A 67,257-nucleotide genomic window follows, 5' to 3' on the forward strand; every position below is an offset into this window, starting at 1 on the left:
ATGTATTGACTTGAAAGTAGGGTGTCATGGAGGCTTAGCTGGTGGCCCTGTTGTCTGTCACCGATGGGTTTGGGGCTTTGAATCTCATCACTCCTTGGCAGGGGTGCCGTAATGGCAGGGGAAAGTTACAATGATTCCAAGGGCCCCTGAATGACAGGCGGCCTAAAAAATTGGGAGAATAGCTGGATTGGTCTGGACTGGGGGGCCCAATATGATATGCCTTCATGGGGCCCACAATCTCTAGCAATGCCCCTGCTGCTCGGTGTATGCATGAATGTTTTCCTGCAGACATTGTTTAGGCTAATTGGTACATCTACAATTTCCCATAGTGTATGAGTGTGTGTGTATATGACCTGTGATGGACTAGCATCCTGCCCAGGATGTACCCCAGCCTTGTGCCCTGTGCTGCTTGGCACGAGCCCCAGGTGACTCTGCCCAGTACAAACAAACTGATGGTTGGGTGATTTTTCGGGTCTGGACGGCACAGAGGCTCAGGACACATAAGTTACATCACACCTTTGGGGGCTGGGAGTCAAAGATCACTTTTGCTCTGTGTGTGAGGTTTGCATGTTCTCCTAGTGTTATATGAATTTTCTCTGGATCCTCTGTTTTACTCCCAAGATTGAAAGAGGTGTACTTAGGTAAATTAGTGTCTCTAAATTGGCTTGTGTGTGTGGGCGTGTGTGCGCCCGGTAATGATCTTTGCGGTAATGATGCCGGTCCTTGTTTTTGCTGCTCCAAGCTCCCTCGCAGACAGAACATCATCTTACCGTAGGAACAGCAGTATCTCAAGTTGTTGACGGAGCACATGTGGAAATCTGTGGCTGCTGCATCTGTGTCTTCAAATTTAGTCCTTGATTCTGTGTGATACTTTAAATTAGGACCCTAGAAAACATTAATTGAACAAATAGTTCCATTTATTACAGTAGCATAAGTGGAAATTTGTGTTTTTAAAAGCACTAATCAAACCAGAAATAGCAAACAATGATGCGACATTATGAGGAATAAATTGACATACTCATAAAAAATTGGAATGATAAAAAAAAAAACACCAGATAGAGTGACAAAAATCCTCTCATTCAAGGCAGTAGGATGAGGGATTTACACACACACACACACACACACACACACACACACATACATATTGTACTGCCATTGTAATGAGATAATCAATTTATTTATTTATTTATTTACTTTATTTTTTACATATTTTGCATATTCACTTGCCAGTGCTTTTAATGTTGATCAGTGTGTGTGTGTCGGTGTCTGTTTGGCTTTGCACAGATCACATTTGTTGATCAAAATGTCCCCAAAGTTTGGTAAAACTCGAAACTTACTTTTGGTTAAGGTTAGAGCTGGGTGGGGGTTATGTGTCCCGTCAATAGGATTAGAGTCTTTTTTCAACCATAGAAATGAATGGAAGGTCCCCATTTAGATAGGTACACCAATATGTGTGTGTGTGTGTGTGTGTCTGCGTGTTTGTGTGTGTAAGCAGGTATACCTTACCTTATCGGGACACAATGTCCCCACAACATGATGATTACCTGTTTTTTTCCCTTATGGGGACCAATTTCCTGGTCCCCATCAGGAAAAACTCAATTTAATAAAAATCTATGACTCCAATGAGAAAAAAAAAATTCAACAACTGTAGTATTTTGCTTGGTTACTTATTTAGCATTTTTCCCATAAAAATGAATGAGCAGTGCCCAAAAACATATGATTACATCACTGTGTGTGTGTGTGTGTGTGTGGGACTGCATAGCCTTGGAAAGCCAACCTACTCTCAGGAGAGTCTAAGCCCAACTTTTTCACAGAGTTACTGGTTTAAAATATTCAGAAAAATTGAGGAAGCAAAAACTTCCAAATGGTGAACAATGTGGGAAGCTGTGGGCAGCTAAAACTGTCTGCAGGGGTCCATATATCACAGGAATCATCGGCACGACTCTGGAGCTGTGACATTTTAAAATGAGACCGTTATAGTCCCCCTTTTCTTAAAAAGCATTACGGAAAATCAGATCAGTGAGATTTTAAACAAGAACCCAGTGTCAAAGCTGCGGGAAATCAAAAGCCAGGCCTATGGCCACCGCTGATTGTGAATAGGACTTGGCTTCAGTAGACTTTCAAATATTTCTGCGTTTTTGAAGTTTTTCAAAATTAGTGAAATAGTACTTTATAATATTCTTTTCACTATCAAGTGTGAAGAATACTTCAGTTTGATCCGAAACGGTGAGTACAGTCCAGCTTGAGAAGTAATTCTTTTAGAGAAGCAGATTAATATGGTCAATAATATTTTGAATATTACTTAAATATACTACGCTTCACTAACTGTATATATTGTGCGTAATTAATATGCAAAATATGAATGGCATATGAAAGGTGTATTGGCTCACTGTATGGCTTCATACCTCCACTCTGCATGTTTGCAGTTTGCACACTCATTTGTGAGGGAGCCTAATTAGGAGAGTCTTCAGTTTAAGACAGGTCATAAATGGCTGCTTGTCTTGTACCCTCAGATTCATAATGGATGTGAAAACGTGCATTGATTTCTTGGAGGAAAGACGAGAGGAGAAACTGAGGGAGATGGTGGATTTTATATTGCATGAATTAGAAGATTTAGAAAATTCAGCTTCTGAGCTGGAAATGGAAATCAAGGGGTTTTTGAGTAAGTGTACAGAAGAGATTGTTGCCATGAGAGAGAAAGAGAAGAAAGACAAGGCAGAGGAAGGAAGTGTGAAAGAAAACGAGAACATGAATGGACGGATGAGGAGCATGGAGCCTAGGCAAAGGAGAGAGGAGAAGAAGAGGTGTGAAATAGGAGAACAGACAGAGATGGAGAGTGAGGAGGTCCACTGAAAAAAGAGGAAGGGATCAATGGAATTCCCATTGATAGTGACTAGAGGAGGAAAAAATGATGAGGAAGGGGATCAGCATATTGAAGGATGTCGTATTTCTTTATGTGTCACACTAACAAGGACATTTTTATTTCTGCTTTTCAGAGCTCTCCACCCTGGAAGCCATATAAACATGGTGCCTGTGGTTTCTGACCCACCTCCTCAAAGCGACGGCCTCTCTCCTGAGCCCTTAAATGATTTTTGTTTTTTACTTGTATTTAAATATATACATAATAAAACTTGCACCTCTGTGTTCTATGCTTCCTTGCTCACAGCCTTAACACGCTCTAAATAATCCTAAACTATATTTCAATGTTTAATTGGATTCAGCATGAACAGCCTCTACCATCCAGGCGCAAACAAATATGTAAAACATAGTATAGTGTGAACTTCTCCAACTTTCTTGATAAGAAACATGGTTCTTGTGGGAGTAACGCAAGTTTGCTGGGAGTGGTTGACCTAGTGAATAACTATAATGCAACAGCAAATAAATCGATGTGTAATTTACCTACAAAACATTCACTTATGTGCAATCAAACCAAATTAGTCGTAATAATGAAAACAGGCACAGCACTGTAATGTTAACATTACAACACAGAATAAATGGCTTAACGTAACAGGACAATATTAAGATAGCAAAATGTATACAATAATATATGATGAATAATAAGCCAGCGATTTACTGTATGCTTTTACTTACCCGAGAATACACCAAGATACTTTGCCCACACTTTTCCCTCTACAGTTCATACCACAATGTTTATTATATTTTAGAGTAAAAATAAACAAAATATTAACACAAGCCAGATGCCATCCAAATTTCATCAAATTTTATCAACAAAGTTTAAAAAAACATAACAAAAAAGTTAAGTACCCAGACAGAGTGGTGGAAATGAAATGAATCTGCACGTGGTGAAAGGTCATGTGACTGTATCGCAATAATTATAATATCAGATTAAACAGACAATTATACAATTATTATTAATCTGAATAACTTTTAGTTTTGGTGATTTCACCATGATATGTTGCTATTTAGTACGGTTAAATGGAGTTTTAAACCCCTCTAGGGTACGAAATGACGCCAAACAGTGTTTTAGGGTACTGCTTACTACAAAGTGTGATTTCTGGTAAGAGACATTGCTGCAGAATTTTTCAAATATTTACTCCTCTGGGGTACATTTGCAGCTAATAATTTAATTTGGGATCCAGTCTGTGTGTTTTTTGCGTGTTTTGGTAGTTTTTGGATTAAATGTTGTATTATTCATTTTTAAAAAGTGTTTCTGGCAATGATTTGACTTGTATTTCGCCATATATGTGGAATCAATTTTACTGTTATTGTCAGTCTGTGCTTTTGTCACACAGAAGCTGGAGAAGAGCCAGCAAAGTACTATTTAGTTTGTTCATTAATTCTGGAATAACAAAGGCTTTTCGCAAATACTCCTGGACCTTACTTGCGTATTTACTTCCCTTATTCATTATCTTGTTAGCTATTTGCTAAGATCAATTGCTTTTGGGAAATCCAACCTTGGTCATTTTGCGACGATCTGATTGGTTGAAATGCATGGAGACTAGAGAACAGTTATCTGTGTTGATATGCATAGATTAGTAGTATTGAATTGATGCATTCCCAATAACTCAGAACTTGAAAATTTCCAACCTCCTACTTGGAAAATGTATTATAGAATGATTGAATGGAATAGATTTATGCAAATTTATGCAAGTTAATGCTAATTCCACTAGTGTTTGATGCTCATGGACATACTAGCAGAAATGAGCTCTTAGTAAATCATGATGTACACTGTGTGAACAACCTTCTGCAGTGGAAAATTGAAGCGAGCTGGAATCATGCTGCAACTGTAGTCTCTTTGTGGAGTGGGCCGGGTACAGTCTGCTTCTTGTACGCCAGTGGAAAAGCGCTGTGAATCAATGGATCTCTAGAGAGGAGAGTGAGCAGAGCACTGCATCATGAGTCAAAGATCTGTTCACACCACTGCCTTGTTCTGTTCACATGCAGCTTTTGTTGTAGCTGCCAAATATCTGCACTAGCCCACATTGAAGGATTTGGTAACAGGTGTGGCTTCCCAAGTTATTCTTACCTTGCATCCAATCCCTCACTGTACACTAAGTGGGTATATAAAAATAAACAGATATGAGTCTGAAACTCTTGCAGAAAATAGCTGTTAAAGCATTCATCGGTGTGTGTTTGTATAGTAATGTAAAGCCTGTTATTTTGACATTGTGCGGACCACTTTATCAGTCCCCACAAGGGGAAACTAAGTTTTATAAAAATCCATGACTGCAATCAAAAAACTTTTCCTGTAGAAATGACATGAAAGTTCACACAAAGATATGAATACAAATGTGTGACTGTGTTCAAGCTATTTGCTGAAGGTAGTTGTAGATTTTGGGATGGATGGAACTTCTTCAGGAATCCTGTCTCCCTTTCTGCTTATGCTCTACAATTTGGACAGCTAGCGCAACACCTGTTCTTGCAATCTACAGTGATTATAGCATTATGTCATGTTTCCTCTGTTTATGTTAAAGTTCAGTGGTCAGTTTAACAGATAAACCACACACAGTTCCTTAATAACTATATTTTATTCTTCAAAACAAATATAAAAATGATTATGAAAAAATATATATTCTGTGAGCTTGCTGGAAAACAGTTTGTCCAGCATGAGCCAGCCTCATCCAGAGGGCTACTCTCCTGCTGTCAGTCATCCATTGCCATGTCAGAGCCAGCCTCGTCCTGAGGGCTGCTCTCCTGCTGTCCGTCATCCATTGCCATGTCTGAGGCAGCCACATCCAGAGGGCTGCTCTCCTGCTGTCAGTCACCTTTTTCCAGCATGAGCCAGCCTCATCTAGAGGGCTGCTCTCCTGCTGTCCGTCATCCATTGCCATGTCTGAGCCTGCCTCGTCCAGAGGGCTGCTCTCCTGCTGTCCATCGTCTAGTTCCAGGTCTGAGCCAGCCTCGTCCAGAGGGCTGCTCTCCTGCTGTCCGTCGTCTATTTCCAGGTCTGAGCCAGCCTCGTCCAGAGGGCTGCTCTCCTGCTGTCCGTCGTCTAGTTCCAGGTCTGAGCCAGCCTCGTCCAGAGGGCTGCTCTCCTGCTGTCCGTCGTCTAGTTCCAGGTCTGAGCCAGCCTCGTCCAGAGGGCTGCTCTCCTGCTGTCCGTCGTCTAGTTCCAGGTCTGAGCCAGCCTCGTCCAGAGGGCTGCTCTCCTGCTGTCCGTCGTCTAGTTCCAGGTCTGAGCCAGCCTCGTCCAGAGGGCTGCTCTCCTGCTGTCCGTCGTCTAGTTCCAGGTCTGAGCCAGCCTCGTCCAGAGGGCTGCTCTCCTGCTGTCCGTCGTCTAGTTCCAGGTCTGAGCCAGCCTCGTCCAGAGGGCTGCTCTCCTGCTGTCTGTCATCCATTGCCATGTCTGAGCCTGCCTCGTCCAGAGGGCTGCTCTCCTGCTGTCTGTCATCCATTGCCATGTCTGAGCCAGCCTTGTCAAGTGGGCTGCTCTCCTGCTGTACGTTACCATCTTGTTTGGCAGCAGGGCAATCACTAGCCATCTCAATGCCGCCTTCAGCCATGGTAGCAGTGTCTGTATCTCTTGGCGTAGTCCTCCTCAGCTTCTTCCAGAACCTGAGAAGAGTGCCTTTCTTTTTTGGGCCCTGAACATTTTTTTGTTTAGGGCCCTGCACCTTTGTGCAACTTAAACCCATAATGAAATTATGCAAACGATATAGCTTAGATTCTCTTTCACCAGTGCTTCCTTTGAGAGAGTCTCTAAGAATGAAATGTGAAGGTGCAATTGCTTCTTATATAGAAAAATCTTCCTTCGATGACATCACTGACCAGTTCCGGAATTCTGTTCTGTTGACATCACAGAGGGCCCTCCATATAAGGCATTTGTCATTTCATTGTTTATACCAGTATAGGGTATGCTGATTGATTAAAAAAATAATATAAAATTATTATTTAAAAAAAAAATACCTGTGTGTTTAGAAAAATAATACCTGTGTGCGTGTGTGTGTTTTCCCTTATCCTACCAATACTATCCACATTATTACTTAAAAGCTTGTTTGACATCCTTTAATGCTGGTAGTTTTCAGTAACTTCAATTAAACATGAATTGTGTTAATATGATGAAACTAATATGGGGTCATTTTGACCCCAATATAATATAATTGAAATTATCACATGGTCATTTAAACTTCAACACTTTTAAGTATGTATTGACTTGAAAGTAGGGTGTCATGGAGGCTTAGCTGGTGGCCCTGTTGTCTGTCACCGATGGGTTTGGGGCTTTGAATCTCATCACTCCTTGGCAGGGGTGCCGTAATGGCAGGGGAAAGTTACAATGATTCCAAGGGCCCCTGAATGACAGGCGGCCTAAAAAATTGGGAGAATAGCTGGATTGGTCTGGACTGGGGGGCCCAATATGATATGCCTTCATGGGGCCCACAATCTCTAGCAATGCCCCTGCTGCTCGGTGTATGCATGAATGTTTTCCTGCAGACATTGTTTAGGCTAATTGGTACATCTACAATTTCCCATAGTGTATGAGTGTGTGTGTATATGACCTGTGATGGACTAGCATCCTGCCCAGGATGTACCCCAGCCTTGTGCCCTGTGCTGCTTGGCACGAGCCCCAGGTGACTCTGCCCAGTACAAACAAACTGATGGTTGGGTGATTTTTCGGGTCTGGACGGCACAGAGGCTCAGGACACATAAGTTACATCACACCTTTGGGGGCTGGGAGTCAAAGATCACTTTTGCTCTGTGTGTGAGGTTTGCATGTTCTCCTAGTGTTATATGAATTTTCTCTGGATCCTCTGTTTTACTCCCAAGATTGAAAGAGGTGTACTTAGGTAAATTAGTGTCTCTAAATTGGCTTGTGTGTGTGGGCGTGTGTGCGCCCGGTAATGATCTTTGCGGTAAATGTCAGCCCTGAGTAAGAAGGGAGAAGGAGATCCAGGTATGCAGGGGTAACGGAGCTTTATTAATGTCTCCGGAAGGAGAGGAGAGGGGAAGACGGGTTTCTTGCTTCGGAGAAGCGCAGCCTTCTCTGTAGAGGCGCAGAGGGAAAGCGCCGTAGGAGAGGGAGTGATCTCTCCAGGCGATCTCCGAAGGCACGGGACCGAGGGGGCGAGCAGGAGTCGGTGTCGTTGTCCGTGAGCAGGGTTCGTTAACCGGGAGATCCGTCCGACGGGTAAGCACAAGACCAGGACACACAAGGAAGGGGGAACAGGAGGTGCCGGGCTCAGCGGGGAAGGCAGGTCAGGTACGGGAACGGGTCTGAGGAGGGAAGGCAAGAGGGTAAGGACCACACAACAGGATAACAGGTAAGGACGGGAGAGCAGGGTAGACGAGAGACAAGAAAAACGCTCGGTATGGCTGCAATACATTAGCTCAATACTTCGCGAAGCATATCGGGTTCCGTTCTGCTTATAAAGGCAGTCAGTCCTTTGTGGACGAGCTACACCTGTTGCGTCCCGCCTCCGTGGGCGTGACAGTAATGATGCCGGTCCTTGTTTTTGCTGCTCCAAGCTCCCTCGCAGACAGAACATCATCTTACCGTAGGAACAGCAGTATCTCAAGTTGTTGACGGAGCACATGTGGAAATCTGTGGCTGCTGCATCTGTGTCTTCAAATTTAGTCCTTGATTCTGTGTGATACTTTAAATTAGGACCCTAGAAAACATTAATTGAACAAATAGTTCCATTTATTACAGTAGCATAAGTGGAAATTTGTGTTTTTAAAAGCACTAATCAAACCAGAAATAGCAAACAATGATGCGACATTATGAGGAATAAATTGACATACTCATAAAAAATTGGAATGATAAAAAAAAAACACCAGATAGAGTGACAAAAATCCTCTCATTCAAGGCAGTAGGATGAGGGATTTACACACACACACACACACACACACACACACACACACACATACATATTGTACTGCCATTGTAATGAGATAATCAATTTATTTATTTATTTATTTACTTTATTTTTTACATATTTTGCATATTCACTTGCCAGTGCTTTTAATGTTGATCAGTGTGTGTGTGTCGGTGTCTGTTTGGCTTTGCACAGATCACATTTGTTGATCAAAATGTCCCCAAAGTTTGGTAAAACTCGAAACTTACTTTTGGTTAAGGTTAGAGCTGGGTGGGGGTTATGTGTCCCGTCAATAGGATTAGAGTCTTTTTTCAACCATAGAAATGAATGGAAGGTCCCCATTTAGATAGGTACACCAATATGTGTGTGTGTGTGTGTGTGTCTGCGTGTTTGTGTGTGTAAGCAGGTATACCTTACCTTATCGGGACACAATGTCCCCACAACATGATGATTACCTGTTTTTTTCCCTTATGGGGACCAATTTCCTGGTCCCCATCAGGAAAAACTCAATTTAATAAAAATCTATGACTCCAATGAGAAAAAAAAAATTCAACAACTGTAGTATTTTGCTTGGTTACTTATTTAGCATTTTTCCCATAAAAATGAATGAGCAGTGCCCAAAAACATATGATTACATGACTGTGTGTGTGTGTGTGTGTGTGTGTGGGACTGCATAGCCTTGGAAAGCCAACCTACTCTCAGGAGAGTCTAAGCCCAACTTTTTCACAGAGTTACTGGTTTAAAATATTCAGAAAAATTGAGGAAGCAAAAACTTCCAAATGGTGAACAATGTGGGAAGCTGTGGGCAGCTAAAACTGTCTGCAGGGGTCCATATATCACAGGAATCATCGGCACGACTCTGGAGCTGTGACATTTTAAAATGAGACCGTTATAGTCCCCCTTTTCTTAAAAAGCATTACGGAAAATCAGATCAGTGAGATTTTAAACAAGAACCCAGTGTCAAAGCTGCGGGAAATCAAAAGCCAGGCCTATGGCCACCGCTGATTGTGAATAGGACTTGGCTTCAGTAGACTTTCAAATATTTCTGCGTTTTTGAAGTTTTTCAAAATTAGTGAAATAGTACTTTATAATATTCTTTTCACTATCAAGTGTGAAGAATACTTCAGTTTGATCCGAAACGGTGAGTACAGTCCAGCTTGAGAAGTAATTCTTTTAGAGAAGCAGATTAATATGGTCAATAATATTTTGAATATTACTTAAATATACTACGCTTCACTAACTGTATATATTGTGCGTAATTAATATGCAAAATATGAATGGCATATGAAAGGTGTATTGGCTCACTTTTTGGCTTCATACCTCCACTCTGCATGTTTGCAGTTTGCACACTCATTTGTGAGGGAGCCTAATTAGGAGAGTCTTCAGTTTAAGACAGGTCATAAATGGCTGCTTGTCTTGTACCCTCAGATTCATAATGGATGTGAAAACGTGCATTGATTTCTTGGAGGAAAGACGAGAGGAGAAACTGAGGGAGATGGTGGATTTTATATTGCATGAATTAGAAGATTTAGAAAATTCAGCTTCTGAGCTGGAAATGGAAATCAAGGGGTTTTTGAGTAAGTGTACAGAAGAGATTGTTGCCATGAGAGAGAAAGAGAAGAAAGACAAGGCAGAGGAAGGAAGTGTGAAAGAAAACGAGAACATGAATGGACGGATGAGGAGCATGGAGCCTAGGCAAAGGAGAGAGGAGAAGAAGAGGTGTGAAATAGGAGAACAGACAGAGATGGAGAGTGAGGAGGTCCACTGAAAAAAGAGGAAGGGATCAATGGAATTCCCATTGATAGTGACTAGAGGAGGAAAAAATGATGAGGAAGGGGATCAGCATATTGAAGGATGTCGTATTTCTTTATGTGTCACACTAACAAGGACATTTTTATTTCTGCTTTTCAGAGCTCTCCACCCTGGAAGCCATATAAACATGGTGCCTGTGGTTTCTGACCCACCTCCTCAAAGCGACGGCCTCTCTCCTGAGCCCTTAAATGATTTTTGTTTTTTACTTGTATTTAAATATATACATAATAAAACTTGCACCTCTGTGTTCTATGCTTCCTTGCTCACAGCCTTAACACGCTCTAAATAATCCTAAACTATATTTCAATGTTTAATTGGATTCAGCATGAACAGCCTCTACCATCCAGGCGCAAACAAATATGTAAAACATAGTATAGTGTGAACTTCTCCAACTTTCTTGATAAGAAACATGGTTCTTGTGGGAGTAACGCAAGTTTGCTGGGAGTGGTTGACCTAGTGAATAACTATAATGCAACAGCAAATAAATCGATGTGTAATTTACCTACAAAACATTCACTTATGTGCAATCAAACCAAATTAGTCGTAATAATGAAAACAGGCACAGCACTGTAATGTTAACATTACAACACAGAATAAATGGCTTAACGTAACAGGACAATATTAAGATAGCAAAATGTATACAATAATATATGATGAATAATAAGCCAGCGATTTACTGTATGCTTTTACTTACCCGAGAATACACCAAGATACTTTGCCCACACTTTTCCCTCTACAGTTCATACCACAATGTTTATTATATTTTAGAGTAAAAATAAACAAAATATTAACACAAGCCAGATGCCATCCAAATTTCATCAAATTTTATCAACAAAGTTTAAAAAAACATAACAAAAAAGTTAAGTACCCAGACAGAGTGGTGGAAATGAAATGAATCTGCACGTGGTGAAAGGTCATGTGACTGTATCGCAATAATTATAATATCAGATTAAACAGACAATTATACAATTATTATTAATCTGAATAACTTTTAGTTTTGGTGATTTCACCATGATATGTTGCTATTTAGTACGGTTAAATGGAGTTTTAAACCCCTCTAGGGTACGAAATGACGCCAAACAGTGTTTTAGGGTACTGCTTACTACAAAGTGTGATTTCTGGTAAGAGACATTGCTGCAGAATTTTTCAAATATTTACTCCTCTGGGGTACATTTGCAGCTAATAATTTAATTTGGGATCCAGTCTGTGTGTTTTTTGCGTGTTTTGGTAGTTTTTGGATTAAATGTTGTATTATTCATTTTTAAAAAGTGTTTCTGGCAATGATTTGACTTGTATTTCGCCATATATGTGGAATCAATTTTACTGTTATTGTCAGTCTGTGCTTTTGTCACACAGAAGCTGGAGAAGAGCCAGCAAAGTACTATTTAGTTTGTTCATTAATTCTGGAATAACAAAGGCTTTTCGCAAATACTCCTGGACCTTACTTGCGTATTTACTTCCCTTATTCATTATCTTGTTAGCTATTTGCTAAGATCAATTGCTTTTGGGAAATCCAACCTTGGTCATTTTGCGACGATCTGATTGGTTGAAATGCATGGAGACTAGAGAACAGTTATCTGTGTTGATATGCATAGATTAGTAGTATTGAATTGATGCATTCCCAATAACTCAGAACTTGAAAATTTCCAACCTCCTACTTGGAAAATGTATTATAGAATGATTGAATGGAATAGATTTATGCAAATTTATGCAAGTTAATGCTAATTCCACTAGTGTTTGATGCTCATGGACATACTAGCAGAAATGAGCTCTTAGTAAATCATGATGTACACTGTGTGAACAACCTTCTGCAGTGGAAAATTGAAGCGAGCTGGAATCATGCTGCAACTGTAGTCTCTTTGTGGAGTGGGCCGGGTACAGTCTGCTTCTTGTACGCCAGTGGAAAAGCGCTGTGAATCAATGGATCTCTAGAGAGGAGAGTGAGCAGAGCACTGCATCATGAGTCAAAGATCTGTTCACACCACTGCCTTGTTCTGTTCACATGCAGCTTTTGTTGTAGCTGCCAAATATCTGCACTAGCCCACATTGAAGGATTTGGTAACAGGTGTGGCTTCCCAAGTTATTCTTACCTTGCATCCAATCCCTCACTGTACACTAAGTGGGTATATAAAAATAAACAGATATGAGTCTGAAACTCTTGCAGAAAATAGCTGTTAAAGCATTCATCGGTGTGTGTTTGTATAGTAATGTAAAGCCTGTTATTTTGACATTGTGCGGACCACTTTATCAGTCCCCACAAGGGGAAACTAAGTTTTATAAAAATCCATGACTGCAATCAAAAAACTTTTCCTGTAGAAATGACATGAAAGTTCACACAAAGATATGAATACAAATGTGTGACTGTGTTCAAGCTATTTGCTGAAGGTAGTTGTAGATTTTGGGATGGATGGAACTTCTTCAGGAATCCTGTCTCCCTTTCTGCTTATGCTCTACAATTTGGACAGCTAGCGCAACACCTGTTCTTGCAATCTACAGAAGTTCTTCAACTCCTCCATTGTAGGACGCATCAGCAATGGATATAAGTCTGTAGGACACTGGTGGAGAACTTTGTGCTGTGGTGCAGGGAGAACAAGCAGGACATCAGCAAGACAAAGGAGTTGGTGATGGACCTCTGGTGTAAAAATGTGTGTAGTGAACTGCCACGGATGTTTTACCAATCCATTGAGGCCGGTGTACTTTTACACTGTGGACTGCCAGGAAGCATTATTAGTTGAGGCGACACCAAATGCCTGACCACACTCACCAGGCAAGCCCAGCTCCCTTACAGGACTGACCCTGGACCCCTTGGAGACAATTCTGAACATCCTCCCCATGGGGTGCCCTCTTGGAGCACCTTTTTCCAATGGCTCACAATGGTGCTAAGAAGGACTACTGAGGATCCTTCCACTTTGCACACTTCAGACACTACAACGCCCCCTTCAGATGTGTCCGTAGCATTGCATCTTTAAAGCAGTTGCCACCAACTGCAGCACCCAGATGGAACTAAGGCCCAGCCATTCAGAGTTCACATCAAGTGACACAGTACAATGAAACGATTGCGTCTGACAGGTAAGTGTATGCCTCAGAAAATTAAAAGGCTGAAAGAAGTATTTTTAGAGGGATTATAAAATGGTGCCTTCCTTTGGCAGTATGTTTAAATAATCTGTCCCTTTTCAATAACTGAAGGTCATGCAAAATCCACTGAGAACCCCACAGCCCTGTTTGAGCACCTGCCCTTCAGACCGTGTGTACACCTCAGTAGCATACTGTAGAGCCCTGTCCTTTTGTGCTCTTCCTTCCCATGCTCAGATGACCTCCTGCCAGAGCAGAGCCCATCACAACCACGACAATTCACTCAGGTGTCCTACTCTGTGTCTGAACGCCAAGAAGCATGGGGACACTGGAGACGGAATGGAAGTCCATCTCACACACTGTAGGCTATTTACAGACACCGGTTCTCCTACCTGCTTGCTGAACCAAGCCAAAGCTAATGTTATCATCTTTTAATCAGCGAGACATTTCACCACAAGGGGCACTAAAAGAACATAGAATGCTTGTATGGTGCATTTGCTAGTGATTAACACTGTGAGCCATTCACTGTTAGTAGAAGTCATAAAATTACGATTTTGCCATCATTTCTGTAATGCAATTCCCAGTAGGCACTTCTCCATAATCTAGACCCAGGATTCATTTTAAAAATGGAATTTAGAAAGCAGCACTTCACTTTGATGTAAATATAGCACTACGTGAATGCTGATTTAATAAACAAGGATGTTGATCAGAAGAGGAACAGAAGGGATAAATAAACTCATCTAGTACTTCAGTATCCCTGTCACTCACATGCAGTCCATTCAGCCAGGGATAATTCTCCTCTTCTATGTTCATTGTTGTCATAAGATCTCTTTCATTCTATAATCTGTATGACCGTACAGGTCTTCCGTACATGTTTGTGTGCTTTGTTGAATTTCTATTTTTATACATAGTATTCTGTGAAGTGTTTCTCCTTTAATATTATGTACTTCATGTTTGGCATTGGACCACAAACAATTCTGGTATGTTGGTACATACTGGCAGTAAAGTAAGTTCTGATTCTGATTTTCCTCAGATGGAATATACACTGCTGGTTGTGGGATTACCACAGGAACAGTCAGAATACACATAATGCTTCCTGCGATTAGAGGTTATCCCATGTAGAGGTATAATACACATAATGCTTCCTGGGATTAGAGATTATCCCATGTAGAGGTAGAATACACATTAGATTAGATTAGATTAGATTAGAGATTATCCCATGTAGAGGTATAATACACATAATGCTTCCTGGGATTAGAGATTATCCCATGTAGAGGTAGAATACACATTAGATTAGATTAGATTAGATTAGAGATTATCCCATGAACAGGCAGAATATACATCACAGTACCTAGGTTTACAGATTATGAAAAGGCAGATATAGTGCTGATATATGGGAATCACCGCCAGTAGTGGGTAAAATTAGGACACGCAACAAGTGTACAGAAACAAGTCCTGATTTTCAGAAGCAAAGCGGGGCTCGTGAAGATGCATGACAGTCTGTCTCCTCCCTGTCTTTAATCACTTGAACACCCCTCCCCCACAAACCTGTTTGATGTATGGCTCATTAGAACATGTGACCAGGAGCAGATGGCCAAAGGGTGTCATAATGGGGGAAACGTGACCAAACAAACTGTTCCATATGGATGGTGTGACACGGAGCCATCACTAACATTTAAGCAAAGGCACCTGCTGACCTGTAACTGTTGACCTGTGAGGTTAGTTGACAATCGTTTCATTCAAAGTGGAAGTACATCTCTGCCAGGGTGATCAGGGGTATGGGAAGCCAGGGGACAGAAAGCAACCTGCCTGGGGGGGTAAAGTGGGATGCAGGTAGCATGGGCAGACACACAGAAATCTCACAGCGGCAAACATACAGCTTTCCTGCCCCATTGGAGCATGATGGATTTATTCATTAAAGTTATGCTGCCCGGATCAGTGACAGGAAATTAACAGAGGACAGCCCAGTGATACAGGCTTCTGAACACATAAACTAAATAAACAGTAGTAGAGTGAACCAAGACAGCATATATGACATGTTTGTATTCACATCTTTGTGGGGACTCTCCATTCAACAGCAGGATTATGAACCAAGGCGGTGTCTTGGACTGTGACAGCACAGTAACAATTCAATGACACAGAATTCTGAACAGACAAACTTTATAAAAAGTAGGATATTCAACTAAGAGAATGAATCACTGTCTGAGACACTAACATCACAATGACATCACAGGCTTCAGATCACACATTAAATAAACATGGATATTCAAGAGAATGAATCACTGTCGGTGACAGCGGCAGCACAGTTACATTAGAGGCCTCTGAACACAAGAACCAAATACAGCCTGGAACCTGCACAGTGGGGTGATTTGGGTTTCACTCCAGAAGGCAGATGCGTGCAGGGATGCTAATTCAAATGTTAGCCTGCTTGTCCTCAGCTCAGTGTCGTGCAGCAGGGCTCTGTGAAGGGACCTTATTCTCCAGAGTGGTTTTAAAGGGGACCGTGCTTCAGAAACTGTTCCCACCTGTCATTAAGGGACTGCAATCCTTACAGTCTCAAGCCAGATGCGTGGCAGTTTGTTGGAATTTTTATATTATTTTAATATCAGTTTGTACCTGGGAAGTAATTTGTAAGAAATTTAAAACCAAATAATCAGAATGTCAAACATATAAAGAAAAGTAGCTAACAAGCTGTTGCTGCTGTTAAACTAGAGATAGACTGATAGATACAGGCTGGGAGATACACTTAGACCGACAGACACAGGTTGAGAGATGCACTTGATTGATGGATTCTGGCTGGGAGATACACTTAGAGTGACAGACACAGGTTGAGAGATGCACTTAAATTAACAGTGACACAGAGATATGAAGGGTTCCACTCTTCAAACAGGATCTCTGTGCTCCAGTTGGGATCTATGGCCTCCAAGCACTCCGCTCTTACTGCAGCTCAGCCAGGCTGGGCTGGGCCCGGCGAGGGTGGCGGGGGCCACTCGCACTCGGCCTTCTTTATGAGGGAGATCTGAGTGATGTGGGGCCTCTGACAGCCGTTCTCTGTGTCCTGCTGTCCTGCCCGCCGGCTGCGTGTGTGACGGTAAGAGACCTGTTACAGCTAGTATGCATGGAGTGGGTCCTTGCTGAGCCACAGGCAGGCCAGGCCTCGTTCCACATCAGTTTTGTGTGCAGACCTCCCTGTGAGCAAAAACAAATGGCTAATTTAACATGCGCTCTGACAGGCTCCTGAGGGCCAGTGGACCCAGGGTTTGCTTGTCCTCCTCACAAGCTGGAACAGCCGGGAGCCCGATCTGGATGGGCCCACTGCCAGGCCTACAAGAGCCGGCACGCTCAGCCACAGGTGTGCGCCGTGGCACTAGCTACCTAACGGACCCAAACCTTCATCTATCAGCACCAAACTGAGGGCATCGGTGACCCAAAACACATCAGAACCATATATTCTGGGGAAGTCAGTATGCGAGGAAAGGTACTGGACCAGTGAACACTCATCATCTCATCAGAGATCGATCAACCATGCTCATCATGTGACACTATCCTCAGTACATGTGGCAAAAAAATCCCAGGTGCCATTGTGGGTGTGAACACTGCCCCCTGGTGTTCAGTGAGTGTGGGCTCGACATACCGACAGGCATGTTTGAGAGTCTGCCTAAATGAATTAATTTCCTCCTTTTTCAACAAAATCAACTCAATTAATTTGTTTAAGGAGCAAAACAGTTTTGAAAGGGTCCGATAATTTTACCTGGATAATGAAAGCCAGAGAACAGCCAGGCAGGAACTCTGGTTGTCTACGATACATCTGTCCACATGGACGTAGATCCTAGCCAGATCACAGACTCTCTCTACAGCACTCAGCCAGGGGACCGCTCTTCCAGGGAATGCTGAGAACGCGAGACCCAAGAGGCGTGTTTTGGACAGAACAGGAGCAGTCAGTCACCGGGTATAATCAGTGAGATTGATGTGCACACCCACCAGGGATATGCACACAGCGCTGTGTGTTCCTGTGGAGGGCTGTCATTTCGGGCTCTGCTATTGTGAGTTCCTGTGTGGAAGAAGAGAAGCCTTCCAAAGCAACAGAGCACGGCTCTGTGAGTCACTGAAGGCAGTGTTACCCAAGCACACTGCAGCTCAGCGGCTCCACACGTGTCTCCAGCCCAGAGCATGCTGGGACTGCATGCAGACGGCTCATGCATAGAATCAGCCCTCAATTTCTGGCACAGGGGTTCCATTACCATCACGCCTTAGGGTGTTCTGGGAGAGTGAAACACAGGATCGACAGGGTCAAACAATGCATCGCCAGTGCTGGACCCAACACCATATTCAGTGTTGCTGGCGTGCCACAGGTTTCTGCTGGACCAGCAGTCTCCGCATGAGCAGCTCTTCATCCCAGCAGCATGGCGGGAAAACCAGCTGTGAGTGGCACCTTCACTCTGTACACAAACAAAGGCACAGACACTCACAGTCTATGGCTCACAGCAGATATTTGGAGCCCTCTGGCATCCATTCCTGGGAAAGACAACATTCCATTTGCTGGGCTGCTTGGCCCGTCAGTGTTTTGATGAGCTCTCAGAGACTCGGCACTGAGGCTCGAAGTCCTAGTGCCTTTGTCTGAAGTTGCAATAGCGGCACCTTCACCAGCATTCACCAATGCTTCCCCGCACTTCCCCATGCATCCTGCTTTGGGACAGGTGGGGGGAGTCAGGGCGTGAGCGTTGTTTAGCACTGCTCTTAGTCCATCATCCAACGAGGTCAAGCTTCTTTCATTCACTTGGCAAAGGTGTTTTACTGTCTGGCACTTTCTATAAATGTTAAGCTGACAGACTGGAAGATTGAAACTAGACCCCTTTAGCACCATCCTCCCATTTTTATTTATTATTTTTCAGATTAAAAATGTATTTATTTGTTCTGACAGAAGTTTTATAAAGTTTCAGCTGGCTATTATGTATATGAATTTCCTGATCTAAATGACTGGTTTGAAAAACCTTCAGGGTAGATCTTAAATGTCTCCTATTCCTATTTTAATCCCTGCTAATCAGTATTGTTTGTATCCAAGCCATGCAACAACAGATAGCAAAACTAAGATCTTTCCTCTTCTACAGCAACACAATAACTTATGTACGTCCCTCCTCAGCGTTCATCCTACCAGCTGGGATTCCACCAATCAGGCCTCAAGTTGAGTGAGACATCATGGAGATCAGTTCTCAACTGAGGGCAACTCTGGTGGTGAAAAGGTAGGACCACATAGTACTCCCTGGGGGGCATCTGGGGTCAAACGGTGAGGAGAAACACGCACAACGGATTCTGCCTGCGGCTGTCAACTTCAGCCTGAGCAGTGCCTATGGGTGTCAACTGGACCAGAGATGGATTAGGTCTGTCCAGAGATGCAGGGGCTCCGTAGCTCAGGCAAAATTGGTTTAGATCTGTCATTGACCTGCTGACAGAGGTGCATACTGGGAAGGCCACATATGAATCCATTCTGAGGGTGTGCTTGTCTTTTATACTTCCTGTTAGTGGTCAGACAGCAGATGAAATTGCAGAATGTGGTCTGCAGTCTGTTGAACAGTTCAGGTTAACGGAATATTGATCCAGAGCATGGATCCCAATGGAAGCTGACTCCCAGCACAGCAGAGGCATTAAATATAAGGAAAGGAATTAATATTGCTGAATGACAGTTATGAAGAAAAGTGGGCCTAGTGGAGTATAACATATACCTAGCCAGCTCTCACCAAGGCATAATGACTCGGTTCATTCACATTGAAAGGTATGACATGAAGCACTTCAGCGATTTCTACACACACCGGGAAAACATTAAAAGAATTCACAGACATCTGAAAGCACCAAATATACCTATAGCCACTGGTATTAATGTCAGTTTTTCTATGATATATGGGTTAAACGGAGGGTTTTAAAAAGTGGCGTAATGCAGAGTAGACTTTGGTACAATCCAGAGGGATGGTCTCCTTTGTACTGAAACCAAAACAGCCATTTAAAACTAATGTCTACTTAGGAGACATTACTCTATAAAGAGCAAGTTGAGGGAGGCGTAAAGACAATTTCTCCACAGGTATTAATAAAGTATCAGTTATTCTAATTATTTAAAATGACTTTACCTTAAGAAGCTTACTAACAGAACAGTGTTCTTTATTTTTTAATCATTTTCCCACTTTTTGCTGCTGTTCTCTTTCAAGACGAAGGGAATAATGATAAACTGAGGTAAGCCTTCAGCAGCATTTACAGTAGTGTGGTGTCCAGCTAGCAGCATTTACCTGGTCACACTGTAATGGTGTCACGTCGAGGGCAAGGACAGAGGCTAAGACAGACATGGAGGAAAACCAAAAGGGGCTTTATTAAAGAAAACTACACTACAGGAAGGGCAAAGGAAACAGACCACAAGGGGTCCAAACAGGGTAGGGAGGATCAGGCAAGAACACTAGACACAGGACACACTGGGGAGCAGATGCAGGCAGCAACATCAATGACTGGACTGAGGATCGCAGGACTGAAGGACACTTTTTACAGGGCATGTGAGGGAGCAGATGGGACAGCGGGGAAGACAGCAGGCTATACGTACACTAAGATGGGAGACACAGTGGAAGAGGGCAGGACAAGACACCAGATGGGCACTGCTGCGGGACAAGGGCGCAGAGACTGAACACCATTAGGGGAACGAGACAGACCAGGATAGGCAGGGGCAACACCAGCACAGGGCACTCTGGGGGCAAGATGGGACACCACTAGGAGAACTGGGGCCAGACTAGGGACAACCAGGATGATAGCAGGTACATCACACACCAGGACAGGTCCACAGACGAGTGATAACACGGGACAAGAAACATTTTGTGTGGGTTACAGGAGCCGGGGAAGACGAGACAGGCTGTTAACGGGGCCATACAGAGGACACAAGCGGGGCAAGGAACTATATGGACTGCTGACCCGACAGGACAAGACCACGCAGGAGTAAGGAAATGGATCACGATCGGGTAAGAGAGAACTAGGACCAGGACGAAAACACAACAGAACACCATAGAGACACACTGGGTACACAGCAGGACAAACATGATGCTCAGACAGGGGCACCGCACTAACAGGAACCAAACACGGGCAAGAAACCAGAAAAGACAGGGAACGCAGGGCACAACTGACACACAGACCAACACAGGGTGGACAGCTGAAGGACAGACAGATAAGGGAGAACCATGGGCCCAGGAGGAGTCAAGATAGGATAGGGCACTGGGGCAGGAACTGAGGCAGGGCAAGCAAACAAACATGGGGGCGCTACAGGGTGAACTGGAAATGGGCTTTGGGAGAACAAAGGTGGGACAGGACCTTGGGGCAAAAACTTAACTGAGGCAGGAGGGGACAGGACTGAGCTAGGGGGTCTGCTGGTCCCCAGAAAGCAGGGCATTGACCCTGGGACACGAGCCCCTGCTGGGTCTCAGGAGGCCGGTAGGGCCACATCGAGCCAAGGGGAAGGCAGGGTTGGGGCCGAGAGGCACTGTGGGCATCGCCAGGACCGTAATGCTGGGGGGCGCTGTCAGGACCACAGGGCGGGGAGGGGGCCGTCGTTGGGACCACAGGGTGGGGGGGGCACCGTCAATACCGCAAGCCTGAGACTGGAGGGTGAAGGGGAACCTGCAGGGCAAGGACATGGACGGGGGCAGGAACAGGAACCAGAGGGGCCCGAGGGGCCTGCAGGGCAGGAGAGCCCAGAGAAGCCGGAGCGGTGGCCACGGATGGTGGCTTTTCCCAAGGACAGTCGGCTGGAGACGTCTTGGACCTGGAGTGAAGATAGAAACAGAGGAAGGGAACAAGCAGAGGGTGTGGGGGGAACAAGACTGCAAGACAAGTTACAGTTTATGGGAACATAGGTGACCTGTACAACATGCCCTTGATGAGGGATACGGTGCTTAATAAATAAACAATAAATAAAACACAAATACATAACAGGGCTAATCATTTTTATGTGTGTGCAGTTTAAACAAAATGAAATCAAATTAACTTACCTGGGGATTTTGGTAATTCTGGAATTCTGAAAAATAATACTTTAAAGAGCAATTTAAAAATCTACTTAGAAATATACATTTTTCTCTTAATAAACATTAAACATTATTATGAAACATTCCACATATACATCTCAAAATTTATCACACTTAATTCATTATCTTTGATACTGTTTCAATTATTTAATGTTTCTCAAACAGCAGCAGCAGAACCACAACTTCATCTTCTTCGTATTTTGGCTCTTCTCTATGTAAAGAGCTCTACAAGCTCAACTTTAATATTAATTTCCCACCACTTCTACCTCTTCTATCTCTACATGACCCACATCTATCTCTACATCGCCAGTTTCCTCCTGACCTCCTTCTCTATTTATAATCTCAACTAGTACATCACTTACTATAATTTCCAATATGGTTACATCACTCACCATGTCCGCACCCTCAATAATTACCTCCCCTACTTCTACCCCCACAATCTCAACATTTACATCCCCAGAATTAACTTCTGCAAGCCCAAACTCACACACTTGGACTTGCACAGCCTCCACCTTCACATTTCCTTTCGTATCCTCTGCCTTCAGGGAAATTTTCCCCCCCTCCACCTTAACCACCTTCACATTCACCCCCACCTCACCTTGCTTCCCCTTGCTTCCATTTTGCATTTTATTAATGCCTACATTCAGGTCGGCGGCCTCCACCTGTACACTGGAGGTCACCCCCACATGTTTTTCCCTCTCTGCCACCTCCACCTTTTTCCCACTAATCGCACCCTTTACCTCATCTATCCCCTGAGTGCAGTCAGTCACACCTCCCAGTCCCCCCATAACCTCCCCAGCCTGGACAGTGGGGGGTGTCGCTGGTGAGTACTCCCCCAAACCTTCCTTATCTCCCCAGTCGATCACCTCGTCCCACAGGTCCCAGGCTCCCCAGTACTGGTCGTTGGTCCAGGAAACAGCTCTCGCAATTCTCATTCTGGTGAATAAACAAGACATATAATAAACTAGCCATACAGTATGTGATACTCGCAAAGCCAAACTAGGCACTGTATTTTTTCAACTTCTTGAAACTCCGGCAGTAACGGCCGAATTGCTAAAACTGCTTCACAATACAGTAAAGCTTGCGAAATTATGACGCTGCTTCGATACGCTATAACATCGCCATGGTACCGAACCTAGCAAAAGGTTAATCTTACTTCAAGAACATGGGACATTTAAAAAGTAAACGTATAGGCGATCTTTTCAGAATAACATCTTCAGATGAAATGCATTATCACAGGCCGGATGAGTATAACCAATCATATCAACCATAAGTCTTATTGTTTTTAAGTTTAACACAAATATTTTCTCTTACCATTTAAATATAAACAATCATATTAAGAATAATGGCCACAGCATCTACAGTTTAAACTACTAATTATAAATATATTTCAACGATATTTTGCCGCAATATTTGCATGTACTATATCAGGACATAAAATTAAATATAAGATTAAATATGCTAACAAAAAATAATCTGAAGAAATAGCAAGAAACACACGAAGAGATGCTGCTCACCTCTGTGCCATCTCTCTGTCAGAAAGTTTGTGTTTAACCTGCAATGATTTTGTTTCTATGGAAACCACCGTGATATTTGTAATTGGTCGAATAAAATGAAGATATGTACGGACACTAATGTTCAACGAATGAAATCAAAGAATTTATTGTCAGGGCGGGACAAATTTGAAGCTGGTCCAATCACGAGTAGTATCTTTAGTTTGTGCTTAATGTAACTCGGCGTGATTGGATATTTAACCGCCTTTCAAGCCCCCAAATCAGGTATCTACTTGTCAATAGGTAACCACGCAGCTCTGTCTATGAAGTCTGTCTGTAATTTTTTTTGACAATATGTTTTTGCTAGGCAACATTACAGTAATGCGTAATACCGCTGTATTGGGGGTGTACCGCCGCTGTATTTCCATAGCTGGTTGACGCAATTAGCATTTTAGCAATATTGGTAGCGCGACGTCAACTCAGCGAATTTCATAGGCAACATCTACAATTCAGGAACTAGTAGGTCTTCAGATAGTTGTTTAGGCTTTTGAGAAAGAAGACTATAGTTCTTGTTATTCAAATTCTGTATCCTGGTGTTTTTAATTTCTAATAATATGAACGATGATATGTCACATATAAGTTTTTTGAGAGACTAAATTTTGGTTTGATTTCTATTTTATTTTATGTTAAATAAAGTTCATATAAAATCATTTTAGAATTAGTGCAGTGTTTCGTTCAGAATTCGTGCAGTGTCCTTAAAAACTGCATGTTCAAACCTAACGCCATGCCATAACTGCTTTGCAGATATTTCATTAAGGACTCTATAGAGGATATAGGTAAGCCAGTCTGTGTATATGTGTGTCTGTGTGTGTTTGGGTGGGTGGTCATGTATATATTATGTTGTGGGGACCAAATGTCCCCACAGTGTTACAGGGCTGTCAAATTTTGAAGACAGGCAAGAGTGACATTCCACAGGATGACTTTTCATTGGTTGTTGTGTTGTATTTTACCCAGATACAATCGTACTATTTTCTGATTGGCTATTGTGTTGGCCCTTTCTTTTTTTTTGATTGCCTGGTAAGTGACAGGCTCTTGGGGCAAATCTTGTCCGACTTCATAAAAGAGGCGTATTTCCGACGGGAAGCGACGTTTTTCTTGACGTTTCGTGACGTTTTTATCCGAGTTCCGACTTGGAGAGAAATAATCGAACGCACCATAATGTCACTCAACTCAGAATTTCCGAGTTCCGAGAGAAAAACGAACGCACCATTAGACTCCAGCGGAGACACGCTTGTTTTATAGTGAGGCGCTACTGTGCCCTGGTCTGGGGAAAAATTGGGCTCTGCGGCATATTAGCCTACAAATTATTTTTCCGCGTGAGAAATACAATGTGTGGCGGGAGTGCGTGACAAAAGACTGAAAAGAGTGACTATCACTCTCAATGCGTGACACTTGAGAGCCCTGGTGTTATTAAAACATGTTAATTTGACTTTGTAGGGACATGTTTTTGGTCTCCAAAAGAAAAAACTCACTCAGTTTTATAAAATTCTGTGAATGCAATCAAAGGAATAATAATTCCAAAAGTCTTGTATTTTGTTTGGTTACTTACTGTTACTTCTTGGTTAGTACTGTAGGGATTAAGGATTAAGGTTGCCATAGTTAGGATTGGGGATATGCCCATACAAATGAATTGAGAATCCCCACAAAGACTCAGATACCTAATCTGTGTGTGTGTGTGGATTAGGTTTATATTACATTGTGGGGACCAAATGTCCCCCACAATGTGACAAAAGCCTGTTATTTTGATCCTTTGGGGGGCATTTTTCAGGTCCCCACAAAGATCTGTCAATACAATCAAAAAACTGAAAATGCCAGAAGTCTTGTATTTGGTTTGATTACTTATGGTTAAAGTTAGGGCTGGGAAGGAGTTAAGGTTGTCATGTTGGGATTACAGTTTTCCCCATAGAAATGAATGGTGAGTCCCCACGAAGATATAATTACAGACCTGTGTGTGTGTGTGTGTGTGTGTCATGCCTGTCAAGTTTTGGATTGGAAAATAAGGGAAATTTTCCGGCACCCACCGCGAGCCATCCCACCAGCCCAACCAAGCTACAGTATCCCTTACATTTTAAGACAGGTGTACAAGAAATCTAAAATAACCACTTGTCATTTACATTTTATTTTCATTACACATTTTCTCTTAATTTCTCATGTTCACTCATGTGGCTCTCTGGCATTCACTAATGACTTATTATACAGATTTGTTGCAGAATTTGTATCCTTGTTGAAGACGTCACAGAAGGTGAAAGTAACGTTGTTTTTAGCACACAGCATTGCCATTTAAAATTCCGCATTTATGACCTGGTTAATGTTGTGAATGACCTGAAGACTACTGCAGGTGGCAGTTCTCGCGAGGCTACTGACAGTTCAGTTTGGAGAGGCAGATGAATTTTTTTTTAAATGATCTTATAATACGGGAGATTTATGGGAAAATACTAATACGGGAGGACGGCGGGAAAGAGAGGTAAAATACGGTAGTTTCCCGGCCAAAACGGGAGACTTGACAGCTATGGTGTGTGTGTGTGTGTGTGTGGTATCAGATCAGTCCCTGAGAGTTCAGTAGTCTGACACCATGTTCCTGAGTCTGGGTGTGACGGCCTGAATGCTTTTCCAGACGCTAGGAGGGTGAAAAGATAATGTGAGGGGTGGGTGGGGTCATCCACAATGTTGGTGGCTTTGCAGATGGAGCGTGTGATATGAATGTCCATGACGGAGGGGAGAGAGACTCTAGTGATCTTCTCAGCTATCCTCACTATCGTCTGGTCTTGAGATCTGAGAAAAACATGTTGTGCTGCTCAACCTTAGCACAATGATATAGGTGAATCATGGACGCAATAGAATTTGGGGATGATTAGTCCATACAGGGACAGAATCATTCCATACCGCAATCTCCTCGTACGTATGTCTGCTAGGTGGAGTTGGAGTAGCTCCTAACTGTGCGCAGAGGAGTTAAACAATCACAACTTCCCAGAATATTACAGCAACAGGGGGACAGTGAACAAGTCTTATTAATTCTATGCTGTGTGGACGATGTAATCGTCCACAAGTTCGCCTTAATACACAGGGCATTCAAGCCATTGCAGAATACAAACCCACAAATGCGGCTCCCTCCACCAGCAACGCCAATATAGAAACTGCCACAAAATCCATGCCCCCTGATAACCAGCCCCTTATATTTCCACCACCGTCGTGGGGACCGTACTACAAAGAGTCAACGCAAGGTAAGCTGCAAAGTGCAAACAAATTTACAACTTACCTTACATAGTGCACTACGTTTACTTTGTTTGTACTATGAGTACAGTCTTTGCACCTTATCTGTTTGGCACTATATGTCGGTCATTCCTGTTATTCAGTGACTTTTCTGTCCTCATGGTTTACTTATATTTTCTCTAACATGAGTCACATATTTAAAGCAAATATATATTTAGGTCTTCGTTATCACATAACCGCAGACAATACGTATTAAAAATGTAAAAACTTTTATTGATATATGTATTAAGGCTGGCATGATTAGTGGGCGTAGTCGATGACATGTTCTTCTTCAATATCACTACGCAATTATTGGAGTAGTTAGTCTCTAAAGCCCTGCAGTGACATGTAGTTTGTTGTTGTCAAAATGGGAGGGGCCAATACAAAGCACAGGTCTTAGGGAATTCTGATTAAATATACTGGCTTATTAATCCTGTTAATATAATTAGCATACACCCACTATTAGTGTAAATAAATGCACAAACTGCAAGGCTTTATCAGCAAGGTTATGCTGTGTTTGTATGAAATGCCTTTTTATATATCATTATTGTTTCAGTTTATGCTGTAGCCATTTGTGCACGAATCTCCTTGCGTCAGAGGAAGTTGGAAGTGGGGTGTGCCCTTTATGAAGCAGAATGAGACAGAAAAGTTGTAAAATAAATAGTTACACTAACTGCAGTGAGACCTCTCTCATGCGGCCCTGCTCAATCTTAGTCATACCATGTGAGTCAGTTAAACAGGGAGGTTTGTCTGCAGTGTTGGAACCTGTACAGCCAGTGCTTTGTACCGCTGATGGCCTCTTCTTCACACATGCTTTGCTGCCACCTGCTGGTCAAAGTTTAATATTGGTTTATTAATTAGTGAAAGTAAAAGTCTTATTGCATTGCTTAAGTCTTAAATATATATTTAATGTATTTTCGTCATTATTTTAATTTAATAAATATTCTGAATTAATTAATATTTTTTTAATATTTCAAAATTAAATGTAAATGGTTTGTGGTTTTCAGATCACAGGTCCATCTCAGAGCCCACCAATCAGTGACCATCTTGGAGTGTGATGTAAGACACGAAATCAGGACCGGCCACTTTTTACTCATTTTAATCTTAAAACATGGACAGTGTGAATTGGGACTTTGCCATTTTGCTCATATCACTTCCTCTGCCAGCTCTTGCAGGATGGGCTTCCCCTTTGAATCTGGTTCCTCCCAAGGTTTCTTCCTTCCTTTTCACCTACTTTAACTGTAACCCTCTTATTTTGTTGGTAGTGATGCTCTGTGAAGTCATACAGAGGTGGGTATAGAAAGGATTACAGTGGGTAATAGGTGATTTAGATTAACTTTTTTAAATTTGACAACAAAAAGGCTTTGGACAATCAGTTCAACTTTGGACAATAGCACCTCCGAATAGTTTCTCTCTGTCTCTCTTGCTAGTTATTTCTCTTCACCCCCCATTCAAGGAGGAATCAAATGCAGAATAACATTGTACAGTAGAAGATGTAAGGTGCAACACACATTAAAAGCTCTTTTTGTGTGAACATTATAAAACAGATTAATACATATTAAGCAGTTTGAAACTTTACATTCAGACCTACATCAGTTAGAAAAAGCAGGCGATGACCAGCCCAACCAGCAGCTCCATCTCTGATTGTACAGAATCCCTTGTCAGGGTAATTTCTGAAGTCATGACTAAACTAATTTCCCGCTTTGCCTTCAGCTTCACCAGCTAGATTAAACTGATCATTGAGGAGGGAGATACAGTCAAGCCTCACAGTGAAGCCATAAAACACACTCGGGTTAAATGCATTGCACTTTTTTCCAGTCATTTTAACACGTGTCTCAATTCCATGTCCACTTTTTCCAAACACTTAACACATGCACCATACCATTGGACTATGTGAGCTAAACTATGAATACTTTTGCATTGCTTTGACTCAATTTGCATTCAATCACCACTTCCCCCAAATTTCATGAATACTTCTCTCAGTCAGTGTTTCCCACCAGCAAAACTTTGTACAACTACAGCCGATTTTTCAAACGTTTAGATAATCTGTTCAAAACAGTTAACTTTCAGTGAATTTCAATGAAATTTTACTGCACTGTAAATTGAAATATGCTGCATTTTGACAAAGGACACTATGCACTTGCACTAACACAAATAATTATGCTTTTAGCAGAAACTTCGTAATTTTGCTTGCTGCTTTGTTACCATTTATACAAATGAGGTCATAGAGTAAGTAAGTAAGTAGTCTTTATTTATATAGCACCTTTCACAGGCAAAAGCCACAAGGTGCTTCACAACATAGTAAACAAAGAAAAACATAACAAAAAAAGCCAAGACCACACAAAAATCATAACTGCCCATAAATAACTATTTGAACGCCTGGACAAATAAATGAGTCTTTAGTTCTCTCTTAAAACTGACGACAGATTCCATTAAACGCAAAGAGGAGGGAAGATCATTCCAAAGCCTAGGAGCTACAGCCTGGAAAGAACGGTCACCTCTAGTGCGAAAATAAGTGCGAGGAACTTTCAACAAATTTTGATCCATACACCTCAAAGCATGCGCAGAGGTGCAGAGGTGGATCAAGTCGCTAATATAAAACGGAGCCTGTCCATGTAAGGCTCTGAAAACCAGAACCAGAATCTTAAACTTATATCTAAAAGACACAGGCAGCCAATTAAGTTGTTTTAAAATAGGGGATATGTGAGTGCTCCTATTAGTGCGAGTCAAGATTCTCGCTGCAGAGTTTTGTACTAATTGCAGACAAAGGAGCTCCTTTTTATTCAGGCATGAAAACAAACTATTACAATAGTCTAAACGTGAAGACACAAAAGCATGAATGAGAAGCTCCAAATCATCTCGTGAGACCATTGATCTAAGTTTGGAGATGTTCCTAAGCTGAAAAAAACAGTTTCTCGTTAGCTGCTTACAATGCTGCATAAATGAAATTTCACTGTCCAATATAACTCCCAGATTTCTAAGGCTGGACTTCACAGACAGGCCTAGATTACCCAGGAACTGTTTAATCCCCGGGATTGAATCAACAGGGGCAATAACCAGAGTTTCAGTTTTGTCTGCGTTTAGCTGAAGGGAGTTTATGCTTAGCCATTTTTTTAATTCCACTAAACAATGAAACAAAGAATCTAATGTATGCATCTCAGATGGTTTAAAAGAGCAATACAGCTGAATATCATCGGCAAATAGGTGGAAAGAAACGTCACTGAACTGTTGGATGATCTTACCCAAAGGGGTCAAATACAGCAAAAAAAGAACAGGACCCAGGACAGAGCCTTGGGGCACTCCACACAATAAATCCGCAGACTCAGACCTTATTTGGTTTGCTGTAACACTAAAACTACGCCCTGATAGATAAGAAGAAAACCACTGTGAAACTGTCCCTGATAAACCTATTTGATCCCTCAGTCTCATCAGCAGGACCTGATGATCAATTGTATCAAAAGCTGAAGACAGGTCCAAGAGAACCAGAACAGTGTGTTCTCCAGAATCAGCAGCCATCATAATGTCGCTGGACACTTTCAGTAAAGCCGTTTCCGTAGAATGGTATTTACGAAAATCGGACTGAAACGGTTCAAAGATGTTATTTTGATTCAGGAAAGAAGACAACTGTTCATAGACCACCTTCTCAAGGAGCTTAGAAAGAAACGGAAGCTTAGAAATAGGCCTAAAGCTGTTGGGGTCCGTTACATCTAAGCCTACTTTTTTCAATAATGGCTCCACTATGGCATGTTTAAAATTATTGGGAAACACACCGGTTGACAGGGAGAGGTTAACCATTTTGGTAACACACGGGCCTATGGACTAAAACACTTTTCCGAAGAGCCTACAAGGGAGGACGTCGGATAAACTATGGCTATGGCTCATCAAAACACTGACGGGCCAAGCAGCCCAGCAAATGGAATGTTGTCTTTCCCAGGAATGGACGCCAGAGGGCTCCAAAAATCTGCTGTGAGCCATAGACGGGGCTTTTTTTTGTTTACAGAGTGAAGGTGCCACTCACAGCTGGTTTTCCCACCATGCTGCTGGGATGGAGAGCTGCTCATGCAGAGACTGCTGGTCCAGCAGAAACCTGTGGCACGCCAGCAACACTGAATATGGTGTTGGGTCCAGCACTGGCGATGCATTGTTTGACCCTGTCGACCCTGTGTTTCACTCTCCCAGAACACCCTAAGGCGTGATGGTAATGGAGCCCCTGTGCCAGAAATTGAGGGCTAATTCTATGCATGAGCCGTCTGCATGCTGTCCCAGCATGCTCTGGGCTGGAGACACGTGTGGAGCCGCTGAGCTGCAGTGTGCTTGGGTAACACTGCATTCAGTGACTCACACAGCCATACTCTGTTGCTTTGGAAGGCTTCTCTTCTTCCACACAGGAACTCACAATAGCAGAGCCCAAAATGACAGCCCTCCACAGGAGCACACATATCCCTGGTGGGTGTGCACATCAATCTCACTGATTATACCCGGTGACTGACTGCTCCTGTTCTGTCCAAAACACGCCTCTTGGGTCTCACGTTCTCAGCATTCCCTGGAAGAGCTGTCCCCTGGCTGAGTGCTGTAATGAGGGAGTCTGTGATCTGGCTAGGATCTACATCCATGTGGACAGATGTATCGTAGACAACCAGAGTTCCTGCCTGGCTGTTCTCTCATTATCCAGGCTCTTGTAGTGGGCCCATCCAGATCGGGCTCCTGGCTGTTCCAGCTCGTTAGGAGGACAAGCAAACCCTGGGCCCACAGGCCCTCAGGAGCCTGTCAGAGCGCATGTTAAATTAGCCATTTGTTTTTGCTCACAGGGAGGTCTGCACACAACACTGATGTGGAACGAGGCCTGGCCTGCCTGTGGTTCAGCAAGGACCCACTCCATGCATACTAGCTGTAACAGGTCTCTTACCGTCACACACGCGGCCGGCGGGCAGGACAGCAGGACACAGAGAACGGCTGTCAGAGGCCCCACATCACTCAGATCTCCCTCATACAGAAGGCCGAGTGCGAGTGGCCCCCGCCACCCTCGCCGGGCCCAGCCCAGCCTGGCTGAGCTGCAGTAAGAGCGGAGTGCTTGGAGGCCATAGATCCCAACTGGAGCACAGAGATCCTGTTTGAAGAGTGGAACCCTTCATATCCATGTGTCACTGTTAATTTAAGTGCATCTCAACCTGTGTCTGTCAGTCTAAGTGTATCTCCCAGCCAGAATCCATCAATCAAGTGCATCTCTCAACCTGTTTTCTGTCAGTCTAAGTGTATCTCCCAGCCAGAATCCATCAATCAAGTGCATCTCTCAACCTGTGTCTGTCAGTCTAAGTGTATGTCGAGGCCAGAATCCATCAATCAAGTGCATCTCTCAACCTGTTTTCTGTCAGTCTAAGTGTATCTCCCAGCCAGAATCCATCAATCAAGTGCATCTCTCAACCTGTGTCTGTCAGTCTAAGTGTATGTCGAGGCCAGAATCCATCAATCAAGTGCATCTCTCAACCTGTGTCTGTCAGTCTAAGTGTATCTCCCAGTCTGTATCTATCAGTCTATCTCTAGAGTGTTTAGCGTCACAACAGCTTGTTAGCTGTTTCTCGATCAAGCCAACACACCAAAACATTTAAAAATTAAACCATACCTCAACAGTGTTTTTCAGAACTGTACTATAAGCCCGGCCAAGCTTTTCATTCTGTCTCAAAGTGTAATTAAACAAAGACAGAAAAAGTCCACTTCCCGCTTGATCTCGGTTATCAACCGAATCGATGGATCCCCTCAATGGCAATTCGTTTGAGACAAGGAATCCAATAATGTCTACAATGGCAGAGACATACAGGCGGTTTCGAGAGAGCTGATCGGAATTAACCACAGTTGAAATCTCACTGCCTGTAGAACATCGCAACTGTCTCTCTTTCCAAAAAGCCACACACGTTTGATGTTCTTTACTATTGGCATGTCTGTTAAACCCTTTTGCAGTGTCCGTAGCATATTTCCAGTTACTAAAACCCAAAGTTGTGAATGAGTTAGTTTGCTCTGCTCACCCAATTGACCAATCAAGTGCCTGGATTTGAAAATCTAGTCTAGAACGTACTGACACGTATGTAAAACGTAGACTTTATTTTTTAACTATAGTGGTCTAACTTATATATTAGTCTTCAAAAATGAATATTATTATTTTATTTTTTTTTTTAAAAGTTCAATTAGGGCTTATTTTAACAGAGGGGGCGGCATTTTCCCTCTGATGGGGCGACGCCACCTTACCCCCCGTGGTGCCGGGCCTGATTACAACTCACTGCTGAAATTTTATTATAATTGAACCTGCTGGGGCTCTTAAACTGATTGACAGGTCTGTAAACTGGAGGGCGAACATTTACATCAATTAAATATATTATGTATCAGTGATAGCCAAATTAAGCTTAAAGGGGCAAGTCCCCCGAAAAACAAAAAAAGGATGTATTTTAGGGGGGCCTTTATTTATATTAGCTTTATTTATGTTAGCTTTCAAAGTTTAGTTTTCTAGTTCAGCACTAGTTTCCATTTGATTCATCCAATGGATGAACATTTTTCTTCTTTGCAAAGTCTATTTGTGGGAGTTTTGAGACTTGAGTTTAAAGCTGCAGCAGAGTGTTTGATGTTTGGAGTTTTGTGTCTGGAATCCAGACAATGTGAAACATAATATTTTAATAATATCCCACAGTTCAGTTTAGGGTATCATTTTGCCTCAAGTCCATTGTGCATGTGTATGCGTATACAGGGACATGGTATATGGGAACGCAAGTAAGGGCCTTATGTGTGTGTATATTAAGGTGTAATCTAGAATGTGTTCTATGAAGCCCATGTGGATTGTAGGGACCTGCTTGTCCACTCTCACCTTTCAGAAAAGCCTCTTGGTACGGAAGGTTCTTAATAACAGGTGTAACCATGTTACTGTAAACACACACACACACTAGATGTGGTGTTGAGTATGGTGTGAACCAGGATGTTATATGAGGCCCTGATGATTCATAGGGACCTACTTCTCCTGTGTGGTTCAACATCTATACCTTCTAAAGAGGTACATCTGAAATGTCAGCTTTGGGATTACTGTAACTACAATAATATGAAATAAATTAATGGTATTCAAGTACTTGATGAATTTATAAATAGTCATTAAATAGTGTAAAAGAAACTTTATAGAAATTTGTAGTACATTTACAAGACGACCAAAACATCACCCTTCCCCCATGTCATGATCCAATTGTTTCACTGTAGACATTGTCATATGCGAAGAAGTTACACATCACCCAACCCTATTCTGTACAATCAGGGACGGATTACGGACCGGGCCAGCGGGACCGCTGCCCAGGGGCCCTTGGGGTGCAGGGGGCCCGTGGGGCCCCTAGCCCAAAACAATTTGCAACGCTTATCAACAATGTATTTTCGTTTGTCTATTTTAGAGGGCCTACATTCTTTGATCCTCTGCCTACAAGGGCCCCTGACCCTATAGGGCCTCTGATGGAAACATGGATGGAGGGTGTAGGATCACACATGCACATATCACAGGGCCTAAATTCCAGGTGGCCTGAGACAAGGCCGAGCCTGGTACGAGAGGCACCAAAGGGGGGGGTTACACACACAAACACACACACACACAGATAACCAGGGAGGCCAGCACTCCAACTTTTATTGCCCAAAGATTTAGGGACCTACAGACAAGCAGAGTGGACTTCACGGACAGGGGTCCCTCGACTTGGCACACAACCCCCTCCCCATACACTCTGCCTTACATCTCACTCACCCAACAGACGAACACCCTAAAGGAAATTTCATTTAAGTTTGCTTTTGTATACCCTGTATATTGATTTACTCACGACTACTAGTCTCAATATACAGATACGTTATGTTTGTATGTGTCCTTAGACAATCTTAGTGTTTTGTGTGCCACCCTTATAACCATGTTCACGGAGTATCACCTATTTCACCCCTTTGCACTTGAACACATATAAATTTAAATAAATAGATAGGTATAGCTACCATTGTATGTATGTTCTCATGGTATACCAGAAGAATCTGGAAAGTGAGTGTAACCAATGTGTACTAACTTTTAGAGAGTCTGCTTTGTTAAACCCCCCCCCCCCCCCCCTTCTCTTCCAACATTCCTTTGTGGTCCTTATCTGATCTTGGTGGACGGTTACCAAGTTTCTTTGTTTCTACCATGCTATGTTAAAAGAACTGAATTTAGGTGTATCTTATCCATTCTGGAGAAGATGAATTGGCATAAGCCACACCAAACAAAATATGTTGTTTCCAGATGTGCAACTTATATTGTTATTACCACAAACTAACGGCCACGCCTATCTATGGATAAGATGTGCTGTTTGTAATATGAATATTTGATGTAATATCTGCACAAAGTGTAACATCTGTTGAGGTGCAACCCAAAACACCTGTATCCCATACTGATGTGAATGAGTCACATAGATAAAATAATTAATTGTTTAATCAATTAATGCAGATGGTATGAGGTATGTACCTGTGAAGCTGGTATGGCATGTTTGGTGTCAAACTGATGGAAAATCACTCCTGATTCTAAATCTGGTCAGTGATTACCATAAAAGTGGATGTATCAAAAGTTATAACAGCTTAATGAAAATCATCAGTAAAGGGAGATTCAGTTGGGCCATAAATCCCAAAAGGACTGATACAGACCCCCTTCTGAAAGCCCGCCAAATGGATGGCCAGCCATTGGGCCAGGATTCGAATTCCTGGTCATCCCTATTCATGAACTTTAGACCATAAAAACCTGGACCTCAGAACAAAGCAGCGCAGAGAACACCCAGCAGCCGTACGGAAAAGACCATCAGCCCGGGAGACGAGAAGCCCACCAGAAACCCTCCGGTGAAGGCCCAGCTGAACAGAGAACAGCACCCAAGACAAAGCTTCACCAGGAGAGATAATCCAAAGGGGCTCCACTCCACTGCTCCAAACGCCGCGCCTTCCTGAGTGCCATCAGCTCAGCAGCTCTGCCATCAACTGCCAAGACCCCCCCCCACTCTTCAACCAAGTAAACCAACTTCCTTTCATTCTAACAACTTAAGCTGTTCTGTTAACCTGCTATAAGACTTTAGGGTCGTGTTTCCACAAACTGTGCTTGCTTTGCAGAACAGTATTTCCCATTTAAGGTTACTCATTTAAATCCGGTCATTGCATTTTCATAATTACATTGTTTGTTGTATTCCGTTATTTCGTGTTTGTTGTTTGTGTTAGGTGTAATGTCTGTCTTATGTTAGTTGTAGTGTTAGTTAGGAATAAATGCATGTCTTTTACACAACTTTAGCCTCCGTCATTGTGTGTCTCATAATAAGTTCCTGCCTCTGTGCGATCTTGCTACACGCTCTGAACCTCAAACTCGCCTGAAACATCGCGAGACTCTCTCTCATCGGCCATGAGGGGGGGGGCTCTGCTACCAATCGTTTACATTATCTGGTGACGCAGCTCGGTGGACGAGCCTTCTAACCCAGGTTACTAAGTGATATTGGTAATTAGTGAATCCCATTTAAGTCTCACATTAACAGACTCACAGGGATACCGCAATCGAGTTTGGAGGAGCCGACCATTTGGCATAACGATTGATTAATAATCAGCATTAAATAATAATTAATTAAACTTTAATTAATTGAAACATATTGGTGGAGATATTAAAATTTACCTGAGCTAATAATTCCTACAAGGGCGTTTGGCTGCCAAGGGCCCAGGGGCCCACACAACCCATAATCCGTCCCTGTGTACAATGAATTATGAATGCAACAATACCACCGTTTTTTCCCCATTATGTTTTCTATTTGTTGATTTGCTTACGGTATTCAGGTTAACCATTGAGCCTGCTGATGCTGTATTTGTTCTTTGTTGCAGATGACCATTGAGAAGACTCCAACACTGTGTCCAGAAAAGGTAAACTGGTGATGCAAAAGCTTATGCAAAGATTTTATTTGCCCGTGTAACTTTTTTATACCCTAACCTGACTAATGCAAGTCTAACCCTCGAGAAATGTGAAAATGGAAACACTTATGAATTAACCCATGTACTTACATTATTTTTTTTTAATCAATTTACGATTAAGTACGACACAGTATGATTATTTAAAAGAGACTTTTGATACTGGCCATATTAAGATCTAACAGCTTGTAAAAGTTTTGAAATACAAATATACATCAATGACCTTTTATCATTGTGTAGTAAAAGTCGGATCATAGATAAATATAAATATCACTTCACAGATATTTATAGTAGTCTGTGTCATTTGATATCGTTCACAGTACAATTAATTGGTTTAATATTAAAAATTAAAAAAAAAAATTTACAGTGCTTTCATATGACACAGCTATGCTGAACTTGCAAAGGTCACCCTTGCACAAATCATGGTTTTCAATAGAAGACGTGCTGAAGAAAATGCCACTCCAGAGTTTTCACGAGAGAGACCAAACAGACCTCCATGAAGACATCGCTATGGGATTGTAACAGACTGAACAGAAGCTCTGCAACTATTTCAGACGGATTGAGATTGTGGGGAAAAGGGGCAGGAAAGTTGCTATTCTACTTACACCAATCATGGTGGATGCCTTGTCACTATTGGTCAGTAAGAGAACTGAATGCAGTGTCTGTGATACAAATATATTCTTGTTTGCAAGACCTAAATCATTGAGCTACTACAGAGGGCAGGACTGTTTATGCATCCATGCAAGTTGGTGTGGAGCAAAAAATCCTGAGCACCTCAGGTCGACCCAACTGCGAAAACATGTGGCTACACTGTCACAAGTGCTCAATTTAAAAAACAATGAACTGGACCAACTCGCAGATTTCCTTGGTCATGACCTCCATGTTCATCGCGAGTTCTACAGGTTACCCATTCCCACCATGCAACTGGCTAAAATTTCCAAGCTACTTTTGGCAATGGAAAAAGGGCAGCTTTCCAGTGTGCGAGGGAAATCGCTTGATGACATCGAAATTGATGGTTAGTATTAAAACTGGTACAATTTAAAGAGAAAAAAACCTTGCACACGCATTCATATCTCTTTAATAATCTTTTCCAGGTGAAATTGAAGTAAGTGACTCTGAAGTTGTTGACAATGATGAAAGTGAATCTGAGGACAATGTGTCTGCAGTAACACAGTCTGTCACCAGTGAACCTATGGTTGATGCAGAATGTGAATTACCCCTCCATAATTGGGGGGTACTGCCTTCATAACACTTCTATGACCATTATGGTCTGCTACCGCGTCAATACAAATAGTCGCCACCAAGATCAATGTTAAGAGTACAAGATGCGCCAGGGGTGTTTACTAACATGTATGCAACAAACGGTCATGGTCTGGACATGCGACAAAATGAGAATCAATGCAGAAGATCTCATTATCCTTATCCCTATCCAAAAGAACTTGGTTTTGATAACTCCCAGGAATTATCCTAGGAGAAGTATACTAGTAAAAGTAATAAGCCTATACATTTACGAACAGCCTGGTCTGGTCCAGCAGTCTGGTGTTATTCCTGCCCTCTCAGTCCCCCCAGCTCCAACAGCCTTCAGAAATAAATATTTACCTGTTGGGCTAATATCTGTCTTGATGATGCAGTAGATCTTAAAGTACAGCCTCATTTCTAACTCACCTCTTGGTCCTGCGTGCTGTCCTCATCCTGCCATCTTCCTGCTCCCTGCTCACTGTCCTCATCCTGCCATCTTCCCGCTGCCTGCACACTGTCCTCATCCTGCCATCTCCCCGCTGCCTGCACACTGTCCTCACCCTGCCATCTTCCCGCTGCCTGCACACTGTCCTCATCCTGCCATCTCCCTGCTGCCTGCACACTGTCCTCATCCTGCCATCTCCCTGCTTCCTGCTCCTGTGCCTCTCCTGCCATCTCCCTGCTGCCTGCACACTGTCCTCATCCTGCCATCTTCCTGCTGCCTGCACACTGTCCTCATCCTGCCATCTTCCTGCTGCCTGCACACTGTCCTCATCCTGCCATCTTCCTGCTGCCTGCACACTGTCCTCACCCTGCCATCTCCCTGCTTCCTGCTCCTGTGCCTCTCCTGCCATCTCCCTGCTGCCTGCACACTGTCCTCATCCTGCCATCTTCCCGCTGCCTGCACACTGTCCTCATCCTGCCATCTCCCTGCTGCCTGCACACTGTCCTCATCCTGCCATCTCCCCGCTGCCTGCACACTGTCCTCACCCTGCCATCTCCCCGCTGCCTGCACACTGTCCTCATCCTGCCATCTCCCCGCTGCCTGCACACTGTCCTCACCCTGCCATCTTCCCGCTGCCTGCACACTGTCCTCATCCTGCCATCTCCCTGCTGCCTGCACACTGTCCTCATCCTGCCATCTCCCTGCTGCCTGCACACTGTCCTCATCCTGCCATCTCCCCGCTGCCTGCACACTGTCCTCATCCTGCCATCTCCCTGCTTCCTGCTCCTGTGCCTCTCCTGCCTTCTGCTGACCACCACTTTCCTTCATACACAGTAACAGTTTGCAAAACTGCACCTATACTTTTGGTGTAATGTTCTGTAGCTCTTAACACTAATATTTCCTACTTACTCTTCTTTTACCACCGAAAAAGTGTCTGATGTCTCCATCTTTCCTTTTCCTCGTAGTGTGTCTGTGAATAAAATCTAATCTATACTTAACAAAGCAGTATCTGGGCTATCAGATGAAGCTTCTAAAAATGTCTAGAAATATGAAATAGTGGAATGCAGAATCAATACCACTAAAATTCAAATAATAGGGCACAATTTATTCATGATAAAATGAGAATGAAAACATAGGGAGTTCATCTCCTTGGAAAATGACCATGATCGATTTTACCTCACCAAATAAGCCTGTTTTAAATAGAGAACTTAGCTTATCTTGCAAGTTAAATTGACTAACGTTGACTGTACCGGCCTCAGAAGTACAATGGTAAGTAATTCAACTTATAATGACGTCAGCTTGCATTAGTAGATGAAACACTTAAACGAATAAATGAAGGTTGTAAAATAACAGATTTTCAACAGGCTAGACTTCTGCTGGCTATTTACACTTACCAATGCACGACAAACAGCACCATGACAGACAAACACAATGAACAGGTCAGTAAATGAGAATGAATGATGCAACCGACTGGCTAAGCTGCTTCTAGCGCCGAGGTGGTTAAAATAGTACGGTGTCTGAAATAGTTTTACATAGAAATTTTCCTGCAAGGTGAGTTTAGCTTTTTTTTTTTTCTTTACAACAAAAGAAAACCCCCCCAAACTGCTATTTTTGTCTCTTTGGCGGGGTCTAGGTCTTGATCGGGGGGTACTGTACCCCCCAGTTCCCCCCGTAATTCGAACCATGTGTCTATGCTGCTGAAATGAGCCTTGCATATTGCGAGTTGGACCGAAATCATCTTAGTGAATTTCAGTTTGGTATTTGTAAAGCTGGCCTATCCAGCCATGCAAAAGGTTAAACTTCTTAATTAACTGTATGCAGTGGTGTAAAATTCAGCTTTCTTTCTTTTGACATGAATTAACCTACATTAATTAATTAAGCTACATATCACCCATCCATGTTTCCTAGCATTTCCAGCACTGGAATGAAAATGATGCAGAACTTAATTAAAGCAGATGTTCACTGAACAGCTGTTGCCATCCCACCAGCAGGGGGCAGAGCTGCCCTTCATCATATTAAGCAACGTATTGTGAGGCTTCTTATGCATCTTGCTCCCTCCCTCTCCGCCTTGGCTTTGTTCAGTCATCTTACTTTGTGTTTCTGTGCCTGCGTGCTTTGCTTGTTTCAACTGGTTTTAGGATCTAAACTGGTTAAAGACCATGGAGCGGCTGGTTAAGGAGGCTCACCAATGCCTACACTTTCTGTAGTCTACACTGCCTACACCTCACCCAACAAATCATCAGTCTCATGACACCAGGCAGATGGTACTGGAGTGTTAATACCAGAACATCCCGACTCCGGAACAGTCTGTACCCCCAGCAACTGCCACCCTCTGCCAGCTGTGCCCCCACCCCAGGCACTATGGTAATGGTCACCCAGCTCACTGCACTCTGCACCTTACATGCAGTTGCACCTGCTTTTTATACTGGACTGATAAGCACCAGTCACTTCATGCTGCAGTTTCTTCTTCCCTACGGTCCTCATATGCATGTATATTGTCATGTATAGGTTAAGTTTTCTGGACTGATAAGCAGCAGCCACTTTGCACTGCACATTCCGATACCATACCCATATCTATAGTTTACATTGTTATGTATAGTTCCTGTATGTATGCATGCCTGTTTTACATTGGTAACTGCATATATTTCTTGTCTTCAGTTAAATTTATATCTATATATGGATATATATGTTGTATATGCTTATGTTTGGGAAGAAAGACCCTGTGGCCAGAGCACTCTCTGCTTTATTGGGTTGACTCAATCCCTTCCTGAGACCCTGCAAAGGACGTCTCTGCCAGACGAGCTCCAAGATGCAACAAGCCAATTTCATTGTGGAATCCCTGTCGAAACAGACTTCAGGACGTCTGCCAGGTGAACAGTGGACCCCCTCCATCATTCTCCACCAGCCTTAGAGTAAGACTGTGCATCTGGGCAGGTCGATTTTAGGTTGGGTTGTTGGACATTTAACTGTGTAGTTGATCGCCTTCATTTATTCTGAGGTGTGTCTCTATCTCTCTATTCTATCCTAATAAATATTGAAACAAAGTCTAAAGGCAATAAGCAGGGGATTAGTTTTAAAGAAGCAAAAAAATATGTAATAATAAAATAAATTCAAATATAGAGTGAAGTGCCCAGTAGTCCAGCGGCAGAGTGCGGATCAGGTGTTGAGCAGAGCAACCGCTCGGAGAAAAAGCTTTGCTCTTCTTTTGATTTGGTGGTTCTGATGGATCAGATCCGTCCCCAAGAACAGAGAATTTGATAGAGTTTATGGCTGAGGTGGGAGGGGTCGGCGATGATCTCGCCAGGTCGCCTTTTTGTTCTTGGGGCAGGTAGTGAATCACTGAGGTTGAGGCTGCAGCCAATGAGCTTCTCTGCTGCTTGGATGATGTCCTGCAGCCTCCGGATGTCTTATATAAAATATTTAATATTAATTGTTGTGTCTATCATTAGGAGAACAGCGATACTGAATGGGCAGTCTTAAGTTCACCACTACATTTTAACACCACGTTCCAGATCTACAATAACATAACCTGAATGTATTATTTTACAAACGACCATTTCAACAGGGTGGCGCGGTGGTTAGTGCTGCTGCCTCACAGCGAGAAGGTCCTGGGTCTGGTCCTGGGTCCTATCTGTGTAGAGTTTGCACGCTGTTCGTGTGAGTTTTCACTGGGGGCTCCAGTTTCCTCCCACGGTCCAAAAATGTGCAGGATAGGTTGATTGATTAGTCTAAACTGGCCCTGTAGTTGTGTGTGCGTGTGCCCTGAGGTGTGTTGGCAACTGCCCAGGGTTGGTCCCTGTCTGTGCCCATTGTTCCTGGGATAGACTCCCTGTGACCTTGGTTGGGATAAAGTAGTTTCAGAAGATGGATGGATGGACAACCATTCTGTTGAATGTATTTCATTATTCTAATTTCAGTTCCAATAATGACTTTACCTTAAGAAGAACAGTGTTCTTTACTTTTTAATCATTTTCCCACTTTTTGCTGCTGTTCTCAAGACGATGACAATAATGATAAACTGAGGTAAGCCTTCAGCAGCATTTTCAGTAGTGTGGTGTCCAGCTAGCAGCATTTACCTGGTCACACTGTAATGGTGTCACGTCGAGGGCAAGGACATAGGCAAAGACAGGCATGGAGGAAAACCAAAAGGGGCTATATTAACCCTCTGGAGTCGGCCGTCCCACCGGTGGGATCTGACAGAAATTTACCCAAACCGTTTAAATAACTCTGCGAGTTTTTGTCATATAAAAAACACCCTCAGAAACCTTGGACGGTCTACTTTTCAAATATATATATAGGTAGAAACTAAATATATTTTTACAGCTTCGTGATACAAATAGGAAGAACAAGAGTGACTGACTTGGCGTCTCGAAGCAGCTCTGATCGCCTGCCCACTTGCAAATCGTGCTATTCCCATGATAATAACATGATAATCCGACAGTTGGTACTGGGTAAAGAAATATGTGAATACGCCCATTGTGATTGAAATAAACAAGAGCACGTCTGGGTAGTGTTTACACTGATCGGCTACAACATGGCACACGCATACATCTCTGCTGCTGAAGCTTTGTGCCAGTGTTGCCACTTTCAGCAGCGAATCTCATACCTGTATTCATGGCTCAGTGGGCTGAGCCTGTGTGCCTGTAAGCACAAGGTCACCGGTTCAAACCCATCCTCAGCATGTCTGCGGGTCCTTGAGCAGGGCCCTTAACCCCCAGCTCCCTGGGCGCCACTATGGGTGGCTGCCCTTTATGGAGAGCTTACTCTATGAAGAGCAAGTTGAGGGAGGCGTAAAGACAATTTCCCCACAGGGATTAATAAAGTATCAGTAACTACTATTATTTAAAATGACTTTACCTTAAGAAGCTTACTAACAGAACAGTGTTCTTTACTTTTTAATCATTTTCCCACTTGTTGCTGCTGTTCTCTTTCAAGATGAAGGGAATAATGATAAACTGAGGTAAGCCTTCAGCAGCATTTACAGTAGTGTGGTGTCCAGCTAGAAGCATTTACCTGGTCACACTGTAATGGTGTCACGTCGAGGGCAAGGACAGAGGCTAAGACAGGCATGGAGGAAAACCAAAAGGGGCTTTATTAAAGAAAACTACACTACAGGAAGGGCAAAGGAAACAGACCACAAGGGGTCCAAACAGGGTAGGGAGGATCAGGCAAGAACACTAGACACAGGACACACTGGGGAGCACATGCAGGCAGCAACATCAATGACTGGACTGAGGATCGCAGGACTGAAGGACACTTTTTACAGGGCATGTGAGGGAGCAGATGGGACAGCGGGGAAGACAGCAGGCTATACGTACACTAAGATGGGAGACACAGTGGAAGAGGCAAGGACAAGACAACAGATGGGCACTGCTGCGGGACAAGGGCGCAGAGACCGAACACCATTAGGGGACGAGGCAGACCAGGGTAGGCAGGGGCAACACCAGCACAGGGCACTCTGGGGGCAAGACGGGACACCACTAGGAGAACTGGGGTCAGACTAGGGACAACCAGGATGATAGAACGTACATCACACACCAGGACAGGTCCACAGACGAGTGATAACACGGGACAAGAAACATTTCGTGTGGGTTACAGGAGCCGGGGAAGACGAGAACGGCCGTTAACGGGGCCAGATAGAGGACACAAGCGGGGCAAAGAGCCATATGGACTGCTGACCCGACAGGAGAAGACCACGCAGGAGTAAGGAAACGGATCACGATCGGGTAAGAGAGAACTAGGACCAGGACGAAAGGATGGTAAGGCAGTGGGGCGCTGTCGGGACCATAGGGCGGGGAGGGACACCGTCGGTACCACAAGCCTGGGACCTGAGGGTGAAGGGGAACCTGCAAGGCAAGGACATGGACGGGGGCAGGAACAGGAACCAGAGGGGCCCGAGGGGCCTGCAGGGCAGGAGGGCCCAGAGAAACCGGAGCGGTGGCCACGGATGGTGGCTTTTCCCAAGGACAGTGGGCTGGAAACGTCTTGGACCTGGAGTGAAGATAGAAACAGAGGAAGGGAAAAAGCAGAGGGTGTGGGGGGAACAAGACTGCAAGACAAGTTAAAGTTTATGGGAACACAGGTGACCTGTACAACATGCCATCCATGAGGGATAGGGTGCTTAATAAATAAACAATAAATAAAACACAAATACATAACAGGGCTAATCATTTTTATGTGTGTGCAGTTTAAACAAAATGAAATCAAATTAAATTACCTGGAGATTTTGGAAATTCTGGAATTCTGAAAATTAATACTTTAAAGAGCAGTTTACAAATCTACTTAGAAATATACATTTTTTTCTTAATAAACGTTAAACATTATTATGAAACATTCCACATATCTCAAAATTTATCATACTTGATTTATTATCTTAGATACTGTTTCAATTATTTAATGTTTCCTAAACAGCAGCAGCAGAACCACAACTTCATCTTTTTCGTATTTTGGCTCTTCTCTATGTAATGAGCTCTACACGCTCAACTTTTATATTAATTCCCCACCACTTCTACCTCTTCTATCTCTACCTGACCCACATCTATCTCTACACCGCCAGTTTCCTCCTGACCTCCTTCTCTATTTATAATCTCAACTAGTACATCATTTACTATAATTTCCAATATGGTTACATCACTCACCATGTCCGCACCCTCAATAATTACCTCCCCTACTTCTACCCCCACAATCTCAACATTTACATCCCCAGAATTTACTTCTGCAAGCCCAAACTCACACACTTGGACTTGCACAGCCTCCACCTTCACATTTCCTTTCGTATCCTCTGCCTTCAGGGAAATTATCCCCCCCTCCACCTTAACCACCTTCACATTCACCCCCACCTCACCTTGCTTCCCCTTGCTTCCATTTTGCATTTTATTAATGCCTACATTCAGGTCTGCGGCCTCCACCTGTACACTGGAGGTCACCCCCACATGTTTTTCCCTCTCTGCCAGCTCCACCTTTTCCCCACTAATCGCACCCTTTACCTCATCTATCCCCTGAGTGCTCCTATTCTTCCTGACCTTCTTCTTTTTCTGAAGGTAGTACGTCTTATAAATTTCCCACTCTTCAGATGTCAGGCCGTAATTGCTCTGAAGAGTCTCAGAGCCTTTCATGCTCATACCCTCCCCTCCCTTACACCAGTCAGTCACACCTCCCAGTCCCCCCATAACCTCCCCAGTCTGGACAGTGGGGGGTGTCGCTGGTGAGTACTCCTCCAAACCTTCCTTATCTCCCCAGTCGATCACCTCGTCCCACAGGTCCCAGGCTCCCCAGTACTGGTCGTTGGTCCAGGAAACAGCTCTCGCAATTCTCATTCTGGTGAATAAATAAGAACTAATAATTAACTAGCCATATGTGATACTCGCAAAGCCAAACTAGGCACGGTATTTTTTCAACTTCTTTCCTAAATGCTATTCATCAAGAATGCCTATGGAAAGAGATGGAGCCTTCATTAGCTGCTCGTGGCGTCGAGGCTACTCCGGCAGTAACGACCGAATTGCTAAAACTGCTTCACAATACAGTAAAGCTTGCGAAATTATGACGCTGCTTCGATACGCTATAACATCACCATGATACCGAACCTAGCAAAAAGTTAATCTTACTTCAAGAACATGGGACATTTAAAAAGTAAACGTATAGGCGATCTTTTCAGAATAACATCTTCAGATGAAATGCATTATCACAGGCCGGATGAGTATAACCAATCATATCAACCATAAGACTTATTGTTTTTAAGTTTAACACAAATATATTCTCTTACCATTTAAATGTAAACAACCATATTTAGAATAATGGCCACAGCATCTACAGTTTAAACAACTAATTATATATATATATTTCAACGATATTGTGCCGCAAAATTTGCATGTACTATATCAGGACATAAAAATAAATATAGAATTAAATATGCTAACAAAACATAATCTGAAGAAATAGCAAGAAACATAAGAAGAGATGCTGCTCACCTCTGCGCCATCTCTCTGTCAGAAAGTTTGTCTTTAAACTGCAATTATTTTGTTTCTATGGAAACCACCGAGAGTTTTAATTGGTCGAATAGTATGAAGATATGTATTGACATTATGTTCAACGAATGAAAACAAAGAATTTTTTGTCAGGGCGGGACGAATTTGAAGCTAGTCCAATCAGGAGTAGTATCTTCAGTTTGTGCTTACTGTAGCTGGGCGTGATTGGATATCTAGCCGCCTTTCAGTCCCCAAATCATATATCTACTTGTCAATAGGAAACCACGCAGCTCTGTCTATAATGTCTGTCTGTAATTTTTTTTATGACATTATGTTTTTGCTAGGCAGCATTACGGTAATGCGTAATACCACTGTATTGGGGGTGTACCGCCGCTGTATTTCCATAGCTGGTTGACGCAATTAGCATTTTTGCGACTTTGGTAGGGCGACGTCAACTCTCAGCGAATTTCATAGGCAACATCAACAATTCAGGAACTAGTAGGTCTTCAGATAGTTGTTCACGCTTTTGAGAAGGAAGACTATAGTTCTTGTTATTCAAATTCTGTATCCTGGTATTTTAAATTTCGAAGATATGTCATATACAAGTTTTTCGAGAGACTAAATTTTGGTTTGATTTCTTTTTTATTCTATGTTAAATAAAGTTCACATAAAACCATTTTAGAATTAGTGCTGTTCTGTTATTGTGTTAATGTACTCCTAGCCTGCAGGTGGTGCTGTTACTTGGGGTTGCCTTTAGCGCCACTTCCCTTTGGGTTGAGTTAGTTCTATGTTTAGCAACAGAGAAACACATGGTGCACCAGTTAATATGTGCATCTAAGGCCATCCTACACGCAATTATATGTTGGAGGCATCGTCTGTGAGTATGATTACAACTATACCTGTTAAACTGTATTTTATGCATATCTTTGAGGAAATATGGCGAAATTTAATACATATTTAAATTGGGATTTCTTTTTTTTCTAATTCGTGATGCTCTTGGACCTTTGTTTGGTTTATGGGGTAAATTTATGATATTATTCATGCTTATATGTCTCTTATATCTATTATATGTACTCTTGTGTTTTAGTTTTACTCTGTTCCTGGCACACTGTCCAAGCGAATGAAGCATTAAAATAAACCATTCAAATACGACGTGCATGGACGAGTTATCTCTCTGCCTAGCTGAAGAAAGCGTAGGACACTCTGAAGTGAGGGCAGAATAGTAAAAAGACGGCCATCTGCGATTGCAGCTTAGAGGTGGATCACTTTCTCTCTCAGCGTTTCCTGTATTAACTAACTAAATATCCTCAGCAGAAGTAAGGATGAGTGAAACTAAATCCGTGAGTTCACGTTCTTCCACTAAATCATCTAAAGACTCACAAAGGTCTTCATCTGGCCAAACTGCTATACAAGCTCGTGCTAAGGCTGAAGCATTGAGGGCGAGAGCTGCTTATGCACAAAGGGAGATAGAAGTAAAGGTAAAACAGGCGCAGCTTAAAGTGGAAGAAACACGTCTTGAAGCTACATTAGAGGCACTCAGACACGAAAGGGAGGCTGAAGTCGCTATTGCAGAAGCCTTTGTGTTTGAAACAGCTGCTGATGTAGCCAACTCAGAGCAGCTCTCTCAGGTTAGCACCCACCACGCAGCATCCATTAATTCGTCTGAAAACACAAGGAGGTATGTTCAAGATCAAATGGATTTTGTTAAAGCTAACCAGTCTGCCTCACAAAAATGCAATTCACAAGTTGACTTTATGTATACACCATCTTGTGTTAAGAGGAATGATCAGCCCTACTGCTTCTCTCCAGTCATGAACATGCCACCTCAATGTACTCCACATCAGCAGTCCATGCCCTGGGAGGACATCGTCAAGCTAGGAGAGAAAACCGAAGTCGATAGAGGAACAATTAATTCACCAGTTTACAAATCAGCCAGGTCATTTTTACCAACTCACCACAGGGATACCCTCCCAGCTGGTGAGAGATCCAAGATCAGTGCAGTCTATCCTTCCGAATCCAGTGTCATCGATCTGGCCAGGTTCTTAGCTCGACGAGACCTTCTGACAGGAGGTTTGACAAGGTTTGACGATAAACCAGAGCATTACTTATCGTGGAAATCCACCTTTCACAATGCCATAGAAGGTTTACAGTTGAAGCCAAGTGAAGAACTCGACCTTCTCATTAAATGGCTAGGACCTGACTCGGCTGAGCATGTGAGAAGAGTAAGATCAGTGCACATTAGATACCCAGGCATAGCACTTAACAGGGTTTGGGAGAGGTTGGAAGAATGTTATGCATCAGCCGAAGCAATAGAAGCGCCTCTGTTTCAGAAACTGGAGGGCTTCCCGAAGATCTCTAACAGGGAGCCCCAACGTCTCAGAGATCTAGGGGACTTACTCCATGAACTCGAGTCAGCCAAGGCCGAAGGTTACTTGCCTGGCTTGTCCTACCTGGACACTGCTCGCGGCATCAGTCCCATCCTGGAGAAGCTTCCAGTCAGCCTACAGGAGAAGTGGATTTTGACAGGGTCCAGATATAAACAGAAACATCGTGTGGGCTTTCCACCTTTCTCATTCTTCTCTAGTTTCGTTCGTACAGAAGCTCGAATAAGGAACGATCCGAGTTTCCAAATGGTGACTACCAGTGCACCTCCAATGAGAGCTAACAAGCCGCTTAAAGGGCCGGCACATGCCTCAATTGTTGTGCACAAGACAGAAGTGGGCAGCCTTATGAAAGGCAACGATATTGTTAAGAACACTGAGGACCTTAATAAGAACTGCCCCCTCCACAAGAAGCCACACCCACTGCGCAAATGCAGGGGCTTTCGAGGGAAGTCACTTGAGCAGAGAAAGGCCTTCTTAAAGGAAAACTCTATATGTTTTCGCTGCTGCTCCTCGACGAGCCATAAGGCAAAGGACTGCAGAGCTGCTATACAGTGCTCTGAGTGTGACAGCAACAGGCACATTGCGGCACTCCACGACGGCCCAGCTCCATGGTTAAGCAAGGAGATAGTCAACCCTTCGACCAGTCACGGCGGGGAGGAAGATCAGACCTCCGCCACCTCACATGCCACTACCACCTGTACTGAAGTCTGCGGCAATGGCTTATCAGGGAGGTCTTGCTCTAAAATATGTCTCGTAAACATTTATCTTGAAGGTCAACCTGAAAGGAAGATAAAGGCTTATGTGATTCTGGACGACCAGAGCAATAAATCTCTGGCTAGATCGACGCTATTCGACATGTTTGGGATTACCGATTATGCATCATCCTACACCCTTAAAACGTGCTCTGGTGTTTCAGATGTCATCGGTCGGAGAGCTAAAGGACTTGTGGTGGAGTCCATCGACAGGAAGACATGTCTGTCCCTTCCCACTCTTCTTGAGTGTGACGAACTTCCCGACAATAGGGCAGAAATTCCAACACCGGATGCAGCAGCGCATCAGCCCCACCTTAAAGCCTTAGCTAGCATGATTCCAGCAATGGATCCAAACGCTCAAATTCTCATCCTTCTGGGAAGAGACATCATCCAAGTTCACAAAGTGCTAGAACAACGCAACGGACCACTTGGTGCTCCCTTTGCGCAACGTCTAGCCCTTGGATGGGTAATAATAGGTGACGTTTGCCTTCGGGGTGCACATAAACCTACGTCAGTACACACGTTTAAGACTAACATTCTCGAGAATGGACGTCCCAGCTGCATGACCCCTTGCTCTAGCTCCATGCACATTAAAGAAGGTTACAACTCACCTCCGAACCTCTTTCCTTTACATAGAAAACAACAGTGGGCACCAGCCATGCTGAAGGACTCAACAAGCGATCATATCTTCTATTATACCAAGGATGATGACAAACTAGCCCCTTCAATGGAGGATCTTGCCTTCCTAAGGATAATGGAGAAGGAGTTCCATCAGGATAATGTCAACAGCTGGGTCGCACCACTCCCTTTCCGCAGCCCCCGACAAAGGCTACCGAACAATCGTGGGCAGGCAGAGGATCGCCTTAAGTCACTTACCCGCAGGCTCAGGAGGCATCCTGAAATGAAAGAACATTTTGTTGAGTTTATGGGCAAGGTCTTTGAAAACGCACATGCAGAGATTGCTCCACCTGTACAGCCAGAAGACGAATGTTGGTACCTTCCGATATTTGGAGTATACCACCCCCAAAAGCCAGGACAAATACGAGTGGTCTTTGACTCAAGCGCCCAGTATTGCGGTGTTTCACTCAACGACATCCTCCTCACTGGACCCAACATGAATAACAGTTTAGTCGGCGTACTGATGCGTTTCAGAAGAGAATTGGTCGCCGTGACAGCAGACGTGCAACAGATGTTTCACTGCTTTGTAGTTCGTGAAGATCACCGTAACTTCCTGCGGTTCCTTTGGTACCGCGACAACATCTTCGATGATGAAGTAGTAGAATATCGTATGTGTGTACATGTCTTCGGCAACAGCCCGTCCCCAGCAGTGGCCATGTTTGGGCTCAGGAAAGCAGCTCTCCATGGCGAAAGTGGCTGTGGTTGGGAAGCTAGGCACTTTGTTGAGCGAAACTTTTATGTGGACGATGGGCTCACATCTGTACCTACAGAGCAGCAAGCTATAGCCCTTCTTCACAACACCCAGCGGATGCTCAGTCTTTCAAACCTGCGGTTGCATAAAATCGCCTCCAACAAACCAGGCGTGATGAGAGCATTCCCACTAGAGGATCTGGCTAAAGGGCTCAAAGACCTTGACAGGGAAAAGGAGCCTTCTCCAATGCAGAGAAGTTTGGGAGTGAGCTGGGACATAGACAGAGACCTGTTCACCTTCCGGGTGTCAGTGACAGGAAAACCCTACACCAGGCGAGGAGTTCTGTCCACCATAAACAGTCTTTTTGACCCCCTAGGCTTTGTTGCCCCGGTGAGTATTCAGGGGAGGTCTTTGTTGCGAGAGCTTACCCTGCAGTCGTGTGACTGGGACGCACCTCTGCCAGAGGACAAATACAACAGATGGAAAACGTGGGAAGATTCACTCTCTGCGCTTGAACAAGTCGAGGTACCACGGCAATACACTCCTGCCTCCATCAGCCAAGCATACAAAAGGGAGATGCATGTTTTCTGTGATGCATCCATAAAGGCTATCGCGGCTGTGGCATACCTCAGAACCATCAATTCAAATCAGATAGCAAAGGTCGGATTCATATTTGGGAGGACAAAACTTGCACCTCGCCCAGAGATCACAGTCCCACGTCTAGAGCTCTGTGCTGCAGTACTAGCAGTGGAAGTTGCCGACGCAGTCATTGATGAGATGGACATCAGATTTGACGCAGTGATATTTTACTCAGACAGCAGAGTTGTCTTAGGGTATATTCACAATGAGTCAAGGCGATTCTATGTGTATGTGAACAACCGTGTGCAACGAATAAGGAAGTCGACTACTCCGGATCAGTGGCGGTACGTTCGAAGTGATCGAAACCCTGCAGACGAAGCCACAAGGTCAGTCCCGGCAAGCAGCCTAGTTAACAGCACGTGGCTGAGAGGACCACCATTCCTGCTCAAATCTGAGCTAGAGGTGTCACATGAGTCCTTTGACCTACTTGAACCAGGGTCAGACATCGAAGTTCATCCAGAGGTCATGAACAACATTACAGCTGTCACCGCTAAAGGTCTAGACCCACAACGCTTTGAAAGGTTCTCGACTTGGAAGTCACTGTTACGCGCAGTAAAAAACCTTATACATGTTGCCCAGTCATTTAGACAAGGAGCCACCTGCAAGGGATGGCACATCTGTGACAGTGTGAGTTCAGAAGAACTGAATCAGGCTAAGATTGCTATAATCCGAAGTGTACAGCAGCGAGCCTTCAGTGGGGAGATAAAGGCCCTCAAAGACAGTTCGCCAATTTCCAAGCTGAGCGTGCTGTACAACTTGCACCCATACCTGGACGATCGTGGGACAATTAGAGTTGGAGGACGCTTGTCGCAAGCTAACTTCGAAAGGGACGAAATCCACCCATTCATTCTTCCAGCACGGAGTCATGTTCCAACTTTGCTCATACGTCATTATCATGAGACGGTTCACCATCAAGGACGCCACTTAACTGAAGGTGCCATAAGGACTGCTGGCTGGTGGCTCATAGGTGGGAAACGGTGCATCAGCAGCATACTCCACCAGTGTGTAACTTGTAGGAAGCTACGTGGAAGGACGGAAACACAGAAGATGGCGGATCTCCCATTAGAGCGCCTGAACACAGACCCTCCATTCTCTCACGTAGGAGTAGATGTGTTTGGGCCATGGACGGTAGCTGCTCGCCGTACTAGAGGAGGCTTGGCTACAGGCAAACGCTGGGCAGCGATATTCACATGCATGAGCACTAGGGCCATCCACATTGAAGTCCTTGAGTCAATGGACGCCTCTTCTTTCATAAATGCCCTGAGAAGGTTCTTTTCAATCAGGGGACCAGCTAAGCAAATCAGGTCAGATCGTGGGACGAATTTTATCGGCGCGTGTAGGAAATTGGAAATGGACTCAGTCTTCATTGAGAGGAAACTTCAAGATTACCTATCCAAAAACACATGCGTCTGGGTCTTCAATCCTCCGCACAGTTCGCACATGGGGGGTAGCTGGGAGCGGCTCATAGGAGTCACCAGGCGTATTCTTGATTCAATGTTGGCAAAGATAGCCCCATCCAAGCTCACTCATGAGGTCCTGACCACCTTCATGGCCGAAGTCTCTGCTATTGTGAACTCTCGTCCGCTGGTACCGGTGTCCACTGACCCAGATTCCCCTCTCATCTTAACACCAGCAACACTGCTCACTCAGAAGGTCGGGGTGCTCCCGCCTCCCCAAGGGGAGTTTGATGCCAGTAATCTGTACGCAAGTCAGTGGAAACAGGTCCAAAGCCTCGCCAACATTTTCTGGGACCGGTGGAGGAAGGAGTACCTTCCGACCCTGCAGGCTCGCAGGAAGTGGCAAGGAGATAAGAGGGACCTCCAAAGGGGTGATCTTGTGATGCTGAAGGACAATACGGTTAAAAGGAATGACTGGCCTATAGGCGTAGTCACACATGCCTTCGCTAGTGAGGATGGGAAGGTGAGGAAGGTAGAGGTGAAGACAACCAAAAGAGACACGTGGAAGACATTCCTTCGTCCAGTCACCGAGACTGTGTTACTTCTTCCTTCAGAGGCTTAAATGATGTGTTCATGTTGTGCTGTTTTTTTTGATGGTATCCCTTGGATACCAGGCGGGGAGTGTTCTGTTATTGTGTTAATGTACTCCTAGCCTGCAGGTGGTGCTGTTACTTGGGGTTGCCTTTAGCGCCACTTCCCTTTGGGTTGAGTTAGTTCTATGTTTAGCAACAGAGAAACACATGGTGCACCAGTTAATATGTGCATCTAAGGCCATCCTACACGCAATTATATGTTGGAGGCATCGTCTGTGAGTATGATTACAACTATACCTGTTAAACTGTATTTTATGCATATCTTTGAGGAAATATGGCGAAATTTAATACATATTTAAATTGGGATTTCTTTTTTTTCTAATTCGTGATGCTCTTGGACCTTTGTTTGGTTTATGGGGTAAATTTATGATATTATTCATGCTTATATGTCTCTTATATCTATTATATGTACTCTTGTGTTTTAGTTTTACTCTGTTCCTGGCACACTGTCCAAGCGAATGAAGCATTAAAATAAACCATTCAAATACGACGTGCATGGACGAGTTATCTCTCTGCCTAGCTGAAGAAAGCGTAGGACACTCTGAAGTGAGGGCAGAATAAGTGCAGTGTTTCGTTTATAGTTAGTGCAGTGTCCTTAAAAACTGCATGTTCAAACCTAAGGCCATGCCATAATAGCTGCTTTGCAGATATTTCATTCAAGAATCTATAGATTATATAGGTAAGCCAGTCTGTGTGTGTGTGTGTGTGTGTGTGTGTGTGTCTATGTGTGTTTGGGTGGGTGGTCATGTATATATTATGTTGTGGGGACCAAATGTCCCCACAGTGTTATAAAAACACGTTAATTTGACTTTGTAGGGACATGTTTTTGGTCCCCAAAAGAAAAAACTGACTCAGTTTTATAAAATTCTGTGAATGCAATCAAAGGAATAATAATTCCAAAAGTCTTGTATTTTGTTTGGTTACTTACTGTTACTTCTTGCTTACTACTGTAGGGATTAAGGATTAAGATTGCCATAGTTAGGATTGGGGTTATGCCCATAAAAATGAATGGAGAATCCCCACAAAGACTCAGATACCTAATCTGTGTGTGTGTGTGTGCACGCACATGTGTGTGTGTGTGTCTGTTTGTGTGTGTGGATTAGGTTTATATTACATGGTGGGGACCAAATGTCCCCCGCAATGTGATAAAAACCTGTTATTTTGATGCTTTGGGGGTATTTTTCAGGTCCCCACAAAGATCTGTCAATACAATAAAAAACTAAAGATGCCAGAAGTCTTGTATTTGGTTTGGTTACTTATGGTTAAGGTTAGGGCTGGGTAGAGGTTAAGGTTGTCATGTTGGGATTACAGTTTTCCCCATAGAAATGAATGGTGAGTCCCCACGAAGATATAATTACAGACCTGTTTGTGTGTGTGTGTGTGTGGTATCAGATCAGTCCCTGAGAGTTCAGTAGTCTGACTCCATGTTTCTGAGTCTGGGTGTGAAGGCCTGAATGCTTTTCCAGACGCTAGGAGGGTGAAAAGATAATGTGAGGGGTGGGTGGGGTCATCCACAATGTTGGTGGCTTTGCGGATGGAGCGTGTGATGTGAATGTCCATGACGGAGGGAAGAGAGACTCTAATGATCTTCTCAGCTATCCTCACTATCCTCTGGTCTTGTGATCTGAGGCTTAGAAAAACATGTTGTGCTGCTCAACCTTGGCACAATGATATGGGTGAATCATGGACGCAATAGAATTTGGGGATGATTCGTCCATACAGGGTCAGAATCATTCCATACCTCAATCACCTCGTACGTATGTTTGCTAGGTGGAGTTGGAGTTGCTCCTAACTGTGCGCAGTGGAGTTGAACAATCACAACTTCCCAGAATATTACAGTAACTGGAGGACAGTGAACAAGTCTTATTAATTCTATGCTGTGTGAGAGATGTAATCGTCCGCGAGTTCGCCTTAATACACAGGGCATTCAAGCCATTGCTGAATACAAACCCTCAAATGCAGCTCCCTCCACCAGCAACGCCAATATAGAAACTGCCACAAAATCCATGCCCTCTGATAACCAGCCCCTTATATTTCCACCACCGTCGTGGGGACCGTACTACAAAGAGTCAACGCAAGGTAAGCTGCAAAGTGCAAACAAATGTACAACTTACCCTACATAGTGCACTACGTTTACTTTGTTTGTACTATGAGTACAGTCTTTGCACCTTGTCTGTTTGGCACTATATGTCGGTCATTCCTGTTATTCCGTGACTTTTCTGTCCTCATGGTTTACTTATATTTTCTGTAACATGAGTCACATATTTAAAGCAAATATATATTTAGGTCTTCGTTATCACGTAAACAGAGACAATACGTATTAAAACTTTTGTTGATATATGTATTAAGGCTGCCATGATTAGTGGGCGTAGTCGATGACTATCTTCAATATCACTACGCAATTATTGGAGTAGTTAGTCTCTAAAGCCCTGCAGTGACATGTAGTTTGTTGTTGTCAAAATGGGAGGGGCCGATACAAAGCACGGGTCTTAGGGAATTCTGATTAAGTATACACGCTTATTAATCCTGTTAATATAATTAGCATACACCCACTATTAGTGTAAATAAATGCACAAACCGCAAGGCTTTATCAGCAAGGTTATGCTGTGTTTGTATGAAATGTCTTTTTATATATCATTATTGTTTCAGTTTAAGCTGTAGCCATTTGTGCACGAATCTCCTTGCGTCAGAGGAAGCTGGAAGTGGGGTGTGACTTTTATGAAGCAGAATGAGACAGATGAGTTGTAAAATAAATGGTTACACTAACTGCAGTGAGACCTCTCTCATGCGGCCCTGCTCAATCTGTCTAGTCATACCATAGGAGTCAGTTAAACAGGGAGGTTTGTCTGCAGTGTTGGAACCTGTACAGCCAGTGCTTCGTACCGCTGATGGCCTCTTCTTCACACGTGCTTTGCTGCCACCTGCTGGTCAAAGTTTAATATTGGTTTATTAATTAGTGAAAGTAAAAGTCTTATTGCGTTGCTTATTAATTCTTAAATATATATTTAATGTATTTTCGTAATTATTTTTATTTAATAAATATTCTGATTGAATTAATATTTTTTAAATATTTCAAAATGAAATGTAAATGGTTTGTGGTTTTCAGATCACAGCTTCCTCTCAGAGCCCACCAATCAGTGACCATCTTGCAGTGTGATGTAAGACACAAAATCAGGACCGCCCACTTTTTACTCATTTTAATCTTAAAATATGGACAGTGTGAACTGGGACTTTGCCATTTTGCTCATATCACTTCCTCTGCCAGCACTTGCAGGATGGACTTCCCCTTTGAATCTGGTTCCTCCCAAGGTTTCTTCCTTCTAGGGAGATTTTCCTTGCCACTGGCTTGCTCTCTGTGGGCTTTGGGCAGGGATAAGGTAAAGTGCTTTGAGACAATGTAATGTTGTGAAAATGCGCGACACGAATAATATTGAATTGAAACGAATCACACCAGCTTGTCTCAGCTGACAGCAGCTCTTACTTATCTGATAAGTTGGGGGGGGAGGTATCACATAACTTCTGGTCAACATCAAAAGAAATTTATATATAAAATAATATATTGCATATTGCTGTAACACTCAGTAAATGGGACCTATTATGCTTTTCCCTTTCTATTAGTGTGTTATATGGCTTCAGCTGCATGTAAACGGTCTGCAAAGTCTTTAGATGCAAAGTACATAGCAAAGGGAGTAACTCTCAGCACAGAAACCACTCATCTCTCATCTGCCTAAAACACCTCATTGTAATTCCAGCCCTTACTTCCATGACATGATGAGGTCACCTCATAACACAATCCTTATTGTCTGCCTACCTGCAAGGATCTGTCTGCAGACTGAAAGACAGGGGAATGAAGGGTAAACCGACCAATCAAACCACACTGGACTCATTGGGGGAGGGATTAGACAGAGGGTGAATAGAGATGTGCATTATGAGAAAACAATATGTGCTTTTTGAACACTGAAGCATGCATACTCTATTCTAGTAGATCATAAATATAAAATTATAAACTGAAAGTGAGCATAATAATGCCTTTTAAGCAACAGTAGGCTGCTGTCCATGGTGCTGAAAACCTGAATTGTCAAATTTTACATTCAATTTTTTCACCTGCAACCCTCTTATTTTGTTGGTAAATGGAATGCATTTATATAGCGCTTTTCTACTCTTACGAGTACTCAAAGCACTTTACAATTTATGCCTCACATTCACCCATCCATACACACATTCATACACCGGTGGCAGAGGCTGCCATGCAAGGTGCCAACCTGCACACCGGGAGCAATTTGGGGTTCAGTGTCTTGCTCAAGGACACTTTGATGGGGTCAGGAGGAACCAGGGCTCGAACCTGCAACCTTTCAGTTGCCGAACGATAGCACTACCTCCTGCGCCACCATCTTCCCCACAAGACTAGGGTGATGTGATCAAATTTTTTAGTGTTTGTGAGAACTCTGGCTGCCGCATTTTGTACCAGCTGAAGTTTATTTAAGAATACTCTTTGGCAGTGATGCTCTGTGAAGTCATACAGAGGTGGGTATAGAAAGGATTACAGTGAGTAATAGATGATTTAAAATTTGACAACAAAAAGGCTTTGGACAATCAGTTCAACTTTGAAAAGTTTCTCTCTGTCTCTCTTGCTAGTTATTTCTCTTTACCCCCCAGTCAAGGAGGAATCAAATGCAGAATCACATTGTAAAAGCTCTTTTTGTGTGAACATTAGAAAACAGATTAATACCTATTAATCAGTTTGAAACTTTACATTCAGACCTACATCAGTCAGAAGGAGCAGGCGATGACCAGCCCAACCATCAGCTCTATCTCTGATTTTACAGAATCCCTTGTCAGGGTAACTTCTGAAGTCACGACTAAACTAATTTCCATCTCTGCCTTCAGCTTCACCAGCTAGATTAAACTGATCATTGAGGAGGGAAATACAGTCAAGCCTCACAGTAATGCCATAAAACATACTAAGGTTAAATGTATTAATATTGACTTGAGTAGCTGAATTTTGTTTATCCATTAGAGGGCAGCCATATGCAAGTCATTTATTTGTAGAGCGTATTTAAAATCAACAGGAATTGACCCAAAGTGCTTTCCAGGCTAGAGAGAACTGATTAGCAAGTTCTCCATTCACAGTAAAGTATATAAATAAAATTACATGGAAACATGCATACAAGAAATAAGATAATAAAAAATAATTGAAATGTACAATAAGCAACACATTTAAAAAGTTATGTTAAAATTAAATTAATTTGGGAATAGCAGATCTGAACTGTATTGTGGGGCTAATATATTGAGTGCTACAAAAACAAATAGCAAAGTTGTAAGGAAAGCACAGCAGAGAGAGACCCTGGTATTCCAGTGAGGAATGGATACAGATAAAATAAAACCAAAATATGACACAGAAGGTGAGACTGACCTCAGGCCTCAAGCTGATGAAGGAGGGATGTCTGCCTCTGAGCTGCACACTCAGTGCCACTGAGCCACACGCTGCCCCCCTAGACACCATTAGGGTCTGGATTAGAGACAGCAATAGGCATACTCATATACATACTGTACCTAAACACATCACAGCGATACAGGCACCAATAGGCATACTCATATACATACTGTACCTATACACATCACAGCATTACAGGCACCAATAGGCATACTCATATACATACTGTACCTATACACATCACAGCGTTACAGGCACCAATAGGCATACTCATATACATACTGTACCCATACACATCACAGCATTACAGGCACCAATAGGCATACTCATACACATACTGTACCTATACACATCACAGCGTTACAGGCACCAATAGGCATACTCATATACACACTGTACCTATACACATCACAGCGTTACAGGCACCAATAGGCATACTCATATACATACTGTACCTATACACATCACAGTGTTACAGACACCAATAGACATACTCATACACATACTGTACCCATACACATCACAGCGTTACAGGCACCAATAGGCATACTCATACACATACTGTACCTATACACATCACAGCGTTACAGGCACCAATAGGCATACTCATACACATACTGTACCCATTCACATCACAGCGTTACAGGCACCAATAGGCATAATCATACACATACTGTACCTATACACATCACAGCGTTACAGGCACCAATAGGCATACTCATATACATACTGTACCTAAACACATCACAGCGTTACAGGCACCAATAGGCATACTCATATACATACTGTACCTATACACATCACAGCGTTACAGGCACCAATAGGCATAATCATACACATACTGTACCTATACACATCACAGCGTTACAGGCACCAATAGGCATAATCATACACATACTGTACCTATACACATCACAGCATTACAGGCACCAATAGGCATACTCATACACATACTGTACCTATACACATCACAGCGTTACAGGCACCAATAGGCATACTCATATACATACTGTACCTATACACATCACAGCGTTACAGGCACCAATAGGCATAATCATACACATACTGTACCTATACACTTCACAGCGTTACAGGCACCAATAGGCATACTCATACACATACTGTACCTATACACATCACAGCGTTACAGGCACCAATAGGCATACTCATATACATACTGTACCCATACACATCACAGTGTTACAGGCACCAATAGGCATACTCATATACATACTGTACCTATACACATCACAGCGATACAGGCACCAATAGGCATACTCATATACATACTGTACCTATACACATCACAGCATTACAGGCACCAATAGGCATACTCATACACATACTGTACCTATACAGATCACAGCGTTACAGACACCAATAGGCATACTCATACACATACTGTACCTTTACACATCACAGCATTACAGGCACCAATGCTCATACTCATACACATACTCATACACATCACAGTGTTAGAGACACATCAAGGATGCAACTGGCAATTTAGTCTGCAGCAGAGGTGCAGTGTTTGCTGGAAATTTCTGCTGATGAGAGTGTCTAGGAACAGCTGGATGCAAAACACAAAAATCTTAGATATTTAGTAAAACGTGGGACTGTTTTCTTATACATGCAGCACGTATAAGTAAAAATAGCTGCATTACATACTCGATAAATCTATATGAGGGCTGTTTGTCATCATGCCCAAAACAACCCCAAATAAGCCACAATATAAGGACATTAGTCATAAACTCCACTGTGCTGTACGATTGCGCGTTTCCTATTTTCACTTCAACACAAAAAGTTATACAAAGATGACGCAAGTGCGGTGGGGCCCGAAATGTTAAGTGCAATGTGACCGCAGACCAGCGGGGAGTGGGAGGGGGGATAATCCTGCTCAGGCATGGTGCGAGGCTACTGGGCCAAGTGTGAGTACACACACAGAAACACGATCCTAATGGGCCTCTTGTTTCCTACTGATCCACTGAGATTAAAAGGACCTACTGCAGTGGAACTTAACAAACTGTATAAAACATAACAAAGACTGAAACAAAGGCCTGAGGTCAGACCCTCTGTATGCAGCACACAGTGTTTCTGCAGAGTCTCACCCTCACATCCTGTATGACGACATTTCTGCTTTTCAGAATAAGTGTCTGTCTGAAAATATCTTAGCTGCTTATGTTCATGTGTGAGAAAGAAGGAAGTTACACAGCTCATTAATAACATCAACTTACATGCTTCATTTACATGTATTTCTATACCCAGTGAGCTACAATGATTCTTTGTAAAGTTCAACTATCCATTACAGTGGTACCTCAGTATACGTCCACTTTGAAATAAGTCCAACTTGATATACGTCCTGCTTGGACACGGAAAATTTTGTTTGGTATATGACCTTTGTTTGGAATACGACTCATGTGCTAGAACTTGTATGGGTCATAATGAGTCAGGACACCACGCGCTTCCCTTGTTTACCTCTCAAGACAAAGCCACGACTGCCCACCAGCGTCAGTACGCCAGTTGCTACCATTCAGTGAACAACCCGCGCTATAACTCTCTTTTCATTTGTTTCATCTAATTGCTTTTATATTTATGTATTTTAGTATTAAGCAATGTTTAAGTTATTTTATACAACCCCATCAATATATAATATGCCAATAACAATAGGATTTTTTTTTCATGGGAACGGATTAATCATTTTCCTTATATTTCTTATGGGAAAAATTTGTTTGGTATACATCCTGTTTGGTATAAGTCCAAGGATCTGGAACAGATTAAGGACGTATACCGAGGTATCACTGTATTTGATATTGCCAAATTTGTAAAATTCCTAATATTATTACAATATTTATTCCTGCAAACTGCAGGACAAAGGCAACATGAAAAATGTTTTCCTGCAATTGATAAGAAATACGCAGAAACACACACCGTAAAGATTGTAACCTCTGACAGTATGTACTGGCTTTCACTGCTTTCTGCAGTGTCTCTCCCTCTCAGCTCTTCATTTCACACTTTATATGTGTATCTGTAGAAAACAGCTGTGAGTCACATGAATGACACAAGAAACCAAGCAAGCTGAAGACTTTAATTTTGTTTTATTGTCCCCCCTGCACTTGCATGTTCTCCCCGTGTCAGTGTGGGGTTTCCTCTGGGTTCTCCTGTTTCCCCCCACAGCCCAAAAACATGCTGAGGTTTATTGGAGTTACCATAGGTGTGCATGTGTGTGTGAATGGTGTGTTTTCCCTGCGAGTGGTTGCTGCCCAGACTGTGGGCCATCAGGATCCTGCACAGAATAAGCAGCTATAGAAGATGGATGGATGGATGGTTGGATGTTATGTCTTGCTGAAGTGCTAAACATTCAGCCTTGTGGTTTTGTCACTTCCTGTTTAAAGTGTCCACTCCCCCATCACTCTGCCTGCTGTGTGTGAGAATAGAAACGACCATGACAGTGAAGGTACAGAGGATGAGGAAGTGATTGTCAGTCTCCTCAGATCTGGGCTCAGTGACACACACATGTATGGATCCTCTGATGCTCCTGTTTCTTCTCATTGCTGGGCTCACAGGTGAGTGTCTCTCATTACAGTGGTACTGAGTAGAGATCTCTCTCCTGCTCCTCACAGACTGTCAGCTGCAGTTTGGAGATCATGATGGAGATCTGCTGCTACATCAGAAGAAATTGCTATGGCTACATTCCGGAAACATTTGCAGAGGCTGCATTGAGTATAATACTCTATGAAGTTGTAGATAGTATTTGGATTCTCACTGGTTTTTATATCACTTATATTATTATGTAATTTTTAAAAAGCTTTAACAAAAATATTTTACCAATAAACTGGCAATTACGTCATACATGTACAGTATTTTGTGTTTTCTATTTGTTAGTACAGTGGTACCTCAGTTCTCGAACTCATTAGAACTCGAATTTCTTAGAAGTCCAACCAACCAGTTCGAAAATAATTACCTAAAGCTCGATCTGAATCTCAAACCATGAACGCTGATCAAAGATAACTTGTACGCGCAGAGAAATGAGTCACGCCGCATGTCTCTCAGCAGAAACAAAGGGTAAAGCTTCAGTCTCATCCTCGCAAAACCCCTGATAGGAATATTATTCTTATTTACTCATGTTGGCACAAGGAGCTGATTACTGTATGCATTTTAATCTGGGCTCTTCTCTCATAAAACATAAACTTTGTGCTCTAAGTACAATTTTTAAAGTGTGACCCCAAATATTGCAAATGCCCCCATTTTTAGACAGTGGGGGCAAAAGTTGCCCCACCGCATATATATTGTGTGTATTGTGTGTTCCAACACTGCAGACATGTAAAATCTAGAAAAAGTGTTAAATAATTGTGATTTGGCTGCAGACCATGATACCCATGAATATCATTGTGCACCTTCATGGTGCTAATTGGAACCACAGAACTTGGTGTCTAAAAGGACTCCTGAAGAGGCACTGTGGGAATGTTAGTCAATCGAGATGCTCAGCTCTCTTTTAATCTGTTCTCATTTCATTTTAAAAACAAACGCTATACATTAGTTGGGTATCACTGTCGCCTGAAAGAGTCGTATGTTTCACCATAGCTGTTTAATCATTAGTATAATTATTTAGGTCCTAATGCAGGAAGCACACAGTGTAAAGTGAGGTAAACCTTCAACAGCATGTCAATCCATTGCAGGGCACTGGAAGCTGGAGAAATGCAATGTGAACAGAGGAAGCCTGCAAACTGCACACAGACGCAGTCATGGTCACATTCAAAGCCAACAGTCAGCAGTGCTGAGATGGCAGGGGTATGAGTCAGATATCTAATATCTGTATAAACTAAAGAGACAGAGAGATTTTGGGGAACCACGGCAAGGGCAACAGAAGACATGGGCTTCTGACTATAAGGCATGAAAATCCAACTCAATGTCCCCACTCTACTCACACACCCCTACCCTTAACAACCTGTATCCCCCACACACTCCTCCCACCTATGCAACAATCATTGTTATTAAAAGCCCAACACTGGGCGACTTGTCTCAATGTAACCAGGTTCACTGAATCTACACCTATGGCTGTCCTTTCATGTGCCATCACTACGTGACACCGCTTCAATTCTGGAGCGCTTCGTCACAAAATTAAATCAGTCACGGATCCTCTATTATCCAAAGATCTGTCAAATACTTTTTGAGTTATCACAATAATTAAATCAATTGTCTGGGGCTGTCCTTTTCTTTGATATTGCATGATTAGACATGATTAGAGAGATAGACCAACCTACCTACCTGCACACAGTTCACCATCAAGAAAGGTGTCATGTAGCACGACTGAATGCACTGAAGTGCCGTCTAGAGAGGCAAAAATGTCGCTATTGGCTGCCCTTTACATGGAAAGACATTGACCTGTGGGAGGAAACCGGAGAACTGAGAGGAAACCAGCATAGATACAGGAAGACCATGCAAACTGCCCACAGAAAGCTGGGCCAGATACCGAAACCACAAGCCTGGAGGTGTGAGGCCCCCACGCTGCCCCCAGTCTCTACCAGCTAGAGGGTAACTAGCTCTCCAAATCTGCTGCAGAGTGAAAGACAACCAGGTTTAGCCTTGACCCCTAACACTGATCTTGCCCCCTGATAAGCACTGAGACCTTCTGCAGTAATACATGAAGCTGGGTGTTTAGACCCCTCTGTCTGTACACACAGAAATGACTGATGGCATCCCGGCTGTCTGCTCACATAACCACCTGTGCTGCTGAAATGACACCAGTAAGATCAATCACAGGCCTCATAGAAAACCAAAGGGTACAAGAGGCAGGAGCAGTTTATCTGCACTGACAGTCTTTATATATATCATGCAGTATATTTAGATATTATGTATATAGTTTCAATTACCTGATTCAGGGTACATTTCTAAGAATATAATATGTATTTCCAATTTCCAAGACAAAGATGTTTTTATTAAGACTGCCATAATTCACAACTGACATCATGATCTCCAAACTGCAGCTGACAGTGTGTGAGCAGCAGGAGAGAGATCTCTACTCAGTACCACTGTAATGAGAGACACTCACCTGTGAGCCCAGCAATGAGAAGAAACAGGAGCATCAGAGGATCCATATGTGTGTGTGTGTCACTGAGCCCAGATCTGTGGAGACTGACCCTCACTTCCTCATCCTCTGTACTTTCACTATCTCTGTCGTTTCTATTCTCACACACAGCAGGCAGAGTGAAAGGGGAGTGGACACTTTAAACAGGAAGTGACAAAACCACACGGTTGAATGTTTAGCACCAAATACTTCAGCAAGTCATTCTATTATTATTACTATATGCAGCATAAAACTCATAATAAAATGCATCATAATTTTTCTTTATGCTGCTTGGACACTAAAAGATTTACTATGCACAAGGCATGTATATTTGCTTATGATGACAATAGAATTTGTAGTATTAAACAAGGGAGCCATGGTTTGAACAAAAGAGGCTTTGTGATGCACTTTGTGTGAGAGAATGGAAGGAAATAGCTGTGCAGACACACTCTGACATGGGATTAATGCCTACAGAAGGTCAGGATGACGATAATTATGGGATGTAGTATCTAAGGGGGTAACCCAGGTGATTACACAATCACCTACAAGAAATATTGAGTCATTTGAAGGGAACTTCGATTACATTTTCAGTAATGAACAAAGACCAGTTTATTAGTAATAGTAATAGACAAATTTTAACTAATTATTCTTCCACAGGGCGAAGCTGCAGTGATTTCACTGGGACTGGACACTACCTGAACTGGGTTTAGTGATATCAGGTCAGCTGCCTTCCGCCATCTCCTATTTCAATGTCCAGAGAAAGCGAGCAAAGCAGCTGTGCACTTTGGGGAGTCAATGGAAGAATTTGTGGAGAGTTTTGAGGCACCATGTCGCAGAGAAGTGATGTGTTGAGTGGCCTTCCATGGCTGAGTTCCAGGGAGCCGGACCTTCTGGGCAACAAGAGGGAGCAGTAAGGGCAGGTTGTCTGCGTCACTACAAGAAGCCCAGTAAGGTCTTCCTCTTCCTTGGGCTCCTCCAGTCACTATCGCTCCATGGATCAATTAGTGGACTGTTGACGATCCACTGAGGTACGTAGGCCAGTGGCTTGGGCCAAGGCAGGAGGCTGGGTGCTGGGACCAAAACAGATACCAAGGACTGGGGCTCTGACCCCATCACCACTGGGTCACCTGCAGGAGCAAAGGACACGAATCCCAACAGACGGGGTGTCACAGAGTCTGGGGATCATCCTGCTTAGGGAGTCATTCTGTCATGGCGTGGCAATGACAAGCTAACAAGCTTGGTGGTTACTACCGACAAGGCCTTGATTGTTGGTGATTTTAATATTCATATGGAAAATGAAAGTGATCCAGTAACAAAAGCATTTACTGCCATTCTTGACTCTGTCGGTGTACATCAGAATGTAACTGGGCCAACTCATGCCTGTAACCACACCCTAGACCTGATTCTTAGTCATGGTGTCCTGGTAGAACACATATCAATTATCCCTCAGAATCCTCTACTTTCAGATCATTACCTTTTAACATTTCAAATACAACATAACTCCCCTAAGGCCCCAGACCAGAGGTACGATACTAGACGTTCCATAGCCTCATTATCCGCTGCAACTTTTCTGGAACAGCTCCCACAGTCCTTTAACCTAACCTCTGAAGTGTCATGTGTAAATGAACTTGAACAGGTAACCGTGAACATGGTAGAATCATTTCGTACCACTCTTGATCATGTAGCACCACTCAAGAAAATAAAACATAGGGATAAGAAACCTGCCCCCTGGTACTCTAACCGTACACGTGAACTTAAACAAGCTTCACGAAAGCTAGAACGCAAATGGCGGTCAACAAAATTAGAAGTTTTTAGATTTGCCTGGAAAGAGAGCCTGTCTAAGTATAGACATGCACTAATGACTGCTAGGTCTATGTATCTCTCTAAACTAATAGAAAATAACAAAACCAATCCTAAATTCCTATTTGAAACTGTATCTAGGTTAACAAAGAATCGTTCAATGTTAAACTCACATGTCCCAGAAGCTCTTGGTAGTGATGCCTTTATTGCGTTTTTTAATAATAAAATAACCACGATTAGACATACCATCACGAGCACGCCCACGGTTGCACACAACCACCAATCCTCTGCTAGTGCTAGTGTTATTAGTACTAATGATAACATCTTTGAATGTTTCACTCCTGTAGTGCAGACAGAACTCCTTCAGTTAATTTCCTCTTGCAAACCCACTACTAGCCTTGATGACCCAATACCCACCAATCGACTTAAGGAAATTGCACCACTGATTAGCACTACATTGTTAAACTTGTTAAACTCATCTCTTAGTCTTGGATATGTTCCTAAATCTTTTAAAATGGCTGTTATTAGACCTATCCTAAAGAAACCAAATCTTGAACCTAGTGACTTAGGAAACTATAGACCCATCTCAAATCTTCCCTTCATTTCTAAAATTCTTGAGAAAGTTGTTGCTCACCAGCTGTCCTCCTTTCTTCAAGAT

The 67,257-nt window shown here is 43.1% G+C and overlaps 1 long non-coding RNA gene across 1 annotated transcript; it reads left to right on the top strand.

Moving 5' to 3' along the window:
• Window positions 1–23,503: 23,503 nt before the first annotated feature.
• Window positions 23,504–38,124, top strand: LOC140586482 (uncharacterized). Its single transcript, XR_011988290.1, has 5 exons — window positions 23,504–23,715; window positions 24,001–24,032; window positions 36,376–36,414; window positions 36,845–37,474; window positions 37,554–38,124. It is a non-coding gene; the product is annotated as an uncharacterized lncRNA (long non-coding RNA).
• The last annotated feature ends 29,133 nt before the right edge of the window (window positions 38,125–67,257 follow it).

The sequence above is a fragment of the Paramormyrops kingsleyae genome, unplaced genomic scaffold (assembly GCF_048594095.1).
Source record: "Paramormyrops kingsleyae isolate MSU_618 unplaced genomic scaffold, PKINGS_0.4 ups71, whole genome shotgun sequence".
NCBI lineage: Eukaryota > Metazoa > Chordata > Actinopteri > Osteoglossiformes > Mormyridae > Paramormyrops > Paramormyrops kingsleyae.